The 71,010-nt window shown below is 38.4% G+C and overlaps 5 protein-coding genes and 4 long non-coding RNA genes across 11 annotated transcripts; 5 read left to right on the top strand and 4 right to left on the bottom strand.

Moving 5' to 3' along the window:
- The first annotated feature begins 8,557 nt into the window (after positions 1-8,557).
- LOC103403798 (casein kinase II subunit alpha-2) lies at positions 8,558-12,945 on the top strand. The gene is made up of 10 exons (XM_008342647.4): positions 8,558-9,071; positions 9,373-9,502; positions 9,664-9,858; positions 10,783-10,940; positions 11,356-11,446; positions 11,568-11,633; positions 11,927-12,009; positions 12,309-12,372; positions 12,474-12,542; positions 12,724-12,945. Exons 1-10 carry the CDS (start codon positions 8,767-8,769, stop codon positions 12,778-12,780), a joined length of 1,218 nt encoding a protein of 405 aa, XP_008340869.1. The 5' UTR covers positions 8,558-8,766; the 3' UTR covers positions 12,781-12,945.
- A 738-nt stretch (positions 12,946-13,683) lies between these two features.
- LOC103403807 (uncharacterized protein At2g23090-like) lies at positions 13,684-15,482 on the bottom strand. Its single transcript, XM_008342656.4, has 3 exons — positions 15,020-15,482; positions 14,672-14,712; positions 13,684-14,059 (listed from the first exon to the last, which is right to left on the bottom strand). Exons 1-3 carry the CDS (start codon positions 15,210-15,212, stop codon positions 13,940-13,942), a joined length of 354 nt encoding a protein of 117 aa, XP_008340878.1. The 5' UTR covers positions 15,213-15,482; the 3' UTR covers positions 13,684-13,939.
- Positions 15,483-16,027: 545 nt separating this feature from the next.
- Positions 16,028-19,967, top strand: LOC103403828 (uncharacterized). 3 transcript variants are annotated; one of them, XM_070816136.1, is made up of 10 exons: positions 16,028-16,603; positions 16,833-16,977; positions 17,089-17,257; positions 17,350-17,608; positions 18,103-18,191; positions 18,435-18,617; positions 18,712-18,797; positions 18,907-18,991; positions 19,203-19,454; positions 19,564-19,967. In XM_070816136.1, exons 1-9 carry the CDS (start codon positions 16,378-16,380, stop codon positions 19,335-19,337), a joined length of 1,377 nt encoding a protein of 458 aa, XP_070672237.1. In that variant the 5' UTR covers positions 16,028-16,377; the 3' UTR covers positions 19,338-19,454; positions 19,564-19,967. The 3 variants fall into 3 exon arrangements, with proteins under 3 accessions (XP_070672237.1, XP_070672241.1, XP_070672246.1); XM_070816140.1 differs by having other exon boundaries at positions 19,543-19,967; XM_070816145.1 differs by having other exon boundaries at positions 16,043-16,603; positions 18,907-19,127.
- LOC103403818 (probable prolyl 4-hydroxylase 9) lies at positions 19,902-23,651 on the bottom strand. Its single transcript, XM_008342668.4, has 8 exons — positions 22,690-23,651; positions 22,456-22,572; positions 22,145-22,302; positions 21,831-21,933; positions 21,220-21,315; positions 20,737-20,802; positions 20,541-20,660; positions 19,902-20,271 (listed from the first exon to the last, which is right to left on the bottom strand). The coding sequence occupies exons 1-8, from the start codon at positions 22,822-22,824 to the stop codon at positions 20,185-20,187; spliced, it is 882 nt and encodes a 293-aa protein (XP_008340890.2). The 5' UTR covers positions 22,825-23,651; the 3' UTR covers positions 19,902-20,184.
- A 25,305-nt stretch (positions 23,652-48,956) lies between these two features.
- Positions 48,957-50,010, bottom strand: LOC139190427 (uncharacterized). Its single transcript, XR_011574668.1, has 2 exons — positions 49,838-50,010; positions 48,957-49,187 (listed from the first exon to the last, which is right to left on the bottom strand). It is a non-coding gene; the product is annotated as an uncharacterized lncRNA (long non-coding RNA).
- A 7,801-nt stretch (positions 50,011-57,811) lies between these two features.
- Positions 57,812-58,872, bottom strand: LOC139193155 (uncharacterized). Its single transcript, XR_011577567.1, has 2 exons — positions 58,731-58,872; positions 57,812-58,643 (listed from the first exon to the last, which is right to left on the bottom strand). It is a non-coding gene; the product is annotated as an uncharacterized lncRNA (long non-coding RNA).
- A 116-nt stretch (positions 58,873-58,988) lies between these two features.
- Positions 58,989-61,888, top strand: LOC103404228 (protein CONSERVED IN THE GREEN LINEAGE AND DIATOMS 27, chloroplastic). The gene is made up of 5 exons (XM_070816128.1): positions 58,989-59,123; positions 59,966-60,063; positions 61,035-61,068; positions 61,173-61,354; positions 61,444-61,888. The coding sequence occupies exons 2-5, from the start codon at positions 60,041-60,043 to the stop codon at positions 61,604-61,606; spliced, it is 402 nt and encodes a 133-aa protein (XP_070672229.1). The 5' UTR covers positions 58,989-59,123; positions 59,966-60,040; the 3' UTR covers positions 61,607-61,888.
- A 4,044-nt stretch (positions 61,889-65,932) lies between these two features.
- On the top strand, positions 65,933-67,048 carry LOC139190425 (uncharacterized). The gene is made up of 3 exons (XR_011574667.1): positions 65,933-66,150; positions 66,263-66,436; positions 66,862-67,048. It is a non-coding gene; the product is annotated as an uncharacterized lncRNA (long non-coding RNA).
- Positions 67,049-68,337: 1,289 nt separating this feature from the next.
- LOC139190422 (uncharacterized) lies at positions 68,338-70,059 on the top strand. Its single transcript, XR_011574666.1, has 2 exons — positions 68,338-69,499; positions 69,595-70,059. It is a non-coding gene; the product is annotated as an uncharacterized lncRNA (long non-coding RNA).
- The last annotated feature ends 951 nt before the right edge of the window (positions 70,060-71,010 follow it).

Here is a 71,010-nt window from a genome sequence, read left to right as displayed (position 1 = left end):
ACCATTTCCATATGTGTTGCCAGATGTCTAGCTAGTATTTGCTCTGTCACGCTCAAAGTTTACCAGGGCAGATTGTCCTATCCCAAGATTTTAGAACCACCAAATATGGATAGGTTATGTCTGTTATGCTCTATTCAATATACTTACACGTATTTGTTATAGTTTATAGTTTATTCAGGCCCTGCATCTTTATGTATTATTTGCTTTCTTATTTACATTCAGCTATCTTTCTTGCATCCGTCAAAGCACAAATTTAAGCATCCTCGATTTTTTTACGAGCCCTTAGGGCTTTTCTACTTACTCCAGATAACCCAAACCCTAAGCTTAATAGGGTAATCATAGGCTTGAAGCCTTTAGCCCAAACCGAAAAGGCCTGAAGCTTTCTTGGCCTTGTCCCACGTGTCTCGGGCTTAACTCCAGCAGCCCATAGTTATTGGGCCTTTCATGTCTCATGCCTAGGTCTGCCCACAGCAGCCTATTGCTTGCTGGGCTTTGCCCTAGCTTCAGCCCAAGTCACTAGCAGCTTATGCTGCTGGGCTTAACTTGCTCCGGTCCAAACACTTGAAACCCAGCCTTAGCTGGGCTTCCTCGCACCAATCTACAGGCTAGCAATGCGGGGCCTGCACCCATGCCTTGTTTTTGGCCCAAACCAGCGGCACTTGCTGTGAGGCTCACATAGACCACACGACCCAGAGGCATGCAGCTCTCTCGAGGCCTAATGATCTACAGCCAAACTGCAGGGCATGTCCCCGAGTCATTACTACCCCTTTTTTTTTGCTGGGTCGGATCCTTTCTTTAGACCCAATGCCAATTTGGCATGCCCGTATTATGACTCATGCCCAAATATTTTTTTGGGGGGTACTTTGCGGTACGACAATTAATTTTAATATAATTATCACTTGGTATATCACCAACCGAAGCTAATATGACCCGTCTGTCATTATGTTGCTTCCACGATCGACCCTATTTGGTCTCGACCCCATTTGGACATTAACGATTCAATAACTTATTTTTCTACTTTGAACCATTAACATCATTTCGTAGTCCTGAAGCTCTTACACTTGAGTTCCCGAAGCAATCAAATCCACTATACTTAAATCAACATATTGCATTATGTGTTCTTGCTAGAACATCTCCTTTATGAACTAATCGTTCATAAAACTAAATTGACCATGTAGTTTCATATTTAGTGCCTTTGAAACCTGAAGTTTTCATTCAAAATTTACCACATGAAACCTGTAGCTTTCATGTTTAAATTAAACCAATACATGTATATAGAACCCAAATGTTCTACGATGAATGCCTATGTATTACCATATAACTAACCACATTTCATTGTACCCTCCGTTTTAGGGACATGTCAAACTTGAACAAGCTCGATTTCACCGCTCTAGAAGTATTTGGAAGAAATTACCTGAAGTGGGTTCAAGACGTGAAGCTTCATCTTACTGTGAAGGGTATTAGAACAACCATCAAGGAACCTACCGACGCCAACCCCATCGATGAAGCTCAGAAGGCTACTGCAATGATCTTCATTTGAAGACACATCCATGATGCATTGCAGACCAAGTACCTCGTTGATGAGGACCCACACACCCTCTGGCTTGCTTTGGCTAATCGTTTTAATCACTAGAAAGACATTTACTTGCCTGAAGCAAGACAGGATTGACAACATTTACACTTCAAAGACTTTAAGTTTATGAATGAATACAACTCTGAAGTTTGTAGAATCTGATCACTACTTAAGTTTTGTAAAGTGGACTTGATAGATGTAGATCTCTTAAAGAATACCTATTCGACATTCCATGTAACCAATATAAAATGGACATGTGATATCGTTGTGGATCAAATGATCATTAGTCACGCGTATGCAGAGCTACCCCCGAGGCTATTGCCAAGTATCATTCCCATCGTGAGTCTAACTTTGACAATATGGAACATCCCAAAGATGCTACTACATCCATAGAGATATCAGAATTGCAGGGGGCATCAGCTCCTATGGACGAATAAGTTTTATTCTTCTATACATGTTTTTTAGGGTGCTTTTACCCCTAGTGGCCGAACCCACTAGGAGTGGTAAGACAATTTTTAGGTTTATGATTTAATTTTTGGACAATTTTTCTAAGTTTTTTGAATAATTTGTTTGGTTTTGGTTTGTTTTGAATTATGGATAATTATTTTATGGATATAATTTCTCGATTGATTAATTGAATGAATAGAATTATATTTATGCATGTGACCAATTCAATTACTTTATTTCTAGGTATGACTAGTGGGGAATTTAGTTGTTTGGCTGATTGTGCTACTACGTACACCATCTTGCGTGAGCAACATTATTTTACTAATTTCATATCTAAGAATGCACCTCTGACAACCTTCTCAGGCTCATCCAACCTAATTGAAGGATACTGAAAGGCTTGTATAATGTTGTCTAATGGTATTATCTTAACCATTAAAGAGGCCCTTTATTCTCCACATTCTAAAAGAACGTTGCTGAGTTTTAGAGACATTCGAGATAATCAATATCATGTTGAAACCACTGAAAAGAATGGTTCTGAATTTCTTTGTGTCACTTCTTACGAGTATGGCTAGAAGCGTATTCACTAGAAGTTGGAACTTTACCGAGTGGATTATACATCACAACCATTCATGGCATAGAAACCTACCATGTGGTTGGCCCTGAGCCTAGGTTCCAAGGCATTTTGCTGCTTTGGCATGATCGTATGGGACATCCGAATGTGACATGATACGCCGTATCCTCAAATCATCACATGGGCATCATTTACCTCCATACGTTGGATTCCCGCCATGCAAAACTTGTTCTTTGGGGAAGTTGAATACTTAACCCTTAATTACAAAGATTACTCACAACCCTCCTAAGTTTCTTCAAAGGATTCAAGGGGATATTTGTGGACCTATCCAATAAACATGCGGACCATTTAGATATTTTATGGTGTTGGTTAATGCATCGACACGTTGGTCACATGTCTGTTTATTATCCACACGCAATGCTGCATTTGTGAAACTCCTAGCACAAATTGTTAAGTTAAGGGCTCACCACCTTGATTATTGGATCAAGTCGATTCAACTAGATAATGCCAAAGAGATTACGTTATAGACCTTTGACGATTATTTCATGTCAATTGGGATTGAAATTGAACATCATGTACCACATGTTCACACCCAAAAAGGCCTGGCAAAAGCTTTCATAAAGCGCCTTCAATTGATAGCTCGAACTTTGGTCATGCGAACTAACTGCCGGTATCTGCCTACGGTTATGCAATATTGCACGCAGCTATGTTGGTCTGCTTGATGCCCATCGCTACCCAACCTCATTCACCGTTACAGTTGATTACTGCATATGAGCCTGATGTTTCGCATTTACGTGTGTTTGGGTGAGCAGTCTATGTGCCAACAGCACCGCCACTATATACCAAAATGGGAATCTATGTCGGTTATGATTAGCCATCAATTATTCACTACTTAGAGCCCTTGACAGGAGATGTCATTACCGCACGTTTTGTGGATTGTCACTTTGATGAGACAATCTTTGTAATACCCTATAAAATTTAAGTATATGAAATTAATATTCATAATTATGAATATGTGTAGGAAATAAAAAACAAGTCGATTATGGTTATGAAATTTTGAATGGGGAAAATGTGAAATTCCGCATCCGAATTCTATTATTATTTATGTCATATAAGTTTTTGTTAAGTGGAAAATGACGAAGATGCCCCTTTTTGGTTAATGTAATTATAAAAGGACGTATTTTGTCCTCATATATGCTATTGTATTTTTTTTTTTGGAATATTTGGATAGAGCTTGATCTCACGAACGCTTAGGTGCAAATCGTTTGTGAAACGGAGTTATAATGAATAAGATATGAACGAACAAAGTTAGGGGTGAAATGGCCATTTGACCATACTCTGGAATGTTCCAGATAATCTGGAAACGCCACGTGGATGGTTGTGATGGAGGAAGGAAAGAGATGGATGGTGGGGATTTAAAGAAAATGAGAGAAATGACGAAAAAATGGGGGAAAGGGGAAGAAGGACCAATCACAAAGGAAGGAAATGAGGGGAGGGAGAAGGAGAGAACTGGCCAACCCACCCGACCCGGTTCCTTGACATGGTCCTATCTCCCCCGTTTGATGTTCGTTGGAGGTGATTCTAGTGTCTATGGAAAGCCCTCGACGAGTCCAACATCCTGGTGGTGTTATATTCTTAAATTTCTTAGCCAATGTTACGAATCGAAGCTATAAACCCAAGGTTATTCCAGCAGGTTTCCCCTTTTTCTGGTGAATTCCAAAACGATTACCTTCAATTAACACCACATTTGGACTCCCTTTGAAGCCTGGAACAAACCACATGCATTGGTTGGGGCATCAAAATGGTTTTGGAGTTGAATTAAGAACACCCAAAATTAAGGGTTTTCGGTGGATTAAGGACGATTTGAGGTGTTTACCAGCCGAATTGGATTTCAGCCCAGGTATGAAAATTGTTCCTCTCATTGAACTCTACTTACTTGTAAAATTTGGTAATTTTTAAAGTTAGTTGGAAAATTGAAAAAATTTATGATCAACATTTATTTACCAAAACATAAGGTTAAATCTCAAATTATTCACCAAATTTCTTTTCTTAGTTCAATTTCTCAACAAAAGATTTGTTTTGATAATTTAAGGATACATCTAACCCCTGTTAGACTGCCTACGTACCCTTGAATGGGATCAAGCCTTTCGTAGTTCACCATTCAATCTTTAACCATTTCCGATTCTACTCCAAATAAACGAAATATTCAACATTAGTTCTAATGATTGAAACACATCCAATGGATACCAAATTCGTATTTAGAATATCCAAATTTGTACAAAATGGCAGCATCGGCCCACTGGCCACGGGATTAAGAAATTAAAGTAGAAAATCATGATTAATGGTAGTTAACTAAGCAAGAGTTTAGTTTGGGCCTATCATCGATATTATTTCACGAAATAAATATTTCGGGGCGGGGTGTTACAGTCTTCCCATCGTTAAGGGGAGATAAGAACTCTAATGTTCCTGTAGAACGTCGCGAATTGTCGTGGTATGCTCCCACTATGTTTCATTTAGATCCTTGCACTGCCCAGTCTGAAACTGAAGTGCGACACATTCTAGATCTTTAGAGCATCGCTCAAAGCATGCTGGATGCTTTTACTAATCTAGCAAAGGTGACGAGACCACATATATCTGCTGCAAACGCACCTGTAAGGATCGACATACCTAGAGTACGCAGTAATATCGCCTGGGAATGTTGAACCATCCCTGAGGGTGGGGTGATTGTACCTAGGGGTGGAAAAAATACCGAAAATCCCAAACCGTACCGAAAAAATCCCGAAATTGAACCAAAAAAATCCCAAACCGAAATCCCGAAAATTTTGGTACCAATCCCAAACCGATCCCGACCTTTTCGGTACGGGAATCGGTCTCACAATCTTATTTTTTCGGTATTCCCAAACCGAATCGAAGTTAACATATATATAGTTTTAGATATTATAAGTCGTTGGATTGGTTGTGAATTAATCTTAGTTGTTCATTCAAAATGAAACCCAACCTCACCTTCACCTTCACTCTTTGACCTCTTCGCCAAACTCTCTGACCTCACCTCACCTTCACTTCCTTCCCTCCCTACTCTTATACTCATTTCAGTTCAAACTCACAAAGCTCTCTCTCTCTCTCTCTTTCTGGACCTTCACTATTTCACTCTCTCACCCTTACCTTCACACTACATCCAGACTTCAGCCTTCCATTTTCTTTTTGCATTTGACAACTTCCTATGCATTCGATAATCAATACAGCCACCTCTACTTCCTTCTACTTCTTTCTTCATTAAGGTAATATTCTTGTGTTCATCTAGTCATCTTGATGTGGTAAAGTTTGTTTGTGGCTTCAATTCGTTTTTAATTTGGGCATTTGAATTCTAGGGTTTTGGATTTGAGGGTTTTCAATTTTGTTTGACATTTGGGGTTTTTGATCATATGGTTCTTCTATAAATCGTTTATTTCCTCCTCGAAGCTAGCAGACCCGAGCTCCTTCACCTCCTCCTCGAACTCTTTCTGTAAAATAGGGACTTGCATGTTACCAAGCCCTGTAGTTGAAGAGAAAAAGTGCAAATGTTTATTGTTTCATAAAGCTTTTTGCATAAGGGTTTGTGTTATGCAATCTTCATTGAATCTAGCACTCTTCTTCAATAGTTTGTACTTTAATGATAGTAGCTGCAATTTGTGTTTCCAACAACATTGCTAGCAAGGCAAGTTTAAATAAATTCATTTTTTTATCAGTTCATGGTATTCATTTTTGGAATTTTTAACCACGAAGCCTTCATAAAACATGGTGGATTAGATTTGTTTTATTAGCAAGATACCATCCATATTTGAATTCTATCTTTCTTACAATCCCCTATCTTCCTTTACAGGCATGAGAGAATTTAGGCCAATGAGTTACGTTTGTTTTGACGCATGAGCCCAAAATTATTTCGGGATTCCCGATTTGTCCCGAAATCTCGAAACTATTTCGGGATTCCCGAAAATTTGGTTTGGGATCGGTCTTGTAATTAGGATTCCCGAAAACTTCGATTTGGGAATCGGGAAAAAGGTTTCGGTTCAGTATCCCATACCGAACTAGCCTTAACCGTACCTTCCGCGCAGCCCAGTACACTAGTGGCTAGCCAATGTGGATGAGGAAGAGATTTTGGAGCTTGAAGTTCCATACCTAGGTGCAATTGGTGCTTTATTGTACTTGGCTTAATGCAATAAACCTGACATCTCCTTCGCTTTTAATCTTTTGGCTAGATACAGAAATGCACCTACATGCAGACACTGGAATGGTGTTAAAGACATTTTTCGCTACTTTAAAGGTACGACATATTTGGGTTTGTTCTACACCCATGAATCCTTGAGAGAAGCCGCCGCCCCCCTCAGTTCTTAGGTTGATTCCCACCATGTTGGTTACACAGAAGTTGGTTATCTGTCTGACCCACATAGGGCAAGTTCACAAACAGGCTATGTCTTTACAGTTGAAGACACCGCTATATCTTGGAGGTTTACCAAGCAGATGCTACTTGTGATTTCTTCAAACCATGTTGATATCCTCGCCCTGCATAAAGCATCGCGTGAATGCTTTTGGTTAAGAGCAGTCATGGAACATATTTGAAACACTAGTGGTCTTACTACTGTTGTTGACCTTCCTACGACGATCTTTAAAGACAATGCAACATGTATCAAGCAGTTAAAGAAGGGATGCATCAAGGGAGACAACACCAAGCATATAGCGTCGAAATTCTTTTATTCACACCAGCAACAACGACATGAAAATATTGAAGTCAAGCAAATCCGTTCCCATGACAATTTGACCGATCTCTTTACCAAGTCATTGCCCAAGTATACTTTTCAAAAACTCTTCCAAGGAATCGATATGCATAAATTATTTGAGTTGAATTGCTTGTAGTTCTCTTATTTGGAAGTTATGTCTAACTTAGGGGGAGTATCCTGAAGCATACTCACGTGATCTTTATGTAATCTTTTTCCTACGATTAGGAGCATTTTTCCCACTGGGTTTTTGCTACTTGACGAGGTTTTGATAAGGCACCCATCCTGGGATTATCATACTTTATTGAGTTCATTACTTTCGTCCTGTTTGACGTTTGTTTTAGATATTATGCATACTTATCATCTTTCTCCTTAGTCTATGGGTTTTCACTTGCCTTAAGTTTTACCATAGTGAGGTTTTGTGAGTTTTACCTATGCATACTTTTTTTATATTAGAGACTTGCATTCGCCTGTTATGCCGACGACTTCATCAACTATTCTACCTTAACTGCTGAAGATCTGATGCGATGTTTTGTTTGAGTATTTTCACAATCAAGGGGGAGTATTGCAGTTATATTTATAGTAGAAATGTGATTGTGTAAATCCTAGTGTATCTAAGGATATCTTAGAATATTCTCCTTAGCTGATATTATCCTATTAGAGTTGTAATCCTATATTGGTAAGGATTTAACCTATCCTACTACTATAATTAAAGGCATAATGGGGTGATACACCATACACCTCACAATTAAAACTCTCTCTTCTCTCTCTTGTCGCCGACATCTCTCTCTCTCTAGTCCCAAAAACAGTTCAGTCAATTAGACCTACAACATAACTCTAATTCTTTCTTTCTTTTTTTATTAATTATTAAGCATTCAGATTCTGCCACCTAACATTTTGATTAGCAAAGATTTATTTATCTTGAGACTTCCTATAACTGCTCTGTTCAGCTTATTTATTTATCTTTATATTAACCACAAATGAGATTTGAATACACATTATTATGCAAATGTTCAATTCCTTTTCACCATTCTGATAAAGGGCCACTTGCACTTCTATTATGTTTTTACTTTTGTCTTTTCATTTGGAAAACCTAACCTTGAAGGAATTTTGACTAATTTGACGCGGTGCTATCGGAATAAACTGCAAGTGCAAGGACAAAAACGAAAGGGAAGAAAGTGATTATACCAGGAATTTTGGTGCAATTTGGCCTACAAATCACTAAACAATTGGCCACTCACCACTTTCCATGTCAACCATTATTTGCCCGCCAACGAATATTTAACCGTCAAAGTTACTAAAATTACGAACCAAACCAACCCCCAAGCAACCCAACCCAACCCCAAAACGCAGGTTTTTCGTTGGGACGTCGTTTGACGTTAACGTTGTCGTCGTTCCACAACTTCCTCCCAAGCACATAATATATGCGCACAAATCCAGGAATACCCCTTCGCTTCCTGCTAGTGTGCACCCTCGTTGCCTTGCGTGCGCCGGTCGCGCACCCTCCTTTCGTGCGCACCCCCTCCCCCTATCTTCCAAACCCTCCCCTCGAGACGCAGACCCCCACAACCACCCAAACCACTCCTCGCCAGATCTCGGCTTCGAGCAATCCCACCGCCGCGGCCGCAGCAGCAGCAGAAGCCATGTCCAAAGCTCGCGTCTACACCGACGTCAATGTCCTCCGCCCTAAGGAGTACTGGGATTACGAGTCCCTCACCGTCCAATGGGGGTAACAATTTTCACCTCCCTAATTTGTTTAATTTTTTCTCTAATTTTATTGATTTTTCTCGATTATTCAATCCAATTGAAATTGCTGATTTATGATTTGAATTTCTGTAAGCTTGTAGTGGAGTTAAGATACAAAGCAATAGTAAGCTGATTAAGATTAATATAGAATTAATTAGGGATTTAATTGTGTATTTACTGTGCTATCTGTGGCAATGATGGGTGCCCTACCCTACCCCCTTCCTTTTCAATTTTAATTTCTAAAAGTTACAACTTTTTGTGGGTTTTTTTTTTTTGGTTTCCAGTGATCAAGATGATTATGAAGTTGTTCGGAAAGTCGGAAGGGGGAAGTACAGCGAGGTTTTCGAAGGTATAAATGTCAATACCAACGAGCGCTGTGTAATCAAGATCCTCAAGCCTGTTAAGAAAAAGAAGGTTAAGTAATTGCCTTTTAGGAAATTTGGAGATTAGGGTTTTCGGTTCTGATGTTTTGTTCGAATCAGTTGCCAATAACCCCATTCCGCAATTTTTAATATGCATTTGTAGTAAGTGCATAATGGTAACATTAGAACACCTTGTTGTTGTCTTTTGTGCAGATTAAGAGAGAGATCAAAATTCTCCAGAACCTTTGTGGGGGCCCGAATGTCGTCAAGCTTCTTGACATTGTTCGAGATCAACACTCGAAAACCCCGAGCCTGATATTTGAGTTTGTGAACAGTACAGATTTTAAAGTTTTGTACCCCACGCTGACTGATTATGACATACGCTACTACATATATGAGCTTCTCAAGGTAAACATTGTAACTTGCTTGTGCTCCTTCCCTTCTTCCCCAGCTCATTTGGTAGGGCGATGAGTAGAAGGAATTATTCATGGTCAATCTTTGTTTTTTCTGCCAGTCCACAATGGTGCACTTTGTTAAATGAGAGGAGAGTTGAATTTAGTAACGAGAGGGCACGCTGTTTCCACAGATAATTGTTCCAACTTTTCTAGAAACTGTATAACTGTGTTATTTCTTAAATTGGTGCATTCCTTCTTGAATGGTTGTTGCTTTCTCTCAGGATCAGGAAGGAGGAATTTAATCACTTGGGAGATGACTGATTCAAATTTAGGGAATTAGTTAATAATATGTTTGTAAATTGTTGGATTGAAGTCATAGGACCTTTACAAGACATAGATATGTATAATTTTTATGAGAAGAAAAGGAAGGAAAAAAAAAACATGGATCTCAAATGATTCATTATTTGTAGTAATTTAAAATACCTTCCATCTAATGGATCTGTAGCCTTAGCTTTTAATCCTATGGACCTTAAAGTGCTTTGTGGCTGTTCCAAGTTACTCAGGGTTTTAATTTCAGTCCATGTAAAGGTTTGCATAATGACTAGTATGCCACCTGAAATCTTGTGTTATCAGAAGCTAAAAGGTTTTGTTGGCTACGTTGACATGGTTTGGCCATTTTTTGTATGCTTTTGTTTTTAATGATGGTATGTTAACTTGTAAGAAATATTTCACACCCTGCTTCAATAATATGCAATTTAATGTCAATCAACCTTAGTTACTTAGTCCAAAGCATTGTTATCAACTTTTCTATGTGTTCTGGATGATAAGAATGCTGGATCAACATCTTTTTCTGGATCTGTTTTAAGTACTTGTGAATTTAATGTCCAAGTAGTGTTTAATTGTGCCTTTTCACAAGTTAATTATCTTTACGTTGCAGGCATTAGATTACTGCCATTCACAAGGAATAATGCATAGAGATGTGAAGCCTCACAATGTTATGATAGACCATGAATTGCGAAAACTTCGCTTGATAGACTGGGGTCTTGCTGAATTCTACCACCCTGGCAAAGAATATAATGTCCGTGTAGCATCAAGGTAATAATTTACAGCAATATAGGACCAATGCGTATTCTCGATAGTGGGTTCCCTATAAAGAGCATGCATGTTAATGAATGAACATTGAAACATGAGTTGTTCAAGCAGGCGAATATGTTGCCTAAATTAGTACTGATCTGTTTAGGTTGCTAGGATGAAAATTATCTTAATTAGGTTCTTTTTTCAAAATTCTGTATTGGCACTACATTTGAACATCGTGTGCATGCTTGTTGGCATCTGCAGTTAGAGGGTAGTCAAATGCTTAATATAATTTCCAGAATTTTAAGGCTAGAGTAGAAAATCTCTTTAATGGTTTTAAGCATTGTGAGGGTTCCTTTGAGTTTCCTTGCATCCTTCAGTTTGTATGTTCATCTTTGTGGAAAAACTGAAATGTCTTTCCTTGTTTTTTTTCTAGATACTTTAAGGGCCCTGAACTTCTAGTCGACCTGCAAGATTATGACTATTCTTTGGACATGTGGAGCCTTGGTTGTATGTTTGCTGGAATGGTAGAGAATTACAGTTACTGTATTCTGGTGTTGTTACTTTTAACTCCAGTTTTAGAATGTGCTAGTGTTTCAAAAAGCATATAATCTTTGTTGATTGCTCAATTATACTTGTTTTGTGTAGATATTTCGCAAGGAACCTTTCTTTTATGGTCATGACAACCATGATCAGCTGGTAAAAATTGCCAAGGTAATGTCGGTACTTCATTGGTGGTTGGCATGACTTATTCTGTATGCATGATATAGTTCCGAGTAAAGTTCCTGCAAAGAATCAAATTAGTGGTTTCTGTTTATAGTACACAATGATGTGTGTTGGGCATGGACATGCCCCAACTCACATATACACATACACATATGGCCTAATGACTTCATATATACATACATATACATATATATATACATACATATATATATATATGGTCTAACCAGTATCTGGTGTAATGTTTGTGTTAACGGATTATGGTATTTCATATGCATTTCCAGGTACTTGGGACCGATGAGCTGAATGCATATCTGAACAAGTATCATTTAGAGCTTGATCCTCAACTTGATGCACTGGTTGGGAGGTATGCTCAGCATAAATGCCGTACTAAGTTTTGTCAATTGTCTGTAAACCAGTATTCTAAGTTTTGTCAATTCTCTGTAAACCAGTAATAGGTCAATTTTGTTATAATGTGAAATTCTGTGGAAATATCTTAGCATGCCACTGCAGTGGTTCCATCTTCCACTAGGAAGTAATGCAGTTTAACTTATCAAACAAAATAAAAAGCGTTGCTGTCAAAAATGCATTTGAAATCCTGCCATAACAAATAACGTGGAATTAGTATCTCTATACATGTATTAATGCGTTGCTACACTAGTGCAGGCACAGCAGGAAGCCCTGGTCTAAGTTTATTAATGCAGATAATCAGCACCTTGTTTCTCCAGAGGTCACCGTTTCTTGATTATTTACACTAATTTAGTTATTCACATTATCTGTCACTCAACTCCTACAATCGTCATTGATTTTTCAAAGGTGTTTGACATGCAGGCCATTGATTTTCTTGATAAACTTCTCCGGTATGATCATCAAGACAGATTAACTGCAAAAGAGGCAATGGTAAGTCTGCACGAGCTCACATAATATAGCATTTAGTGGTCTTGTAGTCAGGCTGAACAAGGGTGACACGCGGTTCTTTCCTCGTTTTCTTTTCCTTTTTACTGCCATCAGTTAATCACCGACGTTTATTTAATACGAGCTCTGTTCTATGCTTAAATGTCTTTTGGCGGTAACTCTGCAGGGCCATCCGTATTTCTCTCAGGTGAGGGCAGCAGAAAGCAGCAGGATGCGGACGTAATTGGTCTATTACACAGACTAGAGGTCCATGCTCTATGCTATTTGAAATTGGGAGTGTATTATTTATCCGAATATCATCACTGCGCTTATGTTTGGGACTGATTGTATGTTTTCATGGTCGTTTAAACAAGTTTTCTGCTTATTTCTATAAACCAAATTGAACCAATCAGTGGTCACGCGCTTGACAATACCAATGTGTCACACCCAGATCCTCGATTCGAATTTGGATTTCATCCGGATCCTCTTCATGAGGATCTCTAGGATCTTTACATTTACATTCTATCATTCATTGTACATCGGACAGTTAAAAATTATTTTAAATTATTTTATTTTAAATTAAACACAAAATGTACTTACCGAAAACTGACTGCACGATGTACAATGAATAGGTAGAAAGTGAAGATTTCTAAGATCCTCATCCCTTCCATTCGATATTGACACAAAATTTCAACGGCGGTTGTAAATTTCCGGCCCGTTTGGTTCGTAGGTTAGAAGTTTCAGAATGGGAAATGATCTTCCGGCTCCCCTTTTCTTCTCTCATACGCCATTCTCTATTTCTGGTCTTTGAACATTGTCCAAAAGGAGAAAAATATGTGACGGTATAACATGCGTTTGCTCAGGGTTTGGTGAAGCACATTCCAAACAATGGAATGGCAACAGTGTTTTCCCGCAGCCAGTCTTCCCATTCCCGGCAAAGTTCCCGAAAGGGGTTCTTCGCAGAACGGCTAACAAATTTGAGTTTTTCTGTTAGCCAAATAAGAAACTTAACAGAACCTTCGACACACAAATTAATTACCAAAGAGGCAAGGTTTGGTGTGAATTTGCCTCGGAGTTGCCAGACAAACAGCAGTTCCACAAACTCGACACTCAACCCGTACAGACGACACAACGCAGTGAACCAAGGTTCCATGAAACAAACTCTTTTCAAGAGTTACACCAACAACATTCACAATCATTTAAGACCGAGTTTCGGTTCAACAAGGAGATACATCTCTTTCTTTCTCCCTCACTCACACACACCACATACACACAAAAACAACTCCACAAGCAGTATTAAATAGCTATCGCTCTAGAAGAACTCGGTAAATTCATTCCAGGCTTTAATATAAAGGGCCACGACGTTCACAATTTGTCCCTGTGACTTCTTACCAAATGTTCTTTCATTTCTTGAGATGAGGGAAACAAGCGTAGACATCAGACTTGGGATGCTTTGCCTCAGCATGCTCCCTGCATTTCACTTCCGATGTGGTGCACATAAATGCTTGCATACACACCTTACACTGCATTCAACATATAATCATCGTCATATTAAACCAAATGAAGGAGAAAATGCACTAGCTCGCCTGAGGAGCAATTAGATTTGATTACATTGGAAACTCACACATATCGATCAACCAGGCCTTCATCAAAAACCTACCAACTATCGACATTATACAATAACATGCTCTTGAGACCGCTGCATAAGCGAATTGATGGCACAGACTTCATTTGTGACCGAAACACAATCCTCCCACCCCCCAAAAGAAAATCTCTCGGACGGGGGTTGAAACTAAAAGGCTCTCGTAAACTATATGCAAAGTCATCTCAGCCAAAATACGATAATCACTATCACCTCAAACTTTCGACATAGTAGCTGAATTACCAGAAACGCAAGGAGCCGATTTGATCACAAAGTAGCCCAAAACGAAGAAGAAAAATTAACGCACGGCATTGGAAGGCACAAATTTAACACTCCCTGATAACCCACTTCCAATCACATTCCATATTTCCATTTAAACAAATAAGAATGAAAGTATTTATTCCAAACCATCGCAACTAATATCGAAACACTTAATAACGATTTTATGAATTAACCATGATGCAAATCATCACCAATTAGTTGAAGTAATTACCTGGATTGACATGGCTTTCTCGTTTGTTTTAAGCTGACTTCCTGTTCAAATCAAACAATTAACCCAAATTAATATCCGTATTAGACCAACAACTAGATCTAACCACAATCCCCCACTACGAGCTTTTAAACACAGAAGTTCAATTTCTTTTTCCTTCTAATTTCTCACAATGGACAATTTTTCAGTGAAATTTTACGCACAATAATCCCCAAAAGAAGCTTGCAAGCAATTAAAACCTAATTTAAATTACAAATTTGTAATTTCCATTTTCTAGATTTCTTTATCATATGAAAAGCGTAATTTTTGTTTGTGAAAATAAAGTTGAAAAAAAAAGGATGAAATATTTACCCTTGCCGGCAGCTTTCTGCTTCTCCAAGTTCTTCTCGCGGGCCATCTTGGCCTTCTGACCGTTGCCTCCTCCCATGCCGTCTGGTAAATCGAGAGATAAGGAGGAGGAGCTAGAAACCCTAATTGGGCAATTGAGCTCTGTGCCTCTTAGGCGGAAAGGGGTAGGCGAGTTGATCAATTTATAGGCCACCATCTTCTGAGAAATTTTTAGTTGTGACGGGAACAAAAATAGTACATCATATATTTTAGTAAGATTGATAGAAAATTTTATTTTTAAATTTATTAATTTTTTAACATAAATATTTTATTATTTATATAATAATACGTAATGTATCATCCCATATATCAATCACACTAAAAAAATCTCCCAAGTCAAGTTTATATCTTTACTTTAGAAACTTCTGGATGAGTTTCCTTGTGTCATGGTATTGATTGCAAATTTGGTAGGTGGCGAGCGAGTCTATAATTACTGTGACACCTACGTCACGTGATCGACACGGTCTTAATGGAGTCCAGGCTTGTGGGCCCAATACCAGTTCAAAGCCACACCGACCGGCTTCGTTAGTTTGGTCTAATTGAGGTAAATTTAGTTTTTTAAATGGATATTATTAATATAATTTTTGTGAATAGAATTATTAATTAGAGATGTTATTGGGTGAATTTAAAGTAGATTCTTAAGAAGTTTGAAAATCAACTCCTTGTAACTTTGTATCACTTGTAAGTCAAGAAAATTCATTATAATTAATATAAATTGACACGTGACTCTTAATATAAATTAACTCATAAAATGGTGCAGGTCAACAAAAAAGCTACAAAATTATGGGTTATTTTTTTTTTTAATGTTCACGTGGGATTAAATTGAAGTGTGATTCTTAATACAAATTAACAAAGATTGTCACAAAAAAACCTGTCAAATATATGAAAGTGTCTTATAATTCTCACTTTATGTATGACATTAGAACGGAAAAAAACTTGATCTATAATATGATATTTGAAGAGTTAGAAAATGAGAATTACCAGATTGGTACATTTTGAAAAATGACTTTAAATTTTGGGGTGGAGATGTAGTTTAAAAGAAAAAAGGGGACAATCCGTCATGATTCATGAACAGAAGAGTCTGCGTATTGCGCGGTAATTACCTTCAGTTGAACTATTGAAGTGCCGACGGATAACCGAACTTCCTCCCGAAACGACGACGCATCCAGCTTCGTCTACAGTTGTACTACTGAGAGTCACAGGCTTACAGTTATCACGCAGAGAGAGAGAGAGAGAGGGACCAATCCGCACCAATGCCTCCAATCGCCGAGATCCAAAGCTTCTCGCTCTGATCGATTTGAAGAAGCCCCGAATCGGAATCAATGGCGGTGGTGATTGAGAGCTCCGTTTGGGAACCGAATCCCGGCGTATACATATTCATCTTCCTGGCCTCACTCTTCTCCATCCTCGTCTTCCCTTACGCTTGCAGCAGCAGCGGCGGCGGCAGCTCTGGCAAAGCTCCGTCGCTCTTCGACCATGGAATCTCCCCCACCGCTTCCTCTCTTCGCTTCCAGCGCAACTTCCTTCTCATCTATTCTCTCGCCTCAGGTCCGTACTCCTAACGACGTCGTTTATTATTCCCTTCCACCTCCAGATAGATCCTCTGTTTCGTAATTTAAGTTTGAATTCAGCTTGTTTGGTTGCCGAGAAAATTGAACTCAACTTACTTAGAAAAGCTTCATCTTTAGATTTTTAAACTAAAAATCGCATTTTGATTAGTAATTTAGCTATTAAATTGCAATCACTGATCGGATAATTTTTCACTCTATGATGCCAGTGATGGAAGGATTGTGGTCTGTATTTGGCGAGTTCGAATTAGCTTACTACGGTTTCAGCAGAGAGCAAATGATGTTTTCTCTCTGTGTTGGATTTGCTGCGTCTCTGTGTGTTGGTTCTTTATTTGGCGTGCTTTCGGATTTAATGTTAGTGTCGATTTTTAGCTAAAATTTCAGCCTTGTTTCTTGCTTGTTACTCAAATGCTTGATGTTAAACCCTTATCGATTTTCCTTTCTTGTTTTTCTTACTTTGTGTAGAGGTCCAAAGAAAGTTTGCATCCTCTTTTGCATTCTGCACCTTTTTCTTGGCTGGTGGAAGAGAATTACTGATCATCCGAGCATTTTGTTGGCGAGAATTTGTTTGTCACTTGCAGCTTCAATTTTTTCATTCAGTTTTGAGACGTGGATGGTGGTTCAACACGAAGAGGTTGTTAAGAAATGTCGTATTTCACATTTGATTTGTGTGTAGAAATTATTCTAGGAAACGAAGTGATTAATATATAAGCTTTGTGTTTGCAGCAAGGACATAGGCAGGATATGTTGAGTGAGACGTTTTGGTTAATGAGTTTCTTTGAGTCCGCGTTTCTTATTGGAAGCCAGGTGCTTTCAAATTGGCTCATTGGTGATAATTTGGAGAAAAACATGGCTTCACATTCTACTGCAGCCATCTTCTTGGCAATGGTAGGCTTAGTCTGCCTCCTCAGAGGATGGACACAAACCCCACAAAAAGTAGCTCTTAAGGAGTATAGAGCGTCTTTCTCTGCATATATTTTTGGTGGTAAGTGTTGCATTTTGTATTTAAACGTATGTCTACTTTCCTTCTTAATATACTCGAAACAAATTATACTGCTTCAATACATTCGTTATGAAAATTAATCAGTTATTTAATGAGCTTGATTGAGACTGAATATCTAATCATTTATGATTTGTCAAAGTTAGATGTTTGCCTCCATTCATGAGGACCAAACTCTTATTTGCTTTGTACTTTATTTCTTTCGTTGTTTACATTTGCCTCCATTGATACTCATTGTTTATGTTTCACCATTTCTTTACCATCTTAAACAGTTAAGTCATTGATGTGATGCCATCTTTCCTCTGATAGGATGAGTGCTTGTAGAGCATTTTCACACTTTGTATGTGGAACTTTTTTTTTTTATAAAGGTCCCCGTTTCTCATGACTGATTATTTGCTGGTTAGAGGTTTGATTATGTGATGTGTTATCATATGAATTTGCGGTTTATTCTTACTGTTGCAACTTTATACGATGGCCAGATAAAAGAATATGGCTTTTGGCATGGGCACAAGCTTGTCTTCACTTCTCTATAACAGTCTTCTGGATACTATGGGCCCCTACAATAGTGGTATGATTATCTAATAATTTAAATCAAACTATTTAATAGAAGTGAAAGTCACCTTGCTTAATATCTTAAGGACTTTGAAATTTACACTAATGAGATTCTTTTCTGTCCTCCATAATTTGAACAAAGAATTCTTTCTTCCATCCTAGTTAATTTAAAAGATGGATTTTAAGTTTTGGACCTTAAATATCTCTTGAGACTTGTGAGTTTCAGTTTCTTCTCGAAATTTTATTAACATGATTTTAGGCCGATGGACGGGAAGTGCACCTAGGGTTGATATATCCATGTTTTATGGGCTCAAGAATGCTTGGAAGCACAGTATTTCCATGGCTGAATAGTGGACTGTCGTCCCTTAGAACTGAGGATTGCCTAGTATATGCATTCATCATGCTGGGGCTTGTATTGTCCGTAACAGCTTATGATTACCAGGTGAAGATGTTTTTGGAAATTTAAGAAAGATAATCATCAGTCCTGTTTGATGCTAGTTGTTTGGAAGTTTAAAATTTTAATTGTTGAGATGCAGGAAATTGGAGTTTTAACGACACTATTTTGCATATTTCACGCTGGTCTTGGTGTGGTTTTGCCTTCACTTGCCAGATTGAGGACCATGTAAATTAAACAAATGCTCTTTCTTTCTTTTAGGTGATTTCTTCTCTCAATTTTTGTTACGTGGATTTTTTATCTGATAGTTTTCCTGCTTTTACTTGTTTGTTCACAGGTATGTCCCTAATGCACTGCGTGGAGGGATGATAAGCCTTTCTCAAGCTCCTGCAAATGCAGCAATTCTGCTTTTTCTGGTGCAAGTGAGTGTCTTTTCCTAGGATCACTTTGACATAGAAAAGAAAACATACGGTTAAGCATCCCCACCTGGCTCAGTGTGTTGACGTGGGCTACCTGTTGTTGAGAGCATCCATAGTAACAGAAGTTCTTATTTAACTGGTAAATTCGACCATGTAGTTTTATTGATTAGTTATCCATCCACTCACTTTTCTTGCTACTATTTTATTGATGCAGGGAAAATACTACTATAACATTGGGAATTCAACAATCATAGCGTTTGCTGCGCTTGGGCTATTCACAGCAGCTGGTTGCATGCATGTCTTGAAGCGATGGGGGAAGCAACCGTATCACAACTGGCACAAATTGTGATTTTTTTGCCTAATTATCACCAGATTATCGGCTGAGTTGGAGAATACTTCATTTAGTCTCTGACCATCACAAATGAAGTGTTTAAAGAAGAATTTATGTCTCTGAATCCAGACTGAGGTATGCCACTATAGAAAAGTATGGGAAACATAAATATTGAAAAAAAAGTGTGTAAGATTAGATTGATATGGTCTTGTATACTCCTTAGGGTTCAACTGAATGACTGCAGGGCGGAAATCAATTATCGGTTCCTCATCTCTCAGTTCAATTCAGCTTGCCAAATCCATCTCAGCCTCTTAAATTTCAGGACAAGTCTGCTGGTTTGGAGAATAGCAAGGAATTTACATGTTTACAATCAGATCTTACAAATTATTACCGGCATTGTTGCTGTTTAGGGATTTATAAACCGACGGTAGCTGAGAGCTGCAAATCTCCGCCATCCTCATCCCGAAGGTCAATTTTTCAATTTTTTGTGTAGGTTGTAACATTTGTGCCCTAAAGTGACATAATTAGCATTATAATTTAGCAAAATTGTACTTGCTGTTATTGCATGGAACTGAAACAGAATGGAATTGTCAAAATTCTTTACTTTTGTTGCATAATACATCTTATTTGTACCGGCTACATTTCACATATCTGGCTTCAAATGAAACCTCCTTCTCTTATTTAATTGAATTGCTAGATGAGATACAAGATGTCAACACGACGGAAAATTTCTCGAGACTCCGATCCATACCGAAACGAAGGCTCTTACACGAAAGACCCCCGCCGCTGGCTGAGGTTGTGCTGTTAATGCTCAAGTGAGGATGAAAATTTGAGCATTATACAACAATGCTATTAGCAACTGCAACTAATCCTCTTGTTCTTGATCCCTGATCCACTTTGTAGCTACCCATTTTTCCCCTTCGATTACAGGACAGCTCCCGTGTAACGCTAACTGCAGAGGCATCAACCGAATTCCGAAATTAGAATGGACGAGTAAACAGTCATATATAGGAACGTTTAACTGTTACTGCTTCGGTTCACAATGCATTGTACGCCGACAAAATAAACGAATAAATTCTCTCAGACGGAATGATATACAGCAGCAGCCGGGATAAATTTCACGAGACAAGCTGAGGAAAACGTCGTTTCTTAATTTTTTACGTCGATGATTCTGGAAATGATGGTAATAATAGTGACAATGGGAAGCAAAGCAACACTAACCGGATCAATTGTACCATTTGGGAGCAATGAATAAAACAGAAGTCCATCCCCTTTGCGTGGCTTCACTTTCAGGCCAACACATTCCCGAAAATCATAGGTTCCATCCGTGTTTGAGCCATTCTGCAGATCAAAAGCCGGATGATCGATGATGAACAAACCAAAAGGGCAATAAGAAAAACAGAGGTCTTGATCTTACCTCATATGGAAACATGGTTTCACCGCCTTCTTGAACTTCAGTTAAATACAACAAGAACGATGCAACCTGCACGAGTTCAAATAAGACTCTTTAAAAGCTTATGGTAAATAAACAGTATAATTCTATCAAATCCACAACTTGATAATGGTACTATTTGAAAGAATTCTAGTTCTCGTATAACATCTTTTTGTGAAATAAGACATGAAGACCAACACATCCTTTTGGTTTCGAACTAGCTAATCCAATTTATCCAGGGAATATACTCCGATACGTTTGAAGTGAGTACAGAATAACGGACTGTGCTTTCCATCCCAACTGTAATAGTTGTGCAAATGTACAGGGAAAGAACATTAAGGTATATCTTTGCCTAGTTTTATCTGGATGTGGGAGTGCAAGTGTATCGGTGACATACAAGCACAAACATTATGATCATGAAATCAATAAAGGCCAAATCAAAATACATGCATTACGCTGAAGATGTACCCTTTGGCTCTTCTGTGGACCGTATTGGTCAGGGTGGAATGCATCATAATGAGAATTATACTTCTGCCCGATCTCATAGCGCAAGACGTTAAATGCCTGAAACATGATGATATCCTCAGCTCAGACAATTTTACAAACTGGCCTGAAATAAAAGGTTAACTAATTCAACAAAAGGGTCAACGAGTTTCAGCAACACAATACGATATTACTTATTATGTTTCTGTTGGGTGGTGGGAACGTAACAGAAACACACAGACAAGTGAGAAACAGAATAAAAGAAAAGCGTTTGCAAAAACTGGTTAGGGTCATCCTCCGCCATAAACTAACAGAGGATTATTTTGCAACAACCGTCTTCCCCCAACTCCATTATCCCTTCCTAACCCAGTTTGTGCTTGCAGAACATTTACACTTGCAAGTGCAAGGAATAGAGTTACTTTGGCAACACAACATACGATATTTAACTTCACGCTGTCAGCTTGCACATAATTGAGAAACTTTCACAAAGTATTGCTTACAACGAAACAAGATGAGTCAATATGATTTTTGTGTAGATATAGATAGGGAAATGAGGAGGATGTAATCATAAGCTCTAAACTCTAACTAAATAGTACCTCTCCATGTATCCTGGGAAGCATTGTAGCCCTTGCAATCTTTTCCTCAATTGCATCCAGAGTCCCGGATTTATCATCAGAAGCGGAAAGAAACATGCCGGAACTGCTTCAAAATACCATGTAAGCATGAAAGTAGCATCTATAACCACTCATCTTTACGAAAACTACTTACATGTGAACCCGATCACATTAATGCTATTAGTTATAAGCTTATATCAACAATCAACCACAAAAATGGGACGCGTAACGAGTACTAATAGTACAAATCCTGAAAAGGGTTTGCTGATTCGCCACACCAAATGTTGAGAATGTACCTTGTTCGTATATCCCTTGTGCTCTCCTCTGTCTCTCCTTCTCGCAAGGCCAAAGTCGATGGTTTAAGGTGTGGCTTTGCCAAGCCAATTATGCTTTCGCATTGCTCCGGAGTTGCAAAATTAGGAAAATATAATGCTCGGGGATACCAACTCAAGACCTAAACGGTTCATATGCCCCCATTTCTGGTTAGCTTAGCTAATGAAAAATTCAATCTTTGATCCCACAAAATTGAAACAACTCCTAAATGGATCAAACTGTTCATAACAATTCCAGCAAAACAGATATACAAATAAATAAATAAACCAGAAACCTGAAAGGGAATGGAAGTTAAAGAATCGTCACCGGTCTCTCCATAAGGCATCGAAGTGTACTCTGTTTCTAAAAGTCTAGCTCTCACTCTCAGCCTACCACCACCACCACCGACATCCTGCAAAAAATTCAAAGTTTTCAAAAATAATCTTAGTCACTTTTGAAAATTTGAAAAACCCCCTTAAAGTTCTTGATCGGAAGAAGGAACCCCAAAGAGGAAAAATGAAAATTTGACCTGAGAGAGGAGGGAGGAGCCATAGAAGCCGGCAAGGAAGAAGAAGGAGCAGAAGATGAAAGTAGTGGGCAACCCAAGTTTGCCCTTGAACTTGAACTTGGAGCTCCAATTCCCTTTACCGCTTTTGGGTCTCATTGGTAATTTTACTACTCTTCAATTGCTGCTGCTGGAGAATTGGTGGCTTCTATTTGGTCTCTTCTGCCGTGGCCTTTGAGTAAGCAAACCGTGTTCTTTAAATCTAATTGCACGCACGGCACGGCGGGATTTGGTGTTAAAAAAAAAGACTGAGATTTTGTGACAAACAGGGATTGTGATTTGAATTATTTACCAAAATTATTGGGGGCACAGTCAATTTGTAAGATTTGGGGTTTGGAGATTTGGAAATTGGAATCCAATGGTACTAGGAATATTAGTTGGTGGGGGAGAAAAAATTATCGGCCTTGCCTCCTTTTCCGCAAAGTGCTGACATCCAAAGTCTTATTGTTTTTTAGTCCATAAGCATCCAAAGTCATTACCCACAGAATTGTGCGTTTCTAACAAAATTGGTGGGCAGTGTGGTGTGGAGCATGTTTTTCTTTTTGCTTATGCGGTTTCAGTTTTTCCACTTTCTTGTGGAGATTTCAGACTAATTGAGTTCACTAACCACGCTGATATCGTTCTCTAACTTGCATCTGACCGTACAACATGACTTATATAATGTAATAGTTTCTTAGTTTAATTAAAAGTAAAATTACTCAATACAAATTATATGTAAATTTTCACTTTATTGACGTGGTATTTTTGTATGTTTCCAACATTTCTCATTGCAATATGCTCACTATTCTTTTTTTCTTAGGAAATTGGGCTTAGAGCCCTTACACAAACTTACCGACGAAATGTAGTTTTGCTCTCAATGCAATGTCTACTAGTCTTCTTTGATGAAAATGCTCTCAAGTTAATATCTTATCAACACATATTAATACATTATCGACACAATATTGATAATTATTGACATAATATTTTGCAGTAAGAGACTTTTAATTTGAGATATTTTGTCAAAGAGGGCTAGTAGATTGCATTTTGAGAACATGGTTTATTTTGGTTGATGTATTTGTAAGGGGCTAGTACGCCCAATTTCTCCTTTTTTTCAGTGATCAAGAGTGATGCTATATCCAGTGGCGGAGCAAACAAATTTACAATGATGGGGTTAAAAAATTGTTTTCAAAAATTCGACTGTACTTTCATTTATAATTGTTCAGGACGTGTTCTCATATTTTGAAAACATCGTATCACAACATCAATATCAATAAAATCAATACGTGCTTGATCCAAATGCTTGTGGTCAATTGTTAGAATACGTGTGTTTGTACCATACTTGACCAATTCCGAAACTACTAAGCACCGGTCAACGTTATACCGTCAAAGACCCAGAAGAGTTTCCCTCAAACCAGGAGACCAATCATAGTGCGATACATGTCGACATCAGAAGCCAATCATAGCGCGACATGTGTCAACATCAGAAGCCAATCACAACACGACACGTGTCAATGTCAGAATGAAACTAGAAACTCTCTTCTATAAATAGAGATCATTCTCTCATAATATTTCCTAATGTCATTTGTACTAAATCATTCACTAGTACTCACTAAAGGAGAGCTTGAACCTATGTACTTGTGTAAACCCTTCACAATTAATGAGAACTCCTCTACTCCGTGGACGTAGCCAATCTGGGTGAACCACATACATCTTGTGTTTGCTCCCCTGTCTCTATCCATTTGCATACTTATCCACACTAGTGACCGGAGCAATCTAGCAAAGGTCACAAACTTGACACTTTCTGTTGTACCAAAGTCCTCACTGATTTTGTGCATCAACATTTGGCACCGTTTGTGGGAACGACACTTATTCTCACTCTCTTCAGCTTTGTTAAGTTGGTTTCCACCATTCGTACACTCTCTTTTGACCTGGCATCCCTCTCCAACATGGGGAGCGAAGGAAGCCACAACACACAGAATGACACCCCTCTTGCACCTAGTGCGAAGCAACGAAAAAAGGAAGGAAAGAGGGTTGCTCTTCAAGCTAAAGTCGATGAGCTAGAATCTCAAAACAACAAGATAGCAATGAAGAATGAGGTCCTTCAAGAGCAGTATGAGAAGCTCTTTGAGATGCTCCACGAAACTAGACGTACTCAAACACACAAACTCGTTACCCCTGTGGACATCAACCATCATCTGGATGCCTCTTAACAAGGAGGGTCACCTTCCTTCGACATGGGTATCCCTGATGAAGAGTGAGCTAATCATCAAAACATTGATCAACATAAGACTTCTCTCAACTCAGCTGCTTCGACCTAAAGTAGGAGAAATGGAGGAAGACACCTCCTTGCAAAAAGGTTGGAAGGATCGAAAGTCGTTTATCGTGACTGCTGAGACTTCCTAAAGCAACGTCGAGAGAATCCTCTCCATATAAGCTCGAAGATCAATGACCCAAGGGTTTCTGAAAGACTCGGTCCCCTCCCACGTCCCATGCTGGCTACCAATTTAGGGAAGGGGCAACAAGTCCCAAAGAGACATGAAGGTATAGGGGACTCAGAGATGTTTCGACAAACATACCTTGAAAGTCAATACGGCGAGACCAAGGAAAAATCACATGTTCTTGATCAAACCTTCCTACTTCCAAGAGGAGATGGAAATTTACGAAAGAAAGCTCCAGTGGTACATGACTCCACTTAGGACCCTCTTGTCCTACAGCTTTTTAAGGAAGTAAACAAGTTGAAGGCCGAACGACAAGCTGAGATACCTGATTGGAACCAACCTAGGCCTGACCCTCTTACAAGGAGGATCCTCGACACCCCTTCCAAGCAAAGACAAAGCAGAAGCTTGGCTTGCAACTCTATACTGGAAAGGAGGACTTGATTGAACACCTTAACCTCTTTAAGTCCACCATGGCATACCGGATGCATATCAGACGAAGAGCGATGCCTTCTCTTCCCTTCCACCCTCTCTGGCGGAGCTTTAAACTAGTATTGCCGTCTCCCACCAGAGACAGTAGACTCATTTGAGGAATTGAGGAAACTGTTTGTTTCTTAACACATTTTCCAGACCGATCGCTTGCATTCTGCAGATGACTTGTACACTATTCGCCAGAAGCCGGATGAGTCACTACGAGAGTATGCCGGTCGCTTCAGCCATGAGTATTCTCGCTGCGTTGAGATAGATGATAAAACCACCCTCAAAGCCTTCACGATAGGCCTACATGATTGTTTCTTCAAGTACATGATCAATGCCAACACTTGGAAGACTTACTTTGAGGTGATGGCACAGGCTTACAACCATGCCTCCGCCGAGCCAAGGACATATCAAGGGAACCCCCCCCCATCCACCCCTTATCAGCAAGTAGGGAGTGGAAGCTAGGTCCAACCAAATGAGAAGACCTCGACCTTCCAAACGGCAACGGTACCTCCCCCTGCCTTACTTAATACTTTGCCAAGTCAACAGACATATCAATCTCAGGGCAAAAGGAAAGATTTCCATCCTCACCAGTCTCATTTTAGTAAAAAGAGTAAGAGACACTACCACGATAACCAAGGATATCGCCACGATAATCCCCGACCCTAGGCAGTCAACATAGTGGGTCAAGCACGTGTCAGGACAGCCTCTACCCCGAGGTATGAGGCATACACACCTTTGAACGCCATATGCGTGGCCATTTACCCCAGCATAGCACACCTGATATCGAAGACAAAACTGAGGCACCCGAATTACAAGTCCACGAAGAACACGGGCACGTTTTGCTGCTACCATGAGTATAACGGTCATGACGGCGGTAAGTGTATCACCTTTCGTGATCATATTGAAGCTTTGGCAAGTGGAGGAAAAATTGATCAATTCCTCATTCACCCTCCAAGGGGTAACCGTAACCAATGCCAGGGGAATGTGATATATTCCATAAGTGGTGGCACACCCATATCTAAATCTTCCAATAGGGCCATGAAAAATAGTGAACGAGTTTTAAGGTCTGGCCACCAAGTGTTTCACGTGGAAGACATCAAGGGAGGCAAGTATCAAAAGCCTAACTGGGATCCAATATGTTTCTATCCTAAGGAAGAAAAAGGTATCATCTACCCTCACAACAACCCACTGATCATGGAAGCTTACATAGCCAACTTTGAAGTACGACGAATCCTGGTAGACACGGAGGCTTTGGTCAATATCATGTTTGCTGAAGCTTTCAGGGCACTTAATGTAGCTGAACACTTGCTCGATCGCTCGATTTCCCCTCTGATAAGCTTCTCCGTTGATATCGTGCAACCTTTGGGGAGCATACACTTACCTTTCACCATTGGTACAGGCCCTTACACAGCTACCATTACCACTAACTTCCTGGTGATTGATTGCCCAACGACATACAATGTCATCTTCGGACGCACATGCATCAATGATCTCAAGGCCATGGTATCCGCACATATGTTGTTGATGAAATTTCCAACCTTCTATGGCAATGGTTACATTAGAGGAGATCAACTTAGTGCACGATCATGTTACAACACTTCGGTCAAGCAACAACACCTGACTGTGCCTAAGGAAACCCTTTCTATACATGACCAAGTCATAAAGACTAGCCCAGACGAAGCCAACTTGGATCTTCATGATGGCAATAGTCAACCCGACGATCCTCGAGATGACTCTTTCACCCAGCAAGCACAACCCGCTGAAGAGTTGGATAAGGTCTCTATCTCAAAAGATTATCCGGATCATATGGTGAAGATTGGTACCACTTTGTCACCACCCATTCGGTTGGCATTGATCTCTTTTTTGCAAGAGAATACTGAGGTCTTTGCCTGGTCATACGAGGACATGCCATGCATCTCTCTCAATATAATCTGTCATCGCTTAAGTATTGACCCCAAGACCAAGCCAGTGAGACAGAATCGAAGATTTTATGACGTTGAACGGTACGAGGCAATGAAGGCAGAAGTTGAAAAACTCAAAGGCATAGGCTTCGTCCGCGAAGTCAATTATCCAACGTGGGTAGCAAATGTTGTCCTTGTTAAGAAGAATCCGACCAAGGAAAGTCTCCTGCTCCAAAAGGTCTTGTGGAGAATGTGTGTCGATTACACCGACCTAAACAAAGGATGCCCGAATGATAGCTTTCCTCTTCCTCTCATAGACAGACTCTACGGCAAGGTGTGAACTCCTGAGCTTCATGGATGCTTACTCAGGATACAACCAAATCCTTATGAACCCTTCAGACCAAGAACACACAGCCTTTACTACTGACAGGGGACTATATTGCTATAAAGTCATGCCCTTCGACCTAAATAATGCAGGAGCGACTTATTAAAGACTGGTCAATTCAATGTTCGCCGAACAGATTGGGAAGAGCATGGAAGTTTACGTTGATGATATGCTAGTCAAGAGCAAACATGTTGACCAATAAATCACCAACCTATCTGAAACTTTCACCATTCTGAAGAGGTATTGAATGAGGTTGAACCCCAACAAATGTGCCTTCGGGGTAGGCTCTGGCAAATTCTTAGGCTTTATGATAAGCCAACGAAGCATTGAGGCTAATCCTGAGAAAATCAAAGCAATCCTCGACATAAGGAACCAGTAACTTCAAAAGATATCCAGAGCCTTACTAGCAAGGTGGCTGCCTTAACTAAGTTCATCTCTAAGGCCACAGACAGATGTGTTCCTTTCTTCAAAGCGCTTAAGGGAAGTAAGAAGTACATTACATGAACTGATGAATGTGCTGAGGAATTCAAGAACCTCAAAGACTATATGAGTAAAGCCCATTTGCTCTCCAAACCTGAGGTTGGTGACACTCTCATTATCTATCTGTCGGTATCTGTTTTAGCAGTAAGTTCCATTCTCATTCGAAATGATGGTAATGTCGAACGGCCTGTCTACTATGCTAGCAAGGCCTTACAAGATGCGAAGACACGATACTTCTAACATTAAGAAATTGGCTCTAGCATTGGTCATGTCTGCTCGAAAACTTCGCCCTTACTTCCAAGCACACTCCATCATTATGCTTACCAATCATCCTCTTCGACAGATACTCTAAAGTCCTGACACTTCTGGGCGAATAATCAAATAAGCGATAGCATTGGGTGAGTTTGACATCTCCTACCAACCAAAGCCAGCTGAGAAAGGCCAAGCAGTGGCAGACTTCATCGCCGACTTCACATATCTTGTTGACATTGTTTCTACACCTAAAGAAGTGGTTTCATTACCCTCGGAAGCTCATAAAATAGAACCAACAGCCCCAACATGGAGTCTATATGTTGATGGCTCGTCCAACCAACAAGGTTGTTGAGCAGGATTAGTCCTTACGACCCTTGACAAAGTGGCGATGGAGTATGCTATTTGTTTCAAATTCAAGGCGTCGAATAATGAGGCCGAATATGTAGCCCTCCTAGCAGGTTTACGTTTGGCCAAACACCTTCGGGTTAAACGAATTGATATCTTCAGTGACTCCCAATTGGTGGTTAACCAAGTCACCAACAACTTTGATGCTAAGGATAGCTCCATGGCAACATATATGGCACAAACACAATTATTGCTCAAGCACTTCCACTACCAGATCACCCAAATTCCTCGAGCCGCAAACAGTCATATAGATGTTTTGGCTCACCTCGCCTCAGCGGTGGAAGACAAGATTGGGAGAAAAATTCAAGTCGAATTGCTGGCAGCACTAAGCACCATGGCTGCGGAAGTGTGCAACTTACAACAGGAGGATAGTTGGATTGCCCCAATTTATAGATTCCTTGCTCATGGCACCCTTCCAAATGACAAAGTCCAAGCTAAGCAGATTCGATACAAGGCTACCCGTTACTTGATCATTAATGACCAACTCTACAAGCGGGGTTTTAACCTACCATACCTAAGATGCCTTACGCCCGTAGAGGCGGAAACTGTCCTTCGGGAAATACATGAAGGAGTCTGCGGAGATCATGCTGGATCTCGATCCCTAGCACACAAGGCTTTTCGCCAAGGATATTACTGACCAACACTCCACCAAGATGCCATTAGAATATCCCGCTCATGTGATAAGTGTCAACGCTACGCAACTATTCCTCACTCTTTTCCCGAGTCGCTCACTCTTATGATCAGCCCTTGGCCCTTCGCCCAATGGGGACTTGATTTGATCGGCCCAATGCCTGCAGGGAAAGGCAAGGTTCGCTATGTAATCGTTACAGTTGACTACTTCACAAAGTGGGCCGAAGTAAAACCTTTAACAACCATTACTGAGGCAAAAATAGAAGACTTCGTATGGAAGAACATCCTTTGCAGATTCGGCATTCCCAATGCGATAGTCACTGACAACGGGCGACAGTTCGACAATAATAAGTTCAGGATGTTCTGCTCTAAGTTCAATATCAACTTATGTTTTGCCTCCCTAGCTCATCCCTAGTCTAATGGGCAAGTTGAAGCCATCAACAAAATAATCAAGCGAACTTTGAAAACCAGCTTGGACAAGGCTAAAGGTTGTTGGCCAGAATTTGTACCTCAAGTTCTTTGGTCATATCGCACTTCGTATCGGACATCAACATGAGAAACCCATTCTCACTTGCCTTTGGTACAAAGGCAGTTGTCCCAGTTGAGCTTGAGTAAGCAACGTTCCGAGTCCAGAACTACGTGTAAAGCGAAAATGACAAACAACTTACCCTAAACTTAGATCTAGTCGAGGAACACAGAAACTAAGCTCACTTGAGGAATGTCGCTTACAACCAGCACATCTCCAACTACTATGACTCAAAGGTCAAACCTCGTTCTTTCAAAGTGGGGGATTGTGTATTGAAGAAAAGATTACTCTGCGACAGAGTCCCGAGTGAAGGAACACTTAGTCCAAACTAGGATGGACCGTTTGACGTTGTTGGCATCAGTCGCCTTGGCTCCTACAAGCTTAGAAGCTTCGATGGCATGACCTTTGGCCATCCATGGAACGCTGATCACTTGAAGTACTATTACAAGTAAACTCACATTGTACAAGTGTTAAGCTTTAGTCGTTCGGCATCCTATGTAACGAAGACTATTTAGTATGCATTCAATAAAGAGGTGATTTAGACAAGTCGGTCCTAATCCTGTTACATTCCTAGCGATGAAACACTCGGGTTCAAAGCTTCAACATGAATGCTTCCAACATGAAATAAAGTCTAAGTATATGTCAACAAGACTATACAAATAAACAAACAACTTCACAGTATATTTGTTCAATCATACATTCCAACACATTCTTACATAAGCCAACTGTGCTTTGAACAGGTTCAATATACTTTGTGTCATTCGACACTTGCTACAATGTGCCTAGACACCTTGCCCTTATTCTCACCAACCAAGTGATGAAATGTGAAGAAGGAACTCATCTTCATGCCACCAACCAGGTGATTAAATGTAGAACCCGTACTCTCCTTCATGCCACCAACCAGGTAATGAAATGTACAACCCGTACTCTAATATCTTTTGGCAACTTACCACTCATGCCACCAACTAGGTGAAGAAGGAACTCATCTTCATGCCACTAACTAGGTGATGAAATGTACAACCTGTACTCTAATATCATTTGGCAACTTGCCACTCATGTCACCAACCAGGTGAAGAAGGAACTCATCTTCATGCCACCAACCAGGTGATGAAATGTACAACCCGTACTATCCTTCATGCCACCAACCAGGTGATGAAATGTACAACCCGTACTCTAATATCATTTGACAACTTGCCATTTATGCCACCAGTCAGGTGATGAAATGTACAACCCGTACCCTCCTTTATGCCACCAGCCAGGTGATGAAATGTACAACCCGTACTTTAATATCATTTGGCAACTTGCCACTCATGCCACCAACCAGGTGAAGAAGGAACTTATCTTCATGTCACCAACTGGGTGATGAAATATACAACTTGTACTCTTCTTCATGCCACCAACCAGGTGATAAAATGTATAACCTGTACTCTAATATCATTTGGCAACTTGCCATTCATGCCACCAACCAAGGGAAGAAGGAACTCATCCTCGTGCCACCAACCACGTGATGAAATGTGATGAAATGTTATGAAGGAACTCACCTTCGTACCACCAACCAAGTGATGAAAGCAACTCACCATTCATTCCACTTACCCAAAAACGAGTAATACAACTTGTACATGTGAACTCCTAGCATTCACAAATAATAAAAAACCCTCAAGCTTGACAACTCAACTAGAGGAGCACTTATGCCCAACAAGAGTTATAGTCACCAACAAAGTCTTATTGCAAGCCAACAACAACTTCAGTGCATGGCATACGAAGATCAAGCTATTCAGCCCTCTTGCATCTGCTTCAAACATTTCCCCTCTGTAACAATGCAAACACTACAATTCATAGAAAGCTTCACACACTCATGATCAAGACAGTGTGAAGCAAAACCAATTTATGGTGTCAACAAGAACTTCATCAAAGAAGTTCAACCACAATTCTTAAAAGCTTCACACACTCTTGATCAAGACAGTGTGAAGCAAAATCAATTTATGGTGCCAACAAGAGCTTCATCAATGGAGGACAACCATAATTCTCAAAAGCTTCACACACTCTTGATCAAGACAATGTGAAGCAAAACCAATTTATGGTGCCAACAAGAGCTTCATCAAAGGAGTTCAACCACAATTCTCAAAAGCTTCACACACTATTGATCAAGAAAGTGTGAAGCAAAATCAATTTATGGTGCCAACAAGAGCTTCATCAATGGAAGGCAACCACAATTTTCAAAAGCTTCACACACTCTTGATCAAGACAGTGTGAAGCAAAACCAATTTATGGTGCCAACAAAAGCTTCATCAATGAAGGGCAACTACAAATTCTCAAAAGCTTCACACTATCTTGATCAAGATAGTGTGAAGCAAATCAATTCATGGTACCCAACGAAAGCTTCAACTCCAAAACTTTTCTTACAAAGCTTCAACACAAAAGCTTCACCAACAAAAGCTTCATCAATGGAGGACAACTAGAAATTCTTAAAAGCTTCACACTATCTTGATCAGGATAGTGTGAAGCAAAATCAATTCATGGTACCCAACAAAAGCTTCAACTCCAAAGCTTCACCTACAAAGCTTCAACTCCAAAGCTTCACCTACAAAAGCTTTAACACAAAAGCTTCACCAACAAAAGCTTCATCAACAAAAGCTTCATCAATGGAGGACAACTACAAATTCTCAAAAGCTTCACACTATCTTGATCAAGATAGTGTGAAGCAAATCAATTCATGGTACCCAACAAAAGCTTCAACTCCAAAGCTTCACCTACAAAGCTTCAACTCAAAAGCTTGACCCACAAAAGCTTCACCTACAAAGCTTCAACATAAAAGCTTCACCCACAAAAGCTTCACCTACAAAATCTTGACCCACAAAAGCTTCACCTACAAAGCTTCAACATAAAAGCTTCACCTACAAAGCTTCAACATAAAAACTTCACCTACAAAAACTTCACACTATCTTGATCAAGATAGTGTGAAGCAAAATCAATTCATGGTGCCCAACAAAACTTCAACCTCAAAGCTGCACCTACAAAGCTTCAACACCAAAGCTTCACCTACAAAGCTTTAATATATTAATATATATATTCAGAAATTTGAAAATTCGAAAATTCGAAAATTCGAAAAAATAAAAATAAAAAAAAATTGCCTAGGCCTCCTCTTCTTTGGGCCTAACAACTTTCATAACAAATATATATGAAGAAGGAGTTTTGGGCTACCACTTAAAAAGGAAATGCTTCATTCGTCAAATCCCTCGACCGGAGACTTGCGGGACTCCTACCATATGCTACTGCACCTTGATACTCGGAAGTCTCACGACCACTCAGTGACTTGGATTTTTCAAGTCTCCAAACGAGAAGTTTTCCTCACTCGGGAAATTAAGGGAGCACTACCTCAACCTACATGCTTTACTCACAAAGCTTCAACATACAAGCTTCAACAAAAGAAAAAATTTAAAGAACTTAGTGAAGAAGGTCTTGGTGTATTTAACACAATACGTTGAAATGAAGCAAAGCTTGTTTATTGATATCTGCAATAAGTTACAAATATGTACATATGCATGAATCAAAATAAACAAACAAGAGGGAGCCTTCACAAAGGTTGCTTAGAAGAAGTCTCAGCAGTCGGTAAAGCCCCAGAAAGAGGGGGCACCAAAGGGTGATTATTCGGAGCCTCAGTACTAGGCATAACCCCAGAAAGAGGAGGCACCGAAGGTTGATCATTTGGAGCTTCATTATACGGTAAAGCCCCAGAAGACGAAGGCAATAAATGCCTTTGGAACAAACCCACAAACCTCTGATGATCAAGTAAAATCTGACCATCAGATTCCTGCAGCTGGTCAAGCTTCATCTTCATGTTTGTAGCATAGTCATGTGCGAGCCTATGCAACTGTTTATTCTCATGCTTAAGCCCTCTGATCTTCTGTTTGATACTTATCACTTCAGCCGCCAATGATTCAACTTGGCGGGTTCAAGCAAATAGGCGTTGGGCCATATTAGACACAGAACCTGCACACTTAACACTGAGAGCCAAAGAATCCTTAACAGCCAACTCATCAGACCGTTTGGAAAGTAGTCTGTTATCTTTGGGAGTGAGAAGGTTCCTAGCCACCACCGCAGCGGTCATATCATTCTTCATCACAGAGTCCCCAACGGTAAGATGACCAGTATGGGATAAGAATGATAGGCGTCATATGTTGTCTTGAGAAGGCATGGCTGCCTCTTCACCAAAGTTCAAGTCAAAACAACGGTCAGATGGGCCAGACATTCTCATAAATGATAAAGGAGAAATGAGGTGCAATAAATTTCTAAAATAAGGGGGAAATTCCTACAAGCAATAACTTTCTGAATGTACTTCTTGCATACAATTGGTGCCCTTATAAAAGAAAGGGCAACAGGGCCGTTGGTTCAAAAATCGAAGAAACACCACTCTCTGGATTTCGAAGAGACACCACTTTCCACACGCAACATCAGCTCCTCGGGTACCACAGATAACTTTGCCAAAGATCTCTGACAAAGTTTAGACACATAAATTTTGAAGGTTCAGCTACCCTACTATTACCCACAAGGGTAAAGGAACAACACCACTGCATGATAACTAAAAAGTCCCAATGTGTGTCAACCTCCGTGCTCCATGGCAAGGCAAACTGGCAAAAATGTCCAACCTTTACTCACATTCGAGAAAACACTCCCAACAAGATTGCTTGCTCAAAAATCGAAGAGGCACCACTCTCCGAATCTCGAGAGCCAGACTCCCAACAGGATTACTTTCTCAAAAATCGAAGAGACACTGCTATCCGAATCTCAAGAGTCAGACTCCCAACAGGATTGCTTTCTCAAAAATCGAAGAGGCACCATTCTCCAAATCTCGAGAGCCAGATCCCCGATAGAATTGCTTGTTCGAAAACCGAAGAGGGACCGCTCTCCGAACTTTGAGAGCTAGATCCCCGACAGGATTACTTGTTCGAAAACCGAAGAGGCACCGCTCTTCGAACTTCGAGAGCCAGATTTCCTTGGATAAAGCTTGTCTACAATCTTCACACGTAACATCAGCTTTCTAGATACCACAGACCACTTTTTCAAAGTGCTCTGACAAAGTTAAAACATGTGAAGCTTGCAGCTCCCACTACATTGCTATGACCAAGAAGGGTAAAGGAATAGCATTATTACTTGCTCAAAAATCAAAGAGGCACCGCCTTCCGAATCTCGAAAGCCAGACTCCTAACACGATTACTTTCTCAAAAATCAAAGAGGCATCGCTCAATCTCAAGAGCCAGACTCCCAACAGGATTGCTTTCTCAAAAATCAAAGAGGCACCGTTCTCCGAATCTCGAGAGCCAGATCCCCGACAGGATTGCTTGTTCGAAAACCGAAGAGGCATCGCTCTCGAACTTCGAGAGCCAGATTTCCTTGGATAAAGCTTGTCTGCAATCTTCACACGCAACATCAGCTCAGATACCGCATACCACATTTTCAAAGTGCTCTGACAAAATTAAAACACGTGAAACTTGCAGCTCCTACTACATTGCTACGACCAAGAAAGGTAAAGGAATAGCATTACTACTTGTTGTTAGGGAGACTCCTATATATGTCAACCTCCATCCTCCACGGACAGGCAGACCTGCAAAAATGCTCAACCCTTCCTCATATCTGAGAAGGCACTCCCAATAAAGCCTCTCGAAATACTCAGCTTTCTTCCCCCCCAATAATACCTATGCAAACCAGCCACACCAGAGCAAAAGTATCTCATATCATCAGGGTCAAAAGCAAGAGTATCCTATATCATGTTTTTTCCCTATTTTTCCTTTGCCCTTGTTCTTACCTGCATGACAAGGAGAAAGAGAACAATTAGTCAACACTTGGAATCAAGCTTCCAGTCAGGAACTGACTGCCTAGAACCCCTTGCCTAATTACTTACCTAGCATTGCTCTCGAGTACTCATCTTCAACACTTTATGTTTCCAGAAAAGATACCACATCTGCTTGAGGAACAAATAGGGCAAGTGAGAAGGATACAAGGAAGCATGTGGAGACAAGCACAACAGAACACGTGCCGATTCATCTATTACTTCGTCAACAGCAAAAGTATCCTATATCATCAAGGTCAAACGCACTCTTGATTTGATGGACTTTTTTTTACCCTTAAATTCTTGAGTCGGCCTTATACTCTAGAGGAAACCAGAAAACCCTCCAGCCCAGTTCAAGAATAAGCATGTGGAAAGTTACTCCTTCAAAAGCAAAAGTATCTCATATCATCTCTTCTCCATTTGCTTCTTTTTATCCTTATTGCTGTTTACGACACAAGGAAAAGGAGAACAATCAACCGAAAGCCGAAGTGGAACCTCACATCCAAGTTGCTTGCTTGGAAGCCTGATTGCTTACCTTGTTTATTACCTCTTTCGACAAATCTCTTAGCTCGGCGACTTGGGGGACTCATACTATAGGGTTTTGTATTGCACTTGACCAAGCCCGAAACTACAAGTAAGCTTCAAGTGAAATTGATACATTACCTCGTGCATCTTCATCGGTTAAAGATACCACCCCTGGATGGAGGAAAAGTACTTCTAGAGAAGATGCCACATCTATGTATGAGACAGATAAGGCAAGTGAAAATGATACCACACTTCTGTACTTAGAAGTTTCGTGATTACTCAATGGCTTGGATCTTGTAAGTCCCCAACCGAGGAGCTTCTCGGGAACTTAAGGGAGCATTATTTGTACCATACTTGACCAATCCCAAAACTACTGAGCATCGGTCAACGTTATACCGTCAAGGACCTAGAAGAGTTTTCCTCCAACTAGGAGGCCAATCACAGCGCGACACGTGTCGACATCAGAAGCCAATCATAGCGCGACATGTGTCAACATCAGAAGTCAATCACAACACGACACGTGTCAATGTCACAATGAAACTAGAAACTCTCTTCTATAAAAAGAGATCATTCTCTCACAATATTTCCTAATGTCATTTGTACTAAATCATTCACTAGTACTCACTAAAGAAGAGCTTGAACCTATGTACTTGTGTAAACCCTTCACAATTAATGAGAACTCCTCTACTCCGTGGACGTAGCCAATCTGGGTGAACCACGTACATCTTGTGTTTGCGCCCATGTCTCTATCCATTTGCATACTTATCCACAATAGTGACCGAAGCAATCTAGCGAAGGTCACAAACTTGACACTTTCTGTTGCACCAAAGTCCTCACTGATTTTGTACATCAACAACGTGGATTTTGATTCATTAAAGATTCACAATGAAGTAAAGCTTGGTTGTGAGCATTATTAGGGCCTCCAACATGAACTCGGAGTCGGCCTTTTTTCTTCCAATTATAAAAACCTTTGTTAGTAAAATTGTCACTACCCGCTTGGTCTAGAACTTGGAGCTTGAAGAGATAACAACTTCGACAGAAAATAGCATTTTTGGATATGCTATACTCCAAACAAGTAGGAAAGTCATCAAACCATTTAGTATTGGAACGTCCTTGTACTATTGCAAATGATGTATATGGAAATTGATGGTTTCGAGGTTGAAACAATTTCCTTTGTAAATAAACTCTTCGGACTTGATCTCTAATATTTAGATCATATTCTGATATCCAAAGTCGAATCCCATAATCTCCTCAAAGATTTGTCAATATACTTTCTATGTCACTTTCATTTGAACTTTCATGAATATTTGTTGTAGAGGGTGATGAAAGAGTATCTTCTGTTGATTTTCTCTTAAAATACCTCTACATAACCGTTTTAAATAATACAAAAGAAAATGAGTCAACATAATATAAGTTTGATCAAATTAACAATCACTGAATCCACCAAAACTATAAAATAAAAAATAAAAAAAGAGTCTAATTCGGCATTTTCAGTCTTCAATTCATTATCATATATATTCATATAAAGCAAATATTCAAGCCATGTAAATTGAACGATCATAAACGATATAAAAGCCATTTCCCAATTACCACATATAATGATATAAATCCAACGGTATTTGAAATTAAATAATGAAATTTGGAATAAACAATCACGAAGTGACCATATGCACCAAAAGAATACCTAAATTTGACAAACTTATGCTACATTCAACACCTTTTTTCATGCCCAATATTATAAATGGAGATGATTGCACTCTCAGACCTTGTAAGTTTTGTTTCCTCCTCTGATCCCTTCTTTCCTTCTGTTGAAAATTGGAATTGAATGAAAACCTAAAAACCCCAATAGATTTAAGATGAGAAAAATACCGACGATTGGAAATTAGGGATTCCCATATAGTACAACCAAGTGCGGTTGGAGTGCCTGATTAAACTTGAACAACGAAGATACTTAGAATTTGACTCGAGGATATGAAGTTTGTCATGGAGGTGGAGGAGTCGCAGAGTCTGGCGTGAAGAACTAGAAGACCTTGTGCGAATTTGAGAAGTTAGCATGCTCAAATTTTTTGAAGGAAATGGAACAAAACGACATAGTTTTGTGTCAATTAAAAAAATATTGACTAAAGATCCTTATTTATTTTATCTGCTGCCTGTTGGAATAGAGGTTAAATGTTTCTTCAAAAGGGTAGATTTTCAAACTTACTGGGGTAAAGAGATGTCAATGACCCCGCATTGGCTCCGCTAATGACTATATTTATCACATTTTTTATGCATGCTACTTGATGTGACATGTGATGTGTTGAATTATCATCCAATAAAATAAACTCAATTTTCAATAAAATAAACTCAATAATCTAGGAGGGTTGCATCAATAACATTTGAAAAATGTTGGCAAAGTATCATTTTTGTTGTAGGTCTAATTTACTTAATCATAAAGAAAGGGTGCGGCAACAGTAGAGAGAAAGAGAGAGATGTGTAATTGTGAGGTGTGTGTTATCTCACCCCATTGTGCCTTTATTTATAGTAGTAGGGAAGGTACATTTCTTACCCCAATAGGATTACAACTCTAATAGGATAATATTTAGTCTAAGAGAGATATGGTAGAATCCCATAAGGATATCCAAAATATGATAGGATTTACACAATCACATTCCTAATCTAATAAGACTGCAACACTCCCCCTTGAGTGTTTAAATACTCAAACAAATAGTGCATCAGGTCTTTAGCGATGAAGTAAGTTCAGTTGATGAAGTTGTCAACACAATAAGCGAATGTGAGTCTCAAATTGACGGAAGAATGCATAAAAGGTAAAACTCATAAAACCTCGCTATGGTAAAACCCAAGGTGGGATAAAACCCCATAGACTAAGGCAAAAAGTGAGAAGTTGTATTAATTCAAAAATAAATGTCTTCTAGACGCAAGAAGAATAGCTCACAAGGGTATGACCAGCCCAGGATGGGTGTCTCGTCAAAACCTAATTAAGTAGCAAAAACCCAATGAGAAAAATACTCATAATCGTAGAGAAAAAGAGAACATTAAGATTAAGTGAGTCTACTTCTGGAGACTCTCCCTAAGTTTGACAAAATTTCCAAATGAGAACTACATGCATTGCATATGAATAGTTAGGCATACCAATTCCTCAGACAAGCTTCTGGAATGTTGACTTCGGCAGTGACGTAGTGTAAAGGTAGGTAAGGTTGTTTGGGATCAGCTTACATGACTTCAATCTCCTGATGCTTTGTTGATGTGATGTAGACGCAATATGTCTTGGCGTTGACTTCGTTGATGTATCAAGTCTTGGTCAGGTGGATATATGTGGCATAATCTTCATAGATCGTCGTTATGACTCAACGATAGATGAAAACATTGCAAGTACTTCGAATGTGCTCAACAAAAGCTCTCAACCATGTCTCATGTGGCTTAGTGAAGTGAGGTGAGTCTTGGAACAAGTCGAAGATTTCGCAACTAAGGACATATCGTGGACCTCCAAGATATTGTGATATCCCAAAGGATAAAGACATAACCATTCGGGGATGTGTCTTGTGCGGGTTTGATAAGTAACTAATGTTAGCATAACTAACAAGGCAAACATCATTTCGAGGATCAAGGGGTCGGATCCGCTTAGGATGTGTTACGATTAGCCCAAATCCATAGTACCTTTCAGGGTAGCGGAAAAATACCTTTAATACCAATTCAGTGGATACATGTAGGCGCGGTGTTGCATCTTTACCAATAAATCAACAGCGAATGAGATGTCATGTCTAATACAATGAGTTAATTACAATAAAGCGCAAAGTTGAACTCAGATATGGAACTTCAGATTCCATAACCTTTTCAAGGGTCTTATTTGCATATAACGTATGGAAGATCATAGGTATACTTGAAGGTAACAAATTTGGGGTGTAGTTCGACTGATAGATAAAAGTATCTTCATAACAACGCTTGAACTTTAGGTCAAGGTGTAAATGAGTTATCCAAAGATCATTCATCTCAAATTCTATCTTCATGTGCAAGGCAGTTTTCTCAAGCTCTTCCAGAGTTGACATAAACTGCAACTCTAACAATTCGGAATAAGACTTCATATCCCTGACTGATCAAATAATCAGTTAGATAGGTATAGCACATCCGTTGGATTATTTCAATCCGTAAATGAACGCCTCAAATAAGTTGACAGGGTGTTCTGTGGTCTGGAACTATTTGAACCAGTCCATGTAATTATTTGAGAACTTACATGTAAATCTCTGTATCTATATCTCCATGGGAAAACACTAACCACATTTCGTAATGTTACAATCAATCACAAGGCGTTTGAGAGAAACCTTGCACTGTAAGGCGTACATCATATCGCACTGTTTCATTAATCTCGTTACGCTTCATTTCCCACTTGTAACATAACAGGGTTACCTTGGGTAGTGTAGGAACGACATGTCCAAACACACTTTGGTAAGGAATTTAACCTAGATTATAATTTTAGTTGTCCAATCAGTTCTACGTTGTCACTAATCAACGAAACATAGTTCGATATCGTTGTTTTTCATTTACGTCGGTAGTTACCATATAAGTGAAAACATCATCGATGATAATCTTATTTCAATTCCATTATCTCATCCAAACTAGTATACGAGACCAAGACTTCATATGTTGGGAGTAATCCAAATTAATCTCATAAGATGGAAATGATTTGAGACATTGATAGAGTATAGATTCATTTTATGATAGGACCTTTCTTTTCTAGGGAAGTGATTTGTCATGCTTCAGGTCAAGATAGATAGATTGGCTATCCGCCAATGTACTGCATCGTCCAACAGGGGCAACACACCCCTCGTGAATGTTGACTCAATGTCTGTTAAGTACGTATATCCTCGTATGCATGTTTGCAGTTGGTATATGATCTCCTCACTTTAGCTAGATCAGAGGAATGGGTCTGGAGCAACATTCTGAAGGCTAGAATACATCACACTTGCTTATTATACTTTTGCGGTATAGGGATTGAGATGAGACATAGTGGGCAACGTCCACATAATTTACCTCGTTCTACAAGAACGTTGATGTTCTTATCTCTCCCTAATAGCAAGAAAACTGTCTCATTTAAGTGACAATTCGCAAATGAGCAGAAAAAAGATCATTTGCAAGAGCTCCAAGAGAGCTAGTTTGAAGAATAATCATGATCAACAAAGATTCACATCCTTATGTCAGGACCCATATTGCAGCGACATAATTTGGCACAGGGAATGCACACCCAATTGCGTCAGTAAGAAACACCAGGTTCATACCCAGTAACCAACTATAAAGTAGAAATAGGATGGATGGCATGGGCTTCAAGGCGATCCAACATAGCTTCGTATAAGATTGCACAGCACTAGGTAGAAACAAAAAGCTTGGTGCATTCACCAAGGTCTGGATGATCATTGAATTGCGCTTTATGATCACTATGCGAGGCTATTCTGGATGCGAGTTAAGACGTGGGTGAGCCTAGCAAACGCAGTAGGCTTTGCTGCAGGTGGGCTGGTGCGCTAAGACAGAGCCCAACAAGTATTGAGCTTGCTCGTTGGGCTAGTGTGTGTTGGCACAAACCTAGCAAGGTTGCAAGCCTGATGGTGGGCCCTAGGCTTTAGGCCCATATGGGAACCCAACCCAACCGAAGGCCTGGTTGTCTGTGCAGGTGTAACAAGCCCACCAGTCTACAGGTAGTCCATGGCGTCATCCAGGGTAGTGGCATGGTCGCAGGCCAACCAACTCAGCTCAGTGGTGCGACGTGGAGCTGCAACTCAGCCACAAAAATCCCAAAAATTAATTAATTAATTTTTTTTCGACATCTAGGGTTTGAAAACTCTAATTGCTTCTAAATTATTTCGATGTGTTAACTCACAAATTCCACATAACATAATTGCGTATTGCATGAACATATATATATATATATATATATTGACAAATATATAAACATATACAATATATATATAACAGAAGGAAAATATAAATGTAGGGGTTCATGCATCATGGGGAATGTTTTCATGCTTCATGGTTATTTTAAATATCTTAAGGTAAAGTACAAAAAACTACCTCAACTATTGGTCTCACGATACTTTCATACCTCATCTTTTTAAAATGACAATGTCATACCTCGTCTTACTTGTGTCAATGTCATACATCTGTCATTTTTTCTGTTAGTTTCTCTGTTAAGTGCTGACGTGGCTTAAATAAATTAACAAAATATTAAAAAATTAATTAAATATTATAATTAAATATAATATTATAAAATAAAAAAATTAAGAATAAAAAGTACAAAAAAAAAATTTAAATGGCCTAGGGTGCGGGCCTCCCCTTTCCTCCACCCACACTAACCTTTTTCTTCTCTTCAACAGCCACCAAACCCAAAAACCTTCCTCCACCCGTCCCAAACCTTCCCCAACCCACCTCCATCCCCCACATCTTCCCTTCCCCTACCTCTTCCCGTCCCTTTCAAACCCAAACCCTAACCCTAATTCCCCATTTTCAAACAGAAGCCCTCGACCCCATCGCTCTGACTTTCTCACAGAACCGTAACCCATATCAGCATCCAGTCCCCTTGAGGTTCGCCACCGAGAGCTACTCCATGGAGAGAGGACCTAGATACAGAGCCTACACGGAACTCAGGGAATCACGGCTAAGGAGGAAGTACATGAGCCCAGAGGAGTCAAAAGAACCCGAATCGAAACTGACCCCATTGAAGAAACAAGTCAAATTTCAGACCCATCTGATCGATTCGCGAAAAGGGTCTTCCATTCTTGCTCAATTGATGCCTGATTTCTCAGCCGTGCTGTGGAAAGAGAACCACAAGTCGTCGTCAAGGCTTCCGTCGATGTAAGAGATAACTCCGCCAACGAAGAGTTGGGTGAAAAAAGCTGACAAGGTTCTGTCGAATTCAAGGGGAAGTAAATCGACGATCACGGGAGAGAAGAGGTACAACCCACCCTCTCTCTCTCTCTCTCTCTCACATTTCTCCTCTCTCGCTAAACACCTGCATCCCCAAAACCCAGAAACCCTTCCCACCTTTCCCCCCCATCCACAACCTTCATCCACCATCCTCTCTCTCTCTCACCTCTTTCTCCTCAGTGGCCCGAAAATTGACGAAACGTCGACACTTTTTCTCCCCAATGCCATGAACTCCCTATCCTCCCTCATGAAGCTATTGTGTGTCCTACCGTCGGTAATTCCGAAGCTTGGATGCTTTGCCACCAAAAACCCTTCATCATCCTCGTCGAGCTCAAGATAAAGCACCTGCTCGCTACCTGCCACATCAGAATCCAGCGATGTCTATGCCTGAGCGATACATACTCATCTGGGAACAGAATTCGGCGATGTCCAACTCACTCATCGGCGACTTGGCATTCTCAAAAGCGTCGAAGATTTTTCGATCGTCATGGATCAAAATGAGCAGGGTATAGGAAGAGCTGCAAGTAGCCCAGATAGATAGAGAAGAAAGAGAGAGAAAGAGAGAGAGTGTGTGAGAGAGAGAATAGAGAAGAGATAGAAGGTGGTGGAGGAAAGTTGGGGGGACGGGTGGACAAGGTTGGGGTTTTCTATTTGAAAATGGGGAATTAGTGTTTGGGTTTGGGTTCGAAAGGGACGGGAAGAGTTAGAGGAATGGAAGAGGTGAGGGATGGGGATGGGTTGGGGAATGTTGGGGGGACGGGGAATAGTTTAGGGGTTGTCGAAGAGAAGAAGAAGGTTGGTACGGGTGAAGGAAATGGGAGGCCCGCACCTCTAGGGGAAGGGAAGAAGTGGGGGATGGAGGTGGGTTGGGGAAGGTTTGGGGAACGGGTGAAGGAAGGTTTCTGGGTTTGGTGGCTGTCGAAGAGAAGAAAAAGGTTGGTGCGGGTGGAGGAAATGGGAGGTCCGCACCCTAGGCCATTTTAAATTTTTTTTGTTTTTTTAATTCTTAATTTTTTATTTTATAATATTATATTTAATTATAATATTTAATTAATTTTTTAATTTTGTATTAATTTATTTAAGCCACGTCAGCACTTAACAGAGAAACTAACATAAAAACTGATGGAGGTATGACATTGACACCAATTCGTAAGATAAGGTATGACATTGTCATTTTAAAAATATGAGGTATGAAAGTGTCATGAGACCAATAATTGAGTTAGTTTTTTGTACTTTACCCAATATCTTAATTTATTTTAAAAGAATCTGATTGGCATAAAAAAAAAATATTTGAGCTTTTGATGTTGTAGAAGATCCTTCTTGGAATATTGGAATTATATCTCCAATGCTTTGTATCGTGTTCAACAAAGAAAAATTAAATTGAATCAATAGCATGTAGATCAATTTAATAAAGTAATAAATTACTCATAAAAAATGATTAAAATGCAATACCCTCCTGATTGAAGAACAAACTTTCTTTAGCGCAGTGTCCGGAGCGTGCTGATAACGTGTTGTAAGCCTAATTTACTGAATCATATAAATGACAGAGAGAGGGGGTGCGGCAACAACATAATGAAATAGAGAGATGTATAATTATCAGGTGTGTGTTATCTTACCCATTGTGCTTTTATTTATAGTAGTAGGGAAGGTAAATTCCTTACCCTAATAGGATTACAACTCTAATTGAATAATATCTAGTCTAAGAGAAATAGTAGAATCCCATAAGGATATTCATATATGATAGGATTTATACAATCACATTCCTAATCTAATAGGACTGCAACATTTTCTTAATTTTCGTCATCCTTTTTCGAGTTTCTTGATTTTTTTAAGGTAATGAGTCTCTTGATTCCAATTAGTCATACAAAAGATGACTTACTATTAAAATGGCATGTTTAGAATTTTATGTTGAGAAAATAAAAAACGTGATTAGAGATACAATCAAGACTTATTTTCACGTAAGTTCTCAATAAAAGTCGAGTAGTATCTTCAATGGCCTCGATGACACTAAATATGCCATTGTATACAAAAGAAACTCACATACATGTTGAATGCTCATTTCTCTCTTTCATCACATGATTAGATTGATGAAGTGGTAGACAACAAAGAAAGAAAATGATCTTCACATTTCTCTTTTTCCTTTTGCATATTCTATTTCTTTTTGTTCATTAATTATCTTAATTTATTCAATCTGCATACTCTATTTCTTTTTGCTCATTAATTCTCTTGATTTATTTAATCTGATGGTCTAAAATAAACATAAATGTATAAATAGGACAAATAGGTAAGTATTTCTCGAAATATCTTCTAAGACTTTCAGCAACTAGATAAAAGAGTTGCAGCCTTTTTGGATTGCAAATACTAAAAAAGGGAATTGGATCCCATCCGGTTCCACTTTGTGGGGATCCTAGAGATCCCCACATTTTAGTCATTCATCGTGTATCGTGTAGTAAAAAATTATTTGACTTTTTTAATTTAAAATTAAACGCAAATAGCATCTAACGAAAACTGGCCGTACGATGTACGATGAATGGCTAGGGATCCTCACAAAGTGATGTTGGTATATCGTCCAGCCCATGATAAATGTTCTAGATTATTCTAGTAAGCAAGTGAGGTGGCTGGATCATGGTAGACAATTCTAGCATTTGTTAAGTCAGTCCCTATGATAAGATAATAGCATGAATGTGCTAGATACCTCTAGCAATGTTTAAGTCGGTGAAGTGCATAAGCTAGAAAGTTCTAGCTGTTTGAATAGTTTTTTTGAGGCTGTCATGCAAGCCCAAGTCGGTAGGCTTGTGTATAAGTCGGCAAAACTCAATTATAAATAAGGGTGCATGTATGTATGTATTATAAAGTGAAACCAAAGTAAAAGTGTTCCACTATAAGAGTGAGGGTTATAAGAGTTATTCCACTTAAAGTTTGAGAGTGAGAGTGTTCCACTACACATTGTGTGAGTGAAGTTTAGTGTGAGAAAAAGTGTTGTTATACTTTCTTGTATCCATCAAGCCTTGTCTTTGGCTTGGTAAGACTACTCTTGTTGTACTCATCATTTTCATATAATGAAGATTGATCGTTGTTTCGTGGACGTAGGCACAAATTGCCGAACCACGTCAATTCTTGGTGTCCATTTTCTACTTTACTTTGTGCATTCTTTATCTTGTAGTACCGACATTCCTAACATGTGGTATAGAGCCTGGTTAACTCGTACTACGAGATGGAAAGAAGTGGCACTATGATCAAACTCACAAACTCCAATTGGGTAACATGGAAGCCAAGGATGGAGGACATTCTCTATTGCAAGAATCTGCATGCACCAATTGAAGGAGATGCCGCTAAGCCCGAGCGCATGTCCGATGTCGGGTGGAAAAAAATGAATCGCAAGGCAATTGGCACAATTAGACAATGGGTGGACGATAGTGTTTTTCACCATGTGTCTAATGAAACCAATGCCCACGAGTTTTAGACGAAGCTTGAGTCCTTGTTCGAGAAGAAGACCCCAGCTAAGAAAGCCTTCTTGATCAAAAAGCTCATCGATGTGAAGTACAAAGATGGTTTAAGTGTAGCAGAACACTTGAACAAGTTCCAGAATATCATTAACCAGTTGGCTACTGTGAACATGACGATTGAGGACGAGCTACAAGCGCTCTTGTTACTTGGATCTTTGCCAGACAGTTGGGAGACATTTGTGGTGAGTGTAAGTAACTTTGCTCCTAATGGTGTTCTTACTCTTGATAATGTTAAAAATAGTATGCTCAATGAAGCAACAAGGAGAAAGACTTCTGGCGCAAATAATAGCCAAGTATTTATCACAGAGAACCGCGGAAGAAACAAGAGTAGAGGGCCTAGAGGTCATGGCAAGAGTCCTACCCAATCCAAGTTGAGGTTCAGGGGTGCATGTCACCATTGTGGCAAAGAAGGCCATATGAAGAAAAATTGTCGAGTTTGGAAAAAAGAGCAAAGGGAAGGAAACAATAAGAAAAACGATGATACTGACAATACCACTGCAGTCCTATGTGGTGATGTACCAGAAATATTGTCTGTTGGTGAATGTCTGCATATGGGTGATTCTGATAGAGACATTGAATGGATCTTTGACAATGGAGTTTCCTTCCATGCTACATCCAAACGGGAGTTCTTCAGTACATACAAAGAAGGTGATTTTGGCATAGTGAAGATGAGGAATGAAAGTTATTCCAAAATTCTTGGAATTGGTGATATTTGTCTAAGAACTAACCTCAGCTGCCAGTTAATGTTGAAAATGTGAGACATATTCCTGTTATACGTCTTAATCTGATATCCATCGGTACCCTTGATCGACAAGGTTATTACCACCATATTGGCGAAGGAAAATTGAAGCTTACTAAAGGCTTAATGGTGGTAGCAAGAGCACGACTTTGTTGTACGTTGTACTAGTCAAATGCCAAGGTCTTGAAAGGTGAGTTGAATGCTGTGGATGACTCATCTTTAGACTTGTGGCATAAGAGGCTAAGCCAGATGAGCGAGAAAGGCCTACAAGTTCTAGCAAAGAAGTCTTACGTTCTCTTTGCCAAAGGTACATCGTTAAACTCTTGTGAGCATTGTTTATTCGGTAAACAAAGAAGAGTTAGTTTTTCTGTTCCATCTACAAAGAAAGGAAATATGGTAGATCTTGTTTATTCAGATGTGTGTGGTCCCATGGAAGTCGAGTCACTTGGAAGAAATAAATATTTTGTTACTTATATTGACAATGCTTCACAAAGGGTTTGGGTGTTTTTATTGAAATCCAAAGACCAGGTGTTTCAAACATTCCAAGAGTTCCAAGCCATGGTGGATAGGGAAATTGGGAAACCTCTGAAGTGCCTTCGTAGCAACAACGGCAGCAAGTACACATCTCACCAGCTTAGAGAGTATTGTGTGAAACATGGCATACATCATACGAAGATAGTTCCTGGAACTCCACAACATAACGATGTTGCTGAAAGAATGAACCAAACCATCATGGAGAAAGTCAGTGTATGCTGAGGAGTAAGGATGGGCAACGATTATGGCAGGCGGATAACCGTTGTTATTTACCCATATCCGTTTATATTCATACCCGCATAACCGTTTATCCGTTGGGTAATTGCATAAATGGTTATACCCATAACCATAGCCGTTTATAAACAGTTATCCATACCTATAACTAGGCCTGGCAAACAGGTCGTGTCTGTCGTGTTCGTGTCACACCTGTAATCTTAACGGGTCGTGTCGTGTCACACCTGTTATCTTAACGGGTCCTTAACAGGTCGAGTCACTTTACCCAACGGGTAAAGTGACTCGACCCGTTATGACCCGTTAAGAAAAATATATTTTTTTTTTAAATTTACACATACCACACATTACCACATAAATATTACTTCAAAACGTTAAAACATATTTGTCATTTAAGTACTACATCTACACTCAAAAATAAGAGCCTAAAAAAAAAAAACATCCATACACTAGTCTATTACAAAATATTAAATGTGGAAGGATATGCAAAATGAAAGAGTTTTTGTTTTCAAGGTTTGGGAAGCCTTTCTCAAAAGTTTAAACCTTGCCAATGGAACTCAAAGTTTACATGTTATTTCTTTTACAAAATCCTCAATTTTCATCGATTATCATGAGGAAATTGTATTGGAACTTTGGCTTGATCTATTGCCTTCAAGAGTTATGTTGATGATGTTTTCAGTAAGGTTTTCCACGTCAGAATTCTCTTCCGCATAAACTAAGTATAGAAAAACCAAACATTAAAAACCATTCAAATTATGAGAAGTTTACCAAAATAATTATGAAAATAAATAAAACAATAGTATTATACCATTTAAAAATATATTACCTCATTTTCCAATTAGTCAATCTCGTGTGAACAATAAAGCTTGAACTGTTTCTGGTAACAATGAACTACAATATTGATCTAGTACTCTACTCCCAATATTAAATGCAGATTCTGATGCAACAGTTGAAATGTAAATCACAATGGATTGGTGCAGTGGTTACGCTACGCACAAAATGGACTCAACTGGATTTACCTCGTAATGCAGATGCAGTTTTGGCCTAACCGAAGGTCACACAATCACACTCACACAAAACTAGTAAACAACATAGACCACATAGGCAACCTATTTGACTAGTTTATGGAATTTTGAAGAAATTTATTGCAGAGAAAAATAGCCTCTGAATGTTGGGATTTGGAACTATAGCTAAAAGATTGAGATTGAAATTGTTGAGATGGGTATTGGGTAATAATCATTTCTGAAAATAATTGGGATGAAGGGGTCGGAGGCTAATGTATAAAACTATCAGAAATTCAACCAAATCACAAATACAATTCATTAGATTAAAACAACGAAATTAAAAGTAAATAAATATTAATACCTGAGCGGGATGATGATTCGGGTCTGGTGACAAAGAATGCTCAAGGTTCACAATTCTACCATCAAGAGCATCAAACTTTTGCTTCACCTACAAAATCCCCCATAGAAGCAAAAATGAAACATTCAGATGCTACAGTTGAAATTGAAAGTTCACAGGAGAGGGCCGAGAAGCACTGCGGCAGAGAAGACAAAAGCAGAAAAGGATAGTCTCCAAAGTCCAACCTAAATACCTAATGCATAATGGACAGCTGAGGTTAAATCTCAGCCAATCCAAAGACCACCAATTTTTTAAATTTAATTTAATATATAGATTCACTAACGCTTAATAATCGTTAAATCGTTTAATCGTGATTTTTTGTTTTATAACCATTAAATCGTCAAAATTTAATTTAATATATAGGGTCAAGGAGTGTAGTTGTAAAAAATCATCAAAATCGGAGTTAAAATAACCGTTAAATCGTGATTTTTTGTTTTATAACCGTCGAAAAGTTTTGTCTCATTACTTGATCTCTGAATGTTTTTTTTTTTTTTTTTGGCGTCTACGATCTCGAAGTATATACAAATAAGTTTGACGGTTGGATCGTTAAAATTAGTTTCATAGAATTCGTATCCCATCAAAACAATAGATTCACTAACACTTAGAGTTTATTTATACTTTCATTAAGTATAACATAAGATTTTGTGGTATCCACTTCTGTAATTTTAAATTGACGATCAAATTCATTCATTGGATTCGCATAGGATCAAGGAGTGTAGTTGTAAAAAATCATCAAAATCGGAGTTAAAATAACCGTTAAATCGTGATTTTTTGTTTTATAACCGTCGAAAAGTTTTGTCTCATTATTTGATCTCTGAATGTTTGTTTTTTTGTGATTTTTGGCGTATACGATCTCGAAGTATACACAAACAAGTTTGACGGTTGGATCGTTAAAATTAGTTTCATAGAATTCGTATCCCATAAAAAGAACAGATTCACTAACACTTACAATTTATTTATACTTTCATTAAGTATAACATAAGATTTTATGGTATCCACTTGTGTAAATATTTTAAATTGATGATCAAATTCATTCACTGTATTCGTATAGGGTCAAGGAGTGTAGTTGTAAAAAATCATCAAAATCGGAGTTAAAATAACCGTTAAATCGTGATTTTTTGTTTTACAACCGTCGAAACGTTTTGTCTCATTACTTGATCTCTAAATGTTTGTTTTTTGTGATTTTTGGCGTATACGATCTCGAAGTATATACAAACAAGTTTGACGGTAGGATCGTTAAAATTAGTTTCATAGAATTCGTATTCCATCAAAACAATAGATTCACTAACACTTAGAGTTTATTTATACTTTCATTAAGTATAACATAAGATTTTGTGGTATCAACTTGTGTAAATATTTTAAATTGACGATCAAATTCATTCATTGTATTCGTATAGTGTCAAGGAGTGTATTTGTAAAAATCATCAAAATCGGAGTTAAAATAACCGTTAAATCATGATTTTTTATTTTATAACCGTCGAAAAGTTTTATCCCATTACTTGATCTCTGAATGTTTGTTTTTTGTGATTTTTAGTGTATGCGATCTCGAAGCATACACAAACAAGTTTGACGGTTGGATCGTTAAAATTAGTTTCATAGAATTCGTATCCCATCAAAACAATAGATTCACTTACACTTAGAGCTTATTTATACTTTCATTAAGTATAACATAAGATTTTGTGGTATCCACTTATGTAAATATTTTAAATTGACGATCAAATTCATTCATTGTATTCGTATAAGGTCAAGGAGTGTAGTTGTAAAAAATTATCAAAATCGGAGTTAAAATAACCGTTAAATCGTGATTTTTTGTTTTATAACCGTCGAAAAGTTTGTCTCATTACTTGATCTCTGAATGTTTGCTTTTTGTGATTTTTGGCGTGTGCGATCTCAAAACATATACAAGTGTGATGGTTGGATCGTTAAAATTAGTTTCATAGAATTCATATTCCATCAAATTAATAGATTCACTAACACTCATAGTTTATTTATACTTTCATTAAGTATAACATAAGATTTTGTGGTATCCACTTGTGTAATTTTAAATTGACGATCAAATTCATTCATTGTATTCGCGTAGGGTCAAGGAGTGTAGTTGTAAAAAATCATCAAAATCGAAGTTAAAATAACCGTTAAATCGTGATTTTTTGTTTTATAACCGTCGAAATTTTTTGTCTCATTACTTGATCTCTGAATGTTTGCTTTTTGTGATTTTTGGCGTATGCGATCTCGAAACATATACAAGTTTGACGGTTAGATCGTTAAAATTAGTTTCATAGAATTCGTATTCCATCAAATTAATAGATTCACTAACACTCAGAGTTTATTTATACTTTCATTAAGTATAACATAAGATTTTGTGGTATCAACTTGTGTAAATATTTTAAAGACGATCAAATTCATTCATTGTATTCGTATAGGGTCAAGGAGTGTAGTTGAAAAAAATCATCAAAATCGGAGTTAAAATAACCGTTAAATCATGATTTGTTGTTTTATAACCGTCGAAAAGTTTTGTCTGATTACTTGATCTCTGAATGTTTGTTTTTTGTGATTTTTGGCGTATGCGATCTCGAAGCATATACAAACAAGTTTGACGCTTAGATCGTTGAAATTAGTTTCATAGAATTCGTATCCCATCAAAACGATGGATTCACTAACACTTAAGAGTTTATTTATACTTTCATTAAGTATAACATAAGATTTTGTGGTATCCACTAGTGTAAATATTTTAAATTGAAAATCAAATTTATTCGTTGTATTCATATAGGGTCAACGAGTGTAGCTGTAAAAAATAATCAAAATCGGAGTTAAAATAACTGTTAAATCGTGATTTTTTGTTTTATAACCGTCGAAAAGTTTTGTCTCGTTACTTTATCTCTGAGTGTTTTTTTTTTTTTTTTGTGATTTGTTGCTGATCAGATCCTTAAGCATATACAAACAAGTTTAACGGTTGGATCGTTGAAATTAGTTTCGTGTATCCCATCAAGTTCAATGGTGTATATATATATATATATATATATATGTATAATTATTATAGTTTTTAGTGGTATAAAATTTAATATATATATATATATATATATAATTATTATAGTTAATATTTTGGGGGTATAATTATTATAGTATATATAATTATTATAGTTTTAAACTTTTTAGGGGTATAAAATTGTTAAATTAATATATATAATTATTATAGTATTTTTTAGGGTTATAAAATTATAAAATTAATATTTTGCTTATCGTGTATCGTGTTACCCACGTGTATACCCGAACCAATCCGTTATCGTAACAGATGTTTATTGGGTTACCTGATAACACCCGATTCGTTATCGTGTCGACCCGAACACCTGTTAATTTCATGTCGTGTCGTGTCGGGTTATCGGGTCGTGTTAGGAATTGCCAGGCCTACCTATAACCATTTACCCGTTTACTCGTTTTTTAACCCGTTTATCCTTTTTTTACCCATTTTACCCATTTTTCACCCGTCTACATGTTTTTTTAATAACTTGAAAATTACAAAAGAAAAATTTGTCATAATTTTCGTTTTTTGAAAATTAAACACCGTTATAGGTAAATTTTAGCATGCATTTCCTTATTTTAATCATTTAAGTCTTCATACAATTCCAATAAATTGAAATAATAGTTTACGAACGATATTTTTCTGCTACACCCAAGTAAGTCTTTAATTATAATCCCTATGATTACAAAGTAAAGCTTCTAAAAACAAAAAGTAGTCATTATCTTGAATACTAGATGATTCAAAGCTCCAAAATATTCCGAAACTAAACACTTTCGAACACATTCAATGACAAAATATCATCGACTCGTTATAACTGCGGGTAATACCTGTATAACCGTATAACCTAACAGTAAATGTTTTGATGTATTAAAAGCCATTAAAAAATATCTCACGGACTGAATTAAAAGCCCAACTAACAGTAAAAAAAATTTCTTCCAAATTTACCCCTGACAGAACCTAACCAAGCTTTTTCAATTGCATATGGGGCTTTTGGTGTTGCCTCATTTTCCACACCCACCATTGTCAGTTACTTTTTTTTTAAATTATTTTATTTTTGTTGTTTTGTGTATGTGTGTGTGTCTGGGTGTTCAAAGTCCCTCCCAGAATAATTGTAGGTTCTGTCAGGGGTAAATTTGGAAAAAAAATATTTACGCTATCAAGTCCTTTTATTTCTTTTTTAATTTCGAACACTTGTGATAATTTGTTTTAAAAAAATTTCATATATTAAATTAAATGGGTAAATGGATACATGTATAGCTGTGGGTAATACCCATAACCGATGGATATCCGTTATAACACGGATAATAACCATAACCGCCCATTTAAATTTCACGGATAAATGGTTATATCCATAACCGTTTATTCGTCCAAACGGTTACCCATAACCGTAACCATGAACTTTAAATGAGTGGGTAATCGCAGTTACCGAAACCCATGGGTATTTTGCCCATCCATACTGAGGACTGCAAAGTTATCTAAATAGTTCTAGGGTGAAGTTGTGAGGACAACTTCCTATTTGATCAACCGATGTCCATTAGTACCATTAGGTTTTGATGTTTCAGAGAGAGTATGGACTAGTAATGATGTGTCTTACTCTCATCTGAAGGTGTTTGGTTGCAAAGCTTTTGTGCATGTGCCCAAAGAGCAGAGATCGAAGTTAGACTACAAAACTACACCGTGCATCTTTCTTTGTTATGACGGTGAAGATTTTGGTTACAGATTATGGAACCCATACCAGAAGAAGTTTATTAAAAGCAGAGATGTGATCTTTTATGAAGATCAAACAATTGGGGATTCGGATAGAGAGGCACAACTAAATGGCGCAGTCAGAGGAGTTGATCCATTAGCTTCAAATGAATAAAGTCACGCTAACATCCATGAAACAGCTGCTAATGAAGTGTTTGCAGAACCATATAATGCTGATCAGGGGGAGCCTGATCAAGATGAGCTAGACCATGAAATTGCTGATCAAGGGGAGCCTAAATAGCAGATTCAAGGGGAACCTAATCAGGGGGAGCCTCCAGCCCCGTAAGAGAATGAAGACTAGCTCAGAAGATCTAACAGAAGTCGAAGACCATCTACCAAGTATTCTTCATCAAAGAATATCATGTTGACTAATTATGGAGAGCCCGAAACTTATGAGGAGGCCAAAGCTCATAACGACAGTGATATATGGATGAAGGCAATGGAGTCATAAATGGATTCCTTATTAAAGAATGATACCTATGAGTTGGTGGAGCTTCCAAAGGGCAGAAAACCATTGAAAAACAAGTGGGTGTTCAAATTGAAAAGAGACGACAACATGACAAGGTACAAGGCTCGTTTGGTTGTCAAAGGTTTTGGTCAAGAAAAAAAGAGTTGACTTTATGAGATTTTCTCACTGGTGGTGAAGATGACTTCTATTCGAGTTATCCTTGGTATGGCAGCAAGTATGGAACTTGATCTTAAGCAGTTAGACGTTAAAATTGCATTTCTCCACGACAATTTAGAAGAGGAGATATACCCGAAGGCTTTGAAGTCAAAGGTAAAGAAAATTTGGTGTGCAAGCTGAAGAAAAGCTTATATGGTCTTAAGCAGGCTCCAAGACAATAGAATAAGAAGTTCAATTCATTCATGGTGAGTAATGGGTACAAGAGAACTCATGCTGACTCTTGTGTCTATATCAAATAATTTTTTGGAGGTAAATTCATCATTTTATTGCTTTATGTTAATGACGTGTTGATTGTCGGCCAAGATGCTTCTATGATTAAAAAGCTCAAAGAAGAGTTATCTAAGTCCTTTGACATGAAAGACTTAGGGCCAACCAAGCAGATTTTGGGCATGGAGATAATTCGTGACAGAAAATCCAAGAAGTTGTGGCTTTCACAAGAAAAGTACGTTGAACGGGTGCTTGACAAGTTCAACATGAAAGCAGCCAAACCGGTAAGCTCACTTTATCCAATCATATCAAGTTAAGCAAAGAGTCGTGTCCAAAAATATATGAAGAAAATGAGAAAATGGTAGTTGTTCCATACTCTTCAGCAGTAGGAAGTATCATGTATGCAATGGTGTGCACATGGCCATATATTGCTCATGCAGTAAGTGTGGTGAGCAGGTTTCTCTCTAATCCAGGAAATGACCACTGGGAAGCTATTAAGTGGATTCTCAAATATTTGAAAGAGACTTCTAAGATGTGCTTGTGCTTTGGCAATTCCAAACCAATCTTGGAAGGATTTATAGATGCTGACATGGGCAGTGACTTGGATAATGGAAAGTCTACGTCTGGGTACTTGTTTACTTTTGCAGGGGGAGTCGTGTCTTGGCAATCCAAGTTGTAAAAGTGTGTTGCTTTGTCCACAATCGAGGCTGAATACATAGCCGCTACAGAAGCATGCAAAGAGTTGTTGTGGCTGAAGTGGTTTCTCCAAGAGTTGGGTTTGAAGCAAAGTGATTATGACGTTTATTGTGATAGTCAGAGTGCTCTGGATTTGAGCAAGAACATTGCATATATATCATTCACGTACCAAGCACATTGATATTCGTTATCACTGGATTAGAAATGCTATCAAGAACAAGTTGCTACAGTTGAAGAAGATTTATACCGATAATAATTTCTCAGACATTTTGACAAAGGTAGTCATAAAATCAAAGTTGGAATTATGCATTAAGGCTATTGGGATGGACTCTAAGTAACTTGGAGTCATGATCGGAATTCCTCCCTCATGGACTGGAGGGGGAGATTGTTGGTATATGGTCCAGCCCATAATAAATGTTCTAGATTATTCTAGTAAGCAAGTAAGGTGGCTGGAGCATGCTAGACAATTCTAGCATTTGTTAAGTCAATCCCCATGATAAGATAATAGCATGAATGTGCTAGATACCTCTAGCAATGTTTAAGTCGGTGAAGTGTATAAGCTAGAAAGTTCTAGCTGTTTGAATAATTTTTTTGAGGTTGTCATGCAAGCCCAAGTCGGCGAGCTTGTGTAAAAGTCGGCAAAACTCAATTATAAATAGGGTTGCATGTCTGTATGTATTTTGAAGTGAAACCGAAGTAAAAGTGTTATCCTCTAAGTGTGAGGGTTATAAAAGTTGTTCCACTTCAAGTCTGAGACTGAGAGTGTTCCACTACACATTGTGTGAGTGAAGTTTAGTGTGAGAGAAAGTGTTGTTATACTTTCTTGTATCCATCAAGCCTTGTCTTTGGCTTGGTAAGACTACTCTTGTTGTACTCATCATTTTCATATAGTGAAGATTGATCGTTGTTCCGTGGATGTAGGCACAAATTGCCGAACCACTTAAATTCTTGGTGTCCATTTTCTACTTTACTTTGTGCATTCTCTATCTTGTAGTACCGACATTCCTAACAAGTGAATCCGGAGAGGATCCTCTCCCCTTAAAAACAACCATGGAAAAGGAAAAGTAGAAAAAAATGAGAGAAGGACATTAGTAAGAAAAGTGCACCAATTGAGTGCCTAAGACATTCTACTAGAAAAGGTAGCCTACGTGACATTCACAAGGGCAATATCATATATATCCCATTAATTCTTTGTTCTACTCATCGTTCGTTGAACTCCTTTTTTCTCTTTTTTACTGTGGTAATTATTTCTTTTATTAGATGGATGGATTCTGAGTCTTCATTGAATAGGCGATGCCACTAAAATTATACATATGTTACAGAAGAAAATTATATATATGGCAAGTGTCGTGTGATAACATAAACACTAATGGGGAAATATACCCGATAACACCCTAGAATTCCCTTTGTTAGGTTGAACTTCCAACCTCTTTTGTTGTGATACAATCAATACTTGGCGAGACAGATTCAAACTAAATACATCTGGATAGAAGTAAATGCTCTTAAAAAGTGACCTGAGCTACTAAACACTCTTAACAAGTGAATTGAGCTATTGGCCGCTTACTCCACCCTATGAAAAGCATGAGGAATCCACACAAAACTGCATGGAAGGGTAAGACTTCCACATTGCATTTGCACTATCAACATCCCCAACACACTTTCCACACAAGAACAAATTATTTTTCCAAAGTCCCTAACATTTGGATAATCCGATTCTCAAGCCTACATAATGGATGGTCCAAAAGTACACACACACAAAGGAGAGCTTGCACACATGTCCAATTGTGTGGGTCTCTCCTTGGAATGTAAGTCTTTAAATATCACACATTTTGCCTACCTGGCTTTTGGTCATTATCCAAACAAACCCTTCCCCTCCAAGTAAATTACAAATATGATTTTCTGAATCAGTGGTTTTCCTCCACGTAAATAATGCATGGTCCCTGAAAAAACACAACCATCCCTGAATAAACACTCGTCTCCTTCCCCGATTTCGTGCCCGTTGAACAAAGAAACTTTGAATATCCCTCGGCCGCGCTCCAGTTCGGTTTGATTTCTAGGAAATAAATGCTCCGGGCGCAGGTGTATTGTTCTCTACTCTTTAGTCCTCCACAATTCAAGTTAGTGAAGGTTGGTAGCAACTCTAGCTCATGGCTAATCCAATACCGTAGTGCTCAGAAGCTGCCCAATGAGGTTTCTGTCAAGGCCTTGAAAGATGGGGTAGGTGGGGAAACGAGCGGCTTCCGCGGGCAGAGTTAAGATCCCGGGTCAGAATTGAGGTTCCTTTTGAGCAAAGGCCGGTAAGTTTTCACTTTCTCCGTCTACTTTGTCAATACTCTCGCTCCTCCATCGTTCAACAGAGAATTCAGAAGGCACACGTTGCCCTTAGCTAGGTCCAGTCGATAATAACTCGCGGTTCACTACTTCAGGATAACAAATTGAGATATTAGTTTTCTAAATCAGAAAATATTAAAGGACACATAACCAAGAGGAATGAGTATGAGAGTGACCTCTATCCGCAGTTCAAAACAAACTTCTAGCTCTTACAGCAGAGTAACCTCTATCCGCACTTTAAGTCATGGGATTGAATCAAAGCAAGTAGGTGATTGAATCCCTTATTATGCACCCCACCCATTGAGCAGCAAAGAAAATCCACAAACAAAACTAATAGATCCCCGCGCATCATGCCATGCAATTACAATATATATGCCATAAAAAATCAGTACTTACAATAATTTGATGCCATGATAGGTGAATGAGTACTCGCTCTGAAGGATGGAGTCTTGTACTCGTGGGGCGAACTGGGACCTGGGCCTTTTTTACTTCGACTTGGAGGTTTGTGGTTGGTAACCTTCACAACTCTAGGATTGCCTATTGCAGCTACAAGCTTCAATCCATCAAGGGTAAGATACAGATATTGCGCATTTGGTAGTCAACATCAGAAAATATATGTGGATATGATGAGAATCAGTACTGAACATCCCCCTTGTAGTTGTGCATGCTTCCATAGCAATAACATATTTTGCTTGGCCAATATCATAATATATGTATAGAAAGCAAAAAAGATTAATGTCTCGGCACCACCAGGTTTCCGAAACCAGAAGATAATGTTCTTTGTGCTTCCATGCCTAAGGCTAAGGCTATACTCAAACAGTCATCAAAATCACATACAGAATTACTGACATGCTACTAAACAAGTTAAATAGGAAATATACATCTACCCCAGCAAGAGGTAATTCATTTGTCTTTACTTTCTGCGTTCCAACCTTGCAGGACCCTCTAAGATTTGCGCTAGCAGCTGGAACTGGAACTCTTTTTGTTGTGTTGTTGATTGTCTTAAGAATTTATCTGGTATGGTTTTTAGCTTACTTCATCTTACAATCACTACTACAGTGCATGAGTGAAAGTTTTGTATTGAGCACTAAGAAAACCTCACAACCAAAACTTAAAAAAAAAAGACAGCCACTACATGGTCTGCTGTAACGCTGACAGCCATGGATTCAATTCCACCAGTCCCAAATACCAGAGAACATATATTACTACAGTTCCTCGGTATGTATAGATTGCACGAAAAAAAATGCAAGGCTTGAAATTTCATATTGAGGCATTAAACAGTAGTATTGTAAGCAATAAAAAAGAAAAACAATCACATCCAAGCAAATTTCATGCTTAATATTTGTTCAGTAGAACGTCTCTCATTGTAGAATCTTTAAAGCAAGTAAATCATATAATTACCGTCCTGCAGGGATGGAGCTATATTGGTGATAGGTTACTATCAGCAGTTATACCTTACGAAAAGAGTGGCTGGTATGACGGACAAATGTGGGTAAAGCCACATGAGGTTAGCACCCTTCACCTTATCCTTTCTCAGTTAATAAGGATCAAGGTATGATGAAATTCAAAGAACTTAACTAATCACATAAGCCTTAACGTTCAAACATATTAACTGATCATATAAGCCTTAACGTTCAATGATATTAACTGATCACATAAGCCTTAACGTTTATGCACATATTGCCTCTACATCAAAACTTCAAAAATTTGATTATGCTACGGAAATTGTATCATGTCGCTTATCACTAGGGTTAATACTAGAACAAAGTTTCCAAGAGTCGGACTATGTCCATCTGTGTGGTGTCTATGTGCATATGTATGTCAAATATTAACTAAGAAGGGTCATTGGAGACAGTGCAAATTTGAAGATATCTAAAATTGGTCATTAAGCAACTTAAACAATTCATATAAAAGGTCTATGTACTACATAATATGAATGAAAAGAGAAGAATCAATCAAAGGTTAGAACACTCCATTTGCCCATGGTAACCCATAAATTAGGCAGAAATTATCGAGGGAGTATCAGTAAATTTCATCATTGGATTACTGAGAAAACTAAACATCACGCAACAAGAGAGCACCTTGTAAGGATATGCTGAACTGAGGAAACAGGGTAAGTACTTCCACAATATTCTGTGATTATTCATCTACTATGTCGTACCACACTCGTTTCACCTCGTTGCCAACAATCACTGAATAAATGATATCAACAGACCTAAGTGAAGCATCTGTTAATTTGAGATACAGAAAAACAAAGTAAATAGTCACCCATAGTTAAGAATTTTCAGATACCATTAATCAAGATCAGTTCATTCTAGGAGCTGTCCGGTTGAGTTAATAAGCAAAATGAATATGGAAGGAAGGTGGACATAAGATCATCCTTCACCTTCACTCTGCTACTCATATAGATTAATGCAGGAATCACCCTTGCGTATGGTTTGGTAATTAAAAACTAACTGCTCAAAAATTTCCTCGTAAGTCCTAGCTCGTGACAGATTATTGGGCTCTTACAAGGTAATAGTAACCGGAAACTGAAACGCGTGAAAACTATCAAAATGTAACCTAGTAAAAGATGAATATGAGATTTTATATGAAGGTTTGATATTTCATGCATGCAGGTTAAACCGGTCATCAAATTGCTGAAGCAGACTCTAGTGGGAACAGGAGCATTACTTGTTACAGGAGTGCTGTTATTTATCTTTGCTACACCGGTGAAGGATTTCATTCACACCACATTCGGCACAAAACAAAACCCATCAAGTGTTTCCGCCTCAAAGATCAGCTCAAAGCTCAATATAAGGTTTTATAGATGAATAGAGATTCCTACCCTATGATCAAATATATACATACTATTTTTTCTACTTTGTTCTCTGAATGTTAATCTTGCAGTAAAGAGGAGTTACTTAAACTACTAACAGACGTGAAGGCCAATGATGATCTAGCAGCAGCAGCTACTGAGGCTGCTGATGGAAGACCAATCTACTGCCGAGATAGGTTTTATCGTGCATTAGCAGGTGGACAGTACTACAAATGGGAGGATCTACTTAAGTGATGCTTAAAAGGCAAAAGATAAAATCATATTTCATATGCCATTCTATATTATACAAAATTGTATTACAAAAAAACGTAGTGGTACAAATGCCAATGTTGTTTAAGGAAAATCCAGTAGCACCTACAAATAGATGGGGAGGGAAGCGTAGTGTGGGACGGTGGAATGCCTCTCAGTCACTACAGCATTTTGTAAAACAGATTTTGTGCAAGTCTTTGAACAAATGCTGATAACTATGCTTGTAATTTGTAACATATAACAGCAGAATCTAAAGGTATTATTTCATTTTTCTAGGAGAAAACTTATCAGAAAACAAACATAAAACAAAGAATGGGAGAATCATACAATGTGGAACATGTATATAAAAGGTGAAGTGACAAAAATTGAGCACATCAAGTTTCATTTACTACTTGTCTGTACATTATGACATTAATGGAAGAGGAAAAATCAATAACTTTCCCAAAGAAGATACCTCTTCAATCACTGGACTCATGAGGTTGAGATGCATGTACTGCATATTATCTTGCCTACAACAGAAATTCCTGAGAACAGCTTCAGGAATCAGGACAACAGCTGCGGAAACTAGACAGTCATGCTTCCTCAAATATCTAAATGATAATCTTTACAACCTTGATAGCAGTATGTGAAGTCATCTCCGTCTCCAATAACACGACACAAAAAAGATATATTCTGGATGGTAAGTGCCAGCCATACTTGGCATTAAGTGGCAGATCCAGGAAATAATATTAGGGGGGTCAGTAAGAATAGCACATGCAAAGTGCAATTTTTTTTTTACCAAAAATAGCATGCATATTGTCATTTCATTGAGTCTTGATAGGCCTGAAGTCATTTGAAAGGGCATACTGCACACTTGTTAATGCTTCATTTGCAAGGGTAACTAACATGTTCCAAGGCTACTCTCATATGAATGTTTAACAAAGAAACACACTTATCTTGAACACACTAAGAATGTTTGATATCATTGCATCCTATTCATATGTTTGTCCAAGAATGATGATGCTTTGTTATTCACTGAGATCACCATTTTATTCACTTTTCTTTCAGACATTTTATCAAACAGTTGAAAGGCATATATGAAGTTAACTCTAATCTTGAAAAAGGCAGCATTCAAGGTATCCATAGACGTTCATCGTTCGAAGGGTCAGCACCCAAAGTATCTATGGATATTTACCAAAGTTCCGGGGGAAGGGGCAGCTGACCCTTCCCTGGCGCGGCCCCTCAATGCATCTGCCATCCAAACAACCTTGATTGGTGGCATTTTCGATCAAATCAAAAGCAGTGCCTCTGATGTCAGAACTCATGCATTATACTACCATATATAGCTCAACCAAATTAGTGTAAGTCGACAAACAGTATCCCTGGCAATCAGGTTTCTAGCACTGGCTGTGAGCTGTAAACAATGGGACTTCAACAGTATGCCAAGAGCCATTTGTGATCATGGATGCTAATAGGTATACCATATCATAGTGTAAGTTAGGCCCAAACGGTACCCTTCCCAGAGAAGCTCTATAAACCCTAGACAAATGCCCTTGTGTATGTGCTACTGTCATGGTAAACACTAATAGCAGGATAGTGGATTGTCGATTTTGCACTAATTGCTGTTATTTAAGCTTTCTGCCACCAGATTCGAGCAAAGCACCGTTACCATGTAAGGATCTTAGAACACACAATGCGTCAACTAGTGTACCTCTTTCACTTCCGTAGACAAACTTGCAAAATGTTAGCCATACCCAACATGCAATTCCACCAGTGTTACCATGACATATTTTTAAGAACTGATGCTTTTCTCTCAATATAAAAGGTACCTATGCTGGAAGCAATATCGGTATTAGACTATCGACCCTTCTCTATGCTGCACATATTTCTATTTTTTTCTTCATTCTTCATCAATTTATGTAATGTTGTACCATAATCGAAACGGTAAGCCATCCCTCATGAACATTCATGCAAAATATTACTAAACTCAAACTCATTTAGCCGTTGAATTAATATTGTGATAATTCAATGAGTGTACAAAGTAGAAGAAATCAGCATTTCCCCGTACAAATGTCAATGTTGTAAATATTATATGTAACAGGCCTTTAAAGTGAGGTATCCCCAATTACTTTAGTCTAAAGAAGGCTTTTCAATTGCACTGTACCAATGAATAGTGTTTTAAACCACATTTCAGTTTATTTACAAGACTACCACTCGGACGCTTTTAGCCAACTTTCGCTTTATTTACAAAAATGCCACTCAAGCTTAAGACTCGATTTTCAGCCGCTGCATCTCAGGTTTTAATCGGGGAGAAAGAGGGGAGGGGGACAAAACGGGCAGAGAGGGAGAGAGAGCCTGCGGCTTGCAGAATTACGATGATAGAAGAAGAAGCTCAGAAGTCTGATACGCCAAGTCGAATGAACCCTAAAAACCAGAGAAGAAGAAGAAGCTCAGAAATCGGGTGAGGATGTTGACAAATCAGCAAGCCCAGTTTCAGGCGACTCTGCAAAACCAACAACCTAACCTCCGACGAACGATGTTAAAGGGGATTCGTCAGATTCGAGCCGAACCAAGGCCGTCGTCGACTGAAAGAACATCATCGATCCCGACTTTTGGATCGACTCCCTTTACCTCTTCCCTGTCTGCTACTCCTGCTCCATCTCTCTTCTTGCGAGTTAGCTCAGGTTCTGCTCCCTAGCGATTTCAAGCACAAAAAAATCTCCAGTTTCATTCGTCAGCTCATACATACGTAAGCTCTTCGCCTCTTAATATTTTGATTTAGGTCAATTGTTAAATTCTTGAAAAAAATTGAAAGCATTGTTCATTTTTGTCCCAAATTGGTTTGGTTCTGGTTTGGAAATAGAAATTAAAACATATACTCCTTCATCTACGATTCACTTATTCCATTCCAAGTATTTCTCCATTCCTCTCTTAATTTCTTACTTTTTGATTCAAGCGTTTAATTTTTTATTGATTAAATTACAAATAAGTATTATTGACTTTCATTTGGTACCAATCAAAAGTGAGAGATGAGTTGTTTGAATGTTTGATTTTACTTAAATCAGAGTCTCCAAGGAGGAGAAACAGAAGGATCCGAATGATTTAGGGTTTAGGTCTTAGCATGTGAGCATGCGTATTGATGATTGTAATCAAGGTATCACTTAAGCTCTAATTGTGACTGGTAAATTTTGAATGACTGCTAGTTACTATTAAAACAGCAAATGTATGCAATCCCACGTTCCAATTTGTTGTGTGAAGATGCGGACCACAATTGCTTCATCTCAGCACAATTAGTTTCCACGATTACTCTTAAACCCTAATTATCTCTCCTCTCTCTAAAATCCATTTTTCAATTTCTGAATACGGTAAATGGATATTGTTTCTGTGTGCAGGTGTTACTCAGAGAAGTTTGAAGGGCCCTGGGACAATAAGGATTGCATTTCAGAGTAGCAGAAATACAAGGCCACCCTCTTTTTGTGTATCCAATCTTACCCTTCTCCTAAATTTTTATTAAGCTATAGCATTTATTTTGCTGATTTTATTTTTTGCGATTTGAGTTTTTATCTCCTGCTTTTTTTTTTTTTTTTTTTTTGCAGAGGTATTACTTTTCCTTTGACTGGAAATTTTAGTGTTTTTAAAGTATAATGTTATCAAATTCTATTTTTCTAATTTTCTGATTTTGGCCTTTTGCAGGGAGTGCTAAGATACTGAATTTTTGGGATTTTTTTATCTTTGCCTGATTTTTGGTCTTTGAAATGGGTATGTGTTGTTTTTAACGTTTTGGTTCTCAAATGTTCCGTTCTTTGATTTTTGTTTTCTGCCTCCTTCTAGGTTGCTTCGTGATTTTCATTTTCCATTGTTGGCTTATGGAATTTATAAAAATGGTTGTAGTTTTGTGACCAAATCCCAGTAAGAGTATGCCAAAACACAGGTTAGCGTGCAGTGAACATACATTGAATTAGAACAAAATTTAATATATAAGTGAAGGCATGTGAAGTGAACAGACATTGAATTTAAAATTGATAGGGTAGTTAAGCTTCTACCTTAGTTATTCTTTGTCACTCACTTTTGGAATTTAATTCATTCATTTCAAAGTCACTCGTGTACTCTGTCTTACTCTATTCACTCATTTTTAGTATGCACCATTGAATTTTTTTGTCATATATTATTCACTCATCTACTACACTAATGTTGAGATTTGGGTATCATTTGTTTTCTCATATGTCATGTTTTAAGGCAAATCTAATATATAAATGGATCCAAAAACTCCTGATGCAGCACATTTAATTTGTTCAAATATTGATTCTTTTCCCTCTATTCACTTCAGTTGTCGTCTTCTTCTTCGTTCTTTTTTCAATGGCAAAGCTGGACGATCCATGGAGCACATGTTGTTGAGCCTTTTGCCGCTATTGGTCTGGTCCAATTCGAAGGAGTCGGTGGAGTACAATCTTTAGGCCCTTTGGAGGAGCTGAAAAACTAGTCTCGACTCCACCGACCTAAACATATTCCGAGATATGCTCCAGCTCCATAACGAATCGGACATCGGCCAGGTACACTACTCTCACTCTTTCCTGCTTTCATTTTCAATTTTTTTTTTGAATTTTTCGTTGAATTTCATTTGGGTAATTTGTGAAGTTTTGTTTTTTCTTCTTCTTTTGTTAGGCAGCTTTTGGTGTGCCTGTGAATGTTGATTCGGCGATGCGTTTACAATAAAGTCAAGAGGGAAGAGATTCAAAAGATGTTCCCAGTGTAGCTATTTTAGAATTGATGAGGTTGTTGGTGCTTTTGATGCAGAAGTTTCAACAAGAATGACGGCGAGATGCACACAAGGATCAGGTTAGAGATCTGTGTTGTTTGACATTTCTATGTAAACATTTTTTAGTCTCAAATATATCTCAAATTTGGGGTGTTGGTTATGGGCTGCTAAAGCGAGAAGTTCTTTTGGCTCATACATTAAAGCGGCATGTGTTTTTGGCTCATTTCTTTACAAAAGTTGAATCTTTGAATCTGCTTATTTATGTTTTGAAATGAGTGTGTTTGTTATTCATGTTTTGGGAATGTTAAATCTTTTTAATTTTTTCTTTCTAGGACAAAATTATTTAACGAAATGAATTCTGACTATAAAGTTAATTGAAGCTCTAAAAAATTTCGTGGTCGAAAGGATGACAGATTACTATTTTTTTTTTCCTTCATATCTAAAACTACCTTTGATTTTCTTGATTGTGCATATATTTAATATTTTCTTTTATAATCGTTCCCAGTATAATAGCAGGACCTACTACACGAGCAGGACCAAGTAGCCGACCCTCTACTACAAAATCAGCCCGCTCGAAAACCCTAGCTTGAATGTGGTTCCAGAGCTCAACGACTGGGTCTACAATGGCAACAAAGTACGAGTCACAGAGCTTCAACGCATCATTCACGACCTCCAAAAGTGGAAACGCTTCTCCCAATTGCTCCAGGTTTCCATCTTTCTTTCTTACCTTGCAATTTAAGTTATCCCCTGTTTGGTTGCTCAAACAATGAAAGAAAATTGAAAGAAGAATCAAAGTAATTAAATTTTAGTAAAAGAAAGTGAGTGAAGGAGGGAATTAGGATTTTTGTTAGTTTATGTATTTGTTTGTATGATAAGTAATCGAAATTTCCTCTGCTTTCGTAATAATGTGTTTTAGGTTGCAGATTTTAGAGTGGATGAATTAGAAGGGGATATGCATATTTTCGCCGATTGAGCATGTCGTGCATCTAGATTTGATTGGGAAGGCAGAATTTTGCACAAATTGCTGTCAAATAAAGCCAGTTTGAGCATGTGGGTCGAATCCTATTGGACATTGTTGCATCATGGAGCATGTGATTGCTGGGAAGTTTAAGTTGGGGAGGAAGATTGGGAGTGGGTCTTTCGAAGAACTCTATTCAGGTATGGTAATCAGTGCTTGATATCCTTTTTTCCTTAGAAAATTATTCATTGTGTTAATTTAATGTGTTTTGTAATGAAATTTCTCCTGGTGTTAGGTGTAAATGTACACGGTGGGGAGGAGGTCGCTGTTAAGCTAGGATGTGATCGATCCTCAAATCTTAAATTCAGTTCTTATGTTTGGTTTATGGCTAAATGTTTGCAAGCATTGTATAGTTTTGTGCCTGATTGTAAATGGGCAGCTTCATTAATGTACTAGGATATGTTGAGTGTGAGCTTCTGGTAATTCATTATGATTTCATGTGTGCTTCCATATATATTGAAATTGTCCAGTTTGCTCATGGATGTTTCTGTATGATTTTGCATGTCTCCCTTGATAAAAGCTTGAGCAAAATATGCTTTTGAAATCGATATGTGGTTTAGCTTTATAAATGTGCCTGCATCTGATTGCTTGTTTGCTACCTATATAAACATATAACTTTATATGAGATTGCCCCCCCCCCCATTTGAAAATGAGTGTTTTTATGCGATGTTTATATGTGTAGGCACTGGAATTAGTGTCTTTTGTTTTTATTTTGATCTGAGCTGCTCAAAACTAAATTTTTTGTTGGTGTGAATATATATGTCAACATATAATATCAGCATTTGGAGTGAATCAAATTCATTTTAAATTTTCTTAAATTTATTGATTATCAGATGACATAGTTAACAACTTCTGTGATTTTAAAACACTTGGAGGTGAGATTTACATAATTAAATAGTCAATTGAAAAATTGAAATGAGATGTTAGTTGTACCTGACTGATTTCTTTGTTGGGTTTATTACTACTCAATGTTAAAACCCAAAAATGGTTTTTTGGGCAAGTGGTGATTGGCCCGCCTGGGTTAGGAAAGACCACTTACTGCAATGGTATGTCTGAGTATATCCAACTCATCCGAAGGTAAAAATTTCACTCTGAATTCTGGGTTTTCAAGTTTTTCCATGGCTTCAATTTTGTTTTGTGAATACATCTGAAATATTTACAGTGGCAATTTTTTGTTTTGGTGTGCAGGAAAGTTTTTGTGGTAAATTTGGATCATGCAGCCGATGCATTGCCGTATCCTTTTCGGGGTTTTATTTTTTTCATGTTTATTCTTCGTAATTTGTAATGTTGCACTGCATTCCAATGTCGAATATTGAGGGTAATAAAGTAGAGCTACTGGTTCACCTTTCATTTGATCTTCTACTGATTTCAATTGAATTCAAAGAATTTTTTTTATTTAGTTAGTTTAATTTGTTGTAGTTCAATTGTTATGAAGATCTGTGAATGTGTATGAATTATTGGTTCAGATTTTTGTTGAACAATGTGAAGTTGCTTGGTTTTTTAAGTTCTTGATCCAAATTTCGTAATGGCATTGCCGTTTGTAGTGGTTGTTTGGATAACTGTGTCATTTTATTTATGCAACACTTATATGATAACTTTCTTATTGGCTGTATGTGAATCATCATTATCTTATGAATTAATATGCTTACCATTTCATATACATATGTTTTTGATTCATGTTAAAACTTTTTGTATTATTTTTGTGTTTGTCATTGGCAGGTGAATTTGTAAACATTCATAGTTATCCATAGGACCTTGAGGGAGTATGCAATTAGTATTCATATAGATGGTTATTTGTGTTAACGATGAAAGCATCTGGTTTAGGTTTGTCCTCAAAATTTATGCTTAGTTGTAATAATGCTTTTGCTTAGTTGTTCATGTAAAAATGGAACATTTTTTTTTTGTACATATATCATTTTATATTCGTTTAATGTTTGAACTCATGCTTATTAACTTGGTTATTGGTAAGGCTCTTCTAGAGGCAGTGTTGGCGTGTAGATGATGTGGAAGTAGGCGATGAGGAGGAAATGACAAAGGTGGAGGACCAAAAGGTCTTATAGAAGAAAAAGAAGCTCAGAAGTCTAATACGCCAAACAACTCCATCTGAAAGCCGAAGAATCCAAAGGTAAACCCCTTCAAACTCTTCGATTATGGTGTTCTTTAGTCAATTGCAAGACTAGAACTTGAAAAACTAACACATGCATATAATTTTTTGTGAAGGAACTGCGGTCCAGTGGCTGTATAAAACAAAAGGACAACGCATGCTCTCTCTCTCACAGTAGCTCCGTGTTCCTCTCCCCCCAAACCTAATGGCTTCATCCTAATTCGGAGCCTGCTAGGATTGGGACTTCTTTGAGATTCGGAGCTCCAGGTGAGATAATTTTCCCCAAATTGTATTCAATCTATGTTGCTTCATTTCATTTTCCATTTTAATTTGGAATTGTTGATATTTTAGGCGGGTATTGCATGTATAACCACAACAATTTTTGTGTTGGATTGGGGTCAAATTGTTCAGCTTTATTAGCTATTTGGTCGCCTTTGTATTTGTAATCTGAATAATATGAATTAGGGTTTTTCTGTTAGTGTCCAATTGGTCAAGAAAGGATGCTTCTTTTTTGTTATCATGCATATTTAAGCTGTAAACATCTGAAAAACTGCTTAATTGAAGTAAGATTTCCAGTTTTTTAGCTCAGTTTCAGGTTTTGACCTTTGAATTTGTTTACATGTATCCCAGCTGAAGCTATATACATCGTAGTTTAGGGGGATTTTGCTCAAAATTTGGAGAGCTCTCTCGCTTTTCTCTCTATGTAAACCCGAGAGAAATTCCATGGGAACATCATGCCTACACACAAGCAAACTCCATCTGAAAGCCTTTCTTAGCTATTTGGTCCCGTGTATTTGTAATCTGAATAATATGAATTAGGGTTTTTCTGTTAGTGTCCAATTAGTGAAGAAGGGATGCTTCTTTTTGTAATCGTGCATATTTAAGCTGTAAACATCTGAAAAGCTGCTTAATTGAAGTGATATTTTCAGTTTTTGAGCTCAATTTCATTTCTGTTGACCCTAGAAACTACCAAGCCTACGTGGTGCGCAGGCCGAGTAATCTATAAGCTAACTACGTCCTTCGGTGAATGCGGGGCGTGCCAACTCGTCGGCCGAGCTCGGCCGAGAAGTAAATTTGTTGATGTTGCGTTGGGTGCGCGGCTGACTTCTGCGTCTTGCGATTGCGGCCGAGAAAGGAACACGTCTTGGCCTCTTGGGCTCTCGAACCTGAAGACAAGGTTACTATTCTTACGAAGTTCACGAGTCGTCGTCGTCGGATTCAGTCACAGTGATGTTATTCGTCAGAGTAAACTCACGCCGAATCGACACCAGAGTATAAGGGCACAAATACTCAAAGCAAATATAAGTTTTAATGGTGAACGTGGTTCGGCCGTCCAAATGCCGAACTCTAAATCCCACTTGGGAATATCCAATCATAAAATAACTCGGCGAACAAAGTGTCGAGCTCGATATACCGTAACACCTCACTTCGCCGAGAAGGCTAATGAGATGACCTCAATCAATAAGGATCCGGAAATCCTCCTTGACCGAGACTTGGATAGGTAATCAACCGTTCTCGCCGCAGTGCTGTTG

The sequence above is a fragment of the Malus domestica genome, chromosome 02 (genome assembly GCF_042453785.1).
Source record: "Malus domestica chromosome 02, GDT2T_hap1".
Classification (NCBI taxonomy): domain Eukaryota; kingdom Viridiplantae; phylum Streptophyta; class Magnoliopsida; order Rosales; family Rosaceae; genus Malus; species Malus domestica.
The sequence above is the reverse complement of the archived record's forward strand: the minus strand, read 5'-3'. Positions and strand labels throughout refer to the sequence as shown.

Coding starts and splice junctions, on each gene's coding strand:
- LOC103404228 (XM_070816128.1), top strand. CDS start 60,041: ATGTGGGTAAAGCCACATGAGGT. Junction 60,064..61,034: donor TGGGTAAAGCCACATGAGGT/TAGCACCCTTCA, acceptor TTCCTCGTAAGT/CCTAGCTCGTGACAGATTAT. Junction 61,069..61,172: donor GATTATTGGGCTCTTACAAG/GTAATAGTAACC, acceptor TCATGCATGCAG/GTTAAACCGGTCATCAAATT.
- LOC103403828 (XM_070816136.1), top strand. CDS start 16,378: ATGGCGGTGGTGATTGAGAGCTCCGTTTGGGAACCGAATCCCGGCGTA. Junction 16,604..16,832: donor CATCTATTCTCTCGCCTCAG/GTCCGTACTCCT, acceptor CTATGATGCCAG/TGATGGAAGGATTGTGGTCT. Junction 18,992..19,202: donor TTCTGCTTTTTCTGGTGCAA/GTGAGTGTCTTT, acceptor TTATTGATGCAG/GGAAAATACTACTATAACAT.
- LOC103403798 (XM_008342647.4), top strand. CDS start 8,767: ATGCGCACAAATCCAGGAATACCCCTTCGCTTCCTGCTAGTGTGCACC. Junction 9,072..9,372: donor TCCCTCACCGTCCAATGGGG/GTAACAATTTTC, acceptor TTTGGTTTCCAG/TGATCAAGATGATTATGAAG. Junction 12,010..12,308: donor CTTGATGCACTGGTTGGGAG/GTATGCTCAGCA, acceptor ACACTAGTGCAG/GCACAGCAGGAAGCCCTGGT.
- LOC103403807 (XM_008342656.4), bottom strand. CDS start 15,212: ATGGTGGCCTATAAATTGATCAACTCGCCTACCCCTTTCCGCCTAAGA. Junction 14,713..15,019: donor GCAGAAAGCTGCCGGCAAGG/GTAAATATTTCA, acceptor TGATTTGAACAG/GAAGTCAGCTTAAAACAAAC. Junction 14,060..14,671: donor AGAAAGCCATGTCAATCCAG/GTAATTACTTCA, acceptor TGTTGAATGCAG/TGTAAGGTGTGTATGCAAGC.
- LOC103403818 (XM_008342668.4), bottom strand. CDS start 22,824: ATGAGACCCAAAAGCGGTAAAGGGAATTGGAGCTCCAAGTTCAAGTTC. Junction 21,316..21,830: donor TTCCCAGGATACATGGAGAG/GTACTATTTAGT, acceptor ATCATGTTTCAG/GCATTTAACGTCTTGCGCTA. Junction 20,661..20,736: donor AAACCATGTTTCCATATGAG/GTAAGATCAAGA, acceptor TTTGATCTGCAG/AATGGCTCAAACACGGATGG.